General features: G+C 42.4%; 1 protein-coding gene across 1 annotated transcript; it reads right to left on the reverse strand.

Moving 5' to 3' along the window:
- Window positions 1-14,261: 14,261 nt before the first annotated feature.
- Window positions 14,262-30,302, reverse strand: LOC110535717 (hyaluronan and proteoglycan link protein 1). Its single transcript, XM_021620913.2, has 4 exons — window positions 29,979-30,302; window positions 21,013-21,384; window positions 16,679-16,981; window positions 14,262-16,471 (listed from the first exon to the last, which is right to left on the reverse strand). The coding sequence occupies exons 1-4, from the start codon at window positions 30,076-30,078 to the stop codon at window positions 16,185-16,187; spliced, it is 1,062 nt and encodes a 353-aa protein (XP_021476588.1). The 5' UTR covers window positions 30,079-30,302; the 3' UTR covers window positions 14,262-16,184.
- Between the last annotated feature and the right edge of the window lie 41,787 nt (window positions 30,303-72,089).

The raw sequence follows: 72,089 nt of genomic DNA on the forward strand, positions 1-72,089 counted from the left end.
GTCATTGTAGAAAATGTATATTTTCTTAACCTCTCTGATACAAGTGGGACGCTAGCATCCCACCTCGACAACAGCAAGTGAAATTGCAGGGTGCCAAATTCAAAACAACCAAAATCCCATAATTAAAATTCCTCAAACATACAAGTATTATACACCATTTTAAAGATACGCTTCTTGTAAATCAAACCACAGTGTCCATTTTCAAAAAGGCTTTACTGCGAAAGCACACCATGTGATTATGTTAGGTCAGCACCTAGTCACAGAAAAACACAGGCATTTTTGTTTTGTTTGCGTGTTTAGTCCAGTAATCAAAATGCACAAGGCTCGAGCACTAAGTCCAGAAGAAAAGTTAAAAAAGTTACATTACAGTTCGTAGAAACTGTCAAGCCTCACTAGCCAATTGACCCAAGCTGGCTGCTTATAACGTTAGATTTGGGCGACAGGGTTAAGTAGCTCGCTAGCTATTTATTTTCATGACCTGAAGTTCAATTGCAATAGGCGAAAAACAAGTGGCAACCTAGCTAAAGGTACCAAGCTAAAGCTAGCTTCCCCAGAAGTTGCAGTTTAACAAATTATGCTTTATTACCAATGCGGTATTGTAAACACATTGTTTGTGACCGGTGATTGCTTGATTGCAGACTTTTTTGTACAGCTTTGACAGTGCTACTGTATCTTTAGTATGTGCAGTTGAAGTCAGAAGTTTACATGCAATTATGTTGGAGTCATTAAAAATTGTTTTTCAACCACTCCACAAATTTCTTGTTAACAAACTACAGATTTGTCAAGTCTGTTAAGACACCTACTTTGTGCATGACACAAGTAATTTTTTCAACAACTGTTTACAGACATTATAATTCCTGTATCACAATTCCAGTGGGTCAGAAGTTTACATACACTAAGTTGACTGCCTTTAAACTGCTTGGAAAATTCCAGAAAATTATGTCATGGCTTTAGAAGCTTTTGATAGGCTAATTTACATAATTTGAGTCAATTGGGGGTGTACCTATGAATGTATTTCAAGGCCTACTGTCAAAGTCAGAGCCTCTTCGCTTGCCATCATCGGAAAATCAAAAGAAATCTGCCAAGACCTCAGAAGAAAAATTGTCGACCTCCACAAGTCTGGTTCAATTTCCAAACGCCTGAAGGTACCACGTTCATCTGTACAAACAATAGTACACAAGTATAAACACCATGGAACTATACAGCCGTCATACCACTCAGGAAGGAGACACGTTCTGTCTCCTAGAGATGAACGTACTTTGGTGCGAAAAGTGCAAATCAATCCTAGAACAACAGCAAAGGACCCTGTGAAGATGCTGGAGGAAACAGGTACAAAAGTATCTATATCCACAGTAAAAACGAGTCCTGTATTGACATAACCTGAAAGGCCGCTCAGCAAGGAAGAAGCCACTACTCCAAAACCGCCATAAAAAAAGCCAGTCTATGGTTTGCAACTGCACATGGGGACAAAAAACTTGCTTTTTGGAGAAATGTCCTCTGGTCTGATGAAACAAAAATAGAACTGTTTGGCAATAATGACCATCGTTATGTTTGGAGGAAAAAGGGGGATGCTTGCAAGCCGAAGAACACCATCCCAACCCTGAAGCACGGTGGTGGCAACATCGTGTTTTGGGGGTTATTTGCTGCAGGAGGGACTGGTGCACTTCACAAAATAGATGGCATCATGAGGAAAGGAAAATCATGTGGATATTTTGAATAAACAACTCAAGACATCAGTCAGGAAGTTAAAGATTGGTCGCAAATTGGTCTTCCAAATGGACAATGAGCACAAGCATACTTCCAAAGTTGTGTCTAAATGGTTTAATGACAACAAAGTCAAGGTATTGGAGTCACCATCTCAAAGACCTGACCTCAATCCTATAAAATATTTGTGGGCAGAACTGAAAAAGCGTGTGCGAGCATTGAGGCCTACAAACCGGATTCAGTTACACCAGCTCTGTCAGGAGGAATGGGCCAAAATTCACCCAACTTATTGTGGGAAGCTTGTGGAAGGCTACCCAAAACGTTTGACCCAAGTTAAAAATTTAAAGGCAATGCTATCAAATACTAATTGAGTGTATGTAAACTTCTGACCCTCTTTGAATGTGATTTTAGAAATGAAAGCTGAAATAAATCATTCTCTCTACTATTATTCTGACATTTCACGTTCTTAAAATAAAGTGGTGATCCTAGCTGACCTAAGACAGGGAATTTTTACTAGGTTTATATGTCAGGAATTGTGAAACGTCCGACTTCCGACTTCACCTGTATGTTTTAGAAGCTAATACAGTGACGCTATTACTGTGTATCTCCAGTAGGGCAACATCTGAAAAATAGCGCACTTGGTAGTGTGTACCGGTGCTCGACCAGTCGGCTAAATCCAACATCACCCACGACAGAGAATGTTTGATTGTCAAGGGCAACAAATTCCATAGTCTTGGCTTTAATAGATTTCGCCTTGTTGACTGCTCGATCCACACAGCAGACATTGTGTGGGCTAGGTTAGGAATGCTGTGTTGCCATTATTACGTCATGTACCTACGTTAAATAGGTATGCACGGTAACTAGACATCGGGCCGATTTTTAGCTAATATTGTCCGATTACGATATGTTCACCAATATACAGTGGCTTGCGAAAGTATTCACCCCTATTGAATTTTTTCTATTTTGTTGCCATACAACCTGGAATAATGTAGATTGTTGGGGTTGCTGTATCATTTGATTTACACAACATGCCTACCACTTTGAAGATATAAAATATTTTTTATTATGAAAGACAAGAAATAAGACAAAAAACAGAACTTGAGCGTGCATAACTATAAACCACTCAAGTGTTGCTTTAGCAGTATGCTTAGGGCCATTGTCCTGCTGGAAGGTGAACCTCCATGCCAGTCTCAAATCTCTGGAAGACTGAAACAGGTTTCCCTCAAGAATTTCCCTGTATTTAGCACCATCCATCATTCCTTCAATTCTGACCAGTTTCCCAGTCCCTGCCGATGAAAAACATCCCCACAACATGATGCTGCCACCCATGCTTCACTGTGGAGATGGTGTTCTCGGGGTGATGAGAGATGTTGGGTTTGCGCAAGACATAGCATTTTCCTTGATGGCTGGCAGGGTAGCCTTGTGGTTTGAGTGTTTGACTAGTATCGAAAGGTTGCACGATCGAATCCCCGAGCTGACAAGGTAAAAATTTGTCATACTGCCCCTGAACAAGGCAGTTAACCCATTGTTCCTAGGCCATCATTGAAAATAAGAATTTGTTATTATACCTTTTTTAAAGGTAAAAACTAACAGCCAGAAAGCTCAATTTTAGTCTCATCTGACCAGAGTACATTCTTCCATATGTTTGGGGAGTCTCCCACATTTTTTTTCTCCCGCATTTCGTGGTATCCAATTGTTTAGTAGCTACTATCTTGTCTCATCGCTACAACTCCCGTATGGGCTCTGGAGAGACCAAGGTTGAAAGTCATGCGTCCTCCGATACACAACGCAATCAATCCGCACTGCTTCTTAACACAGCGCCATCCAACCCGGAAGCCATTCGCACCAATGTGTCGGAGTAAACACAGTGCACCTGGCAATCTTGGTTAGCGCGCACTGCGCCCGGCCCGCCACAGGAGTCTCTGGTGCACGATGAGACAAGGATTTCCCTACCGGCCAAACCCTCCCAAACCCGGACGACACTAGGCCAATTGTACGTCGCCCCACGGACCTCCCAGTCCCGACCGGTTACGACAGAGCCTGGGCGCAAACCCAGAGTCTCTGGTGGCACAGCTGGCACTGCAGGTACAGCGCCGTTAACCACTGCGCCACCCGGGAGGCCGCACATGCCTTTTAGCGAACACCAAACATGTTACCTTATTTTTTTCTTTAAGCAATGGCTTTTTTATGGACACTCTTTTGTAAAGCCCAGCTTTGTGGAGTTTACGGCTTAAAATGGTCCTATGGACAGATACTTCAATCTCCGCTGTGGAGCTTTGCAGCTCATTCAGGGTTATCTTTGGTCTCTTTGTTATCTCTCTGATTAATGCCTTCCTTGCCTGGTCCGTGAGGTTTTGGTGGGCGGCCCTCTCTTGGCGGGTGTGTTGTGGTGCCATATTCTTTCCATTTTCTAATAATGGATTTAATGGTGACCTGTGGGATGTTCAAAGTTTTGGATATTTTTTTATAACGCAACCCTGATCTGTACTTCTCCGCAACTTTGTCCCTAACCTGTTTGGAGAGCTCCTTGATCTTCGTGGTGGTGCCCCTTGCTTAGTGGTGTTGCAGACTCTGGGGCCTTTCAGAACAGGTGTATATATACTGAGATCATGTGACACTTAGATTGCACACAGCTGGACTTTATTTAACTAATTATGTGACTTCTGAGGTAATTGGTTGCATCAGATCGTATGTAGGGGCTTCATAGCAAAGGGGGTGAATACATATGCACCTACCACTTTTCCGTTTTTAATTTCTTAGAATTTTTTTAAACAAGTTGTTTTTTCACCAATTTGGACTATTTTGTGTACGTTCATCACATGAAATACAAATACAGGTTGTAACGCAACAAAATAGGAAAAATGCCAAGGGGGTGAATACTTTTGCGAAGGCACTGTATCGTGCATCCCCAGTCTAAAATGTATCAAATTTACTTTGAAGACTATGTCATTATGCTTCTATTGTTATGAAGGCATACACACATAAGGATACTTTTGAAATTTAATCCAGTGTATATTTTATAAATACAATTTTGAATGATTTATCTTGAGGACAAAAAATAACACTTTTAGTGATATTGACCCAAATAGTGAAAGCTGCTGGGAGACATCTGAGTATGACAGCGTTGACATGGGAAAAGGTTTGAGATGACATCAATCAGCCGAGGGTGGAGTCAGGTTTTACTGAATCTTAGTTATAGTGGTAGTACTGCAATATAATGCAATAGAAGCAGTTCATTGTAGATATGCAAGCTAAACCTATGATTTGTGTGTATGTAACATTGCTCAAACCGAATATGAAGTTTATCATCATATGTAGTGGCTAGTAGGGACAGAGCTGTAAGGGGAGGGGGGTGCCACCTTCATAAAGCAAGGACTTCCCTGCAGGATGCTAGACAGAGGTATTGAACAGGACTACTGTATGTGGTGTTGGAGGTGTGGTTTAGAGGAGTGGTGCTAGTGGTAGTGAACTACTATAATCCTTTTCAGATATTTGGACCTGGAAGTGCTGGAGAGGGTGGAGGGCAGGATAGAAGTAAGATAATATGGTGTGGGGATTTTAATGCCCTCAACACGCTCTGGGGAGGAAACAGATGGAGGGAAATGGCCAAGTGTTCAAAAATCTGATAGAAATGAAAGATCTGGTGTGCTCTAATGATGGCCGAGGGACCAGGATTGATGTAGCCACAGGGAAAGAGTTTGCCTTGGAACTCACTCTGGTATCTAGTGCGATGCCAGGAATCTGTGAGTTGGAGGTATGGGAGGAGTCGACAGTAGGGAGTGATCCTTACTCCATATTATGCCCAGTAAGCCGGAGGGAGGTGGGCAAAGTGGGATCAGTTTCAGGAGCTGAGTGAGCATGTGAGGCCTCGGGTGGAGTGGGCATTGGATAGTATGAATAACTGGTTGAGAACAGCATTAGTGGGGGCAGCTACTGAGACTATATAGAGTTCAGGGAGGAGGAGGAGGAGGAAAGCAGTCCCATGGTGGACGGAGGAGTGTGGGGAAATGGTGAGGAGTAGTAGGGACAGGTCATTTAGAGTACTGAAAATGACGCATAACTCCCAACATCTGTCAGTCAAAGTGTTCACGAGTGAGAAGGATGTGTCAGTAACAGACGAGGAGAAGGCAGAGATGACGACAAATGCGTTTGTAGAAGTGCATAGCTCTAGATATTTGTCAGAGGAGGGGCAGAAGGGGAGAGAGAAAATGAGAGAGGAGCATCCTGAAGTACTGGATAGGAGGGAGAATGTAAATGATGCGTTGAATGCACCATTTACCATGGCAGAGGTGAAAAGGGCAATAGGTAAGGCAGGGTTAACTTCACCTGGGAAAGATCAGGTGTTATGTTGGCCCATCTTAGTGATGAGGCACTGGATAAGGTTTTGGTGTTGTACATCACAGTGTGGGAGGAGGGGAAACGACCAGACAGTTGGAAGCAGGCAGTAGTGGTACCAATCTGGAAGCCAGGGAAGGACCCAACGAGGCCAACAAGCTATCGGCCAATAGCTATAACATCACATGTATGTACGATTATGGAACGTATGATTACGGAGAGGCTAACTTACTTCCTGGAGAGCAGGGGGCTAGTATCGCCACATCAGAGTGGGTTCAGGCAGGGAAGCGGAACTATGGACCCAGTGCTCTGCTGAGAAACAGAGGTCAGGATGTGGAGAAGGCGTATGATATGATGTGGAAGGAGGGATTGTTAATCAAGCTTGATATTATGGGGGTAGGAGGGAGAACTTACAAATGGATAAAGGATTTCCTGTTTGGAAGATCTATCCAGGTGAGGGCGAGAAAGTCACTATCAGGCACCTGGTGGATAACGGTACACCATAGTAGGGGAGAGTGATCAGTCCTTTGTTGTTCTCAATCATGATCAATGATGTTTACTCTCAGGTACAACCGGATATTGGGAGGTCGTTATTTGCAGATGATGGGGCCTTATGGAAGAGGGGAATACATTTGCATAGTCAGGGAGGTACATGAAGCAATTGACGAGGTAGAACAGTAGGCATTAATGTGGGGATTCAGGTTCTCTGTAGAGAAAACTCAGACAGTGTTCTTTACCAGGATGAAGGTGGGAGATGAAGTATGCTTGATGTTATATGGGCAAGACTAAGAGAGGATGGGGGGATTCAGGTTCCTTGGGGTGTACTTTGACACTAGAACCAGACTGACCTGGGCAGATTACATTGAGAGAGCTGTGGAAAAGTGTAAAAAGGTGCTAAATGTGATGCGCTGTCTGATGGGGAAGGATTTGGGGGCTGGCCGTTCCTCATTGAGGACCATGTATGTTGCATTGATCCGATCTGTAGTAGACTATGGCAGTATAGCGTATGGTTCAGTAGCCCAGACACCCTTACCACGCGACAATGACTCAGAATATATAGTGTGGTATTTCGGACGTCCCCAGTGGCTGCACTACAGGTGGAGATGGGGGCTATGCCATTGCATTTTAGGAGACAGCAGCTGGCAATTCATTATTGGGTCAATCTACAGGGACATGGAGTGTCTCATCCTGCAAAAGGGATTTTACAAGCATGCTGGGAAGATAAGCAAAGACAAAACACGAGCTTTGGGTCGGTAGGTAATACCCAGGCGAAGGAGATGGGACTGTATGAAGGGAGTTTAGTCCAACGGTAGCTGTTCCTGTAAATCCACCATGGCCACTCCCGCCTCCAGTCGTTGATCTAGAAGTGTTGGAGAGACTTCAGAAAGATATGGAGGGAGGATTTTGTGGCCATTTACACAGATGGTTCAAAAGATCCAAGGACACGTACTGGGTAAGCATTTGTAGTGCAGGAATGTGGGATGGAAATCAGGAAATTTATTACAGATCATCTGGCTGAATATATACGGCGGAACTGATGGCCGGACGGTTGGCTTTGCAGTTGGTGGAGGAAGTCAAGCCAGACAGAGTAGTTATTTGCTCTGATTCATGTGCAGTGTTAATGCCTTTCCAGTCCTTTAGGTCACGTAGCAGACAAGACCTGCTTTATGAGGTGCTACAACCCCATGGCAGGATTAGACAAATGGATATACAGATAAGATTTACTTTGGTCCCAGCCCATGTGGGGTTGGAGGGGAACGAGGCAGTTGATATACTGGCTAAACAAGCACTTAGAAGTGGGGATGTTGATGTTATAGTTTCAATGAGCAGGGCAGAGGCAAAAAGCCTGATGTGGACAGTGATGGTACAGAGATGGCAGGAGCCGTGGAACAGAGATACTAAGGGCAGGCTTTTATTTGAAGTACTGAGGAAAGTCAATGAGGGGAGGACGGCAGGCAGGGACAGAAGAGAAGAGGCTATTTTTACAAGATTAATGGTGGGACACAGCCAGTTGAATAAGTCCTTAAATGTGATAGGAAAGCATCCAACAGGAAAGTGTAATTTTGCCAGGAAACAGAGACCGTGGAGCATGTATTGCTACAGTGTGGGCAGTATCAGAAGGAAAGAGAGAGGCTGAGGTCCAGTATGAGGGAGAAGGGGTTACAGGAAATTATTTTAAAGAGTATATTGAGTAGGACATCATTAGATATAGTCTCAAATATTTTCTTATCTTTTTTTAAGAGCAAAGAGGCTGTCAGGTAGGATTATTTTTCCCCGTCTCTGGCCCACACTCCAGTACAGTAGGTGGCAGTAATGCACCATACCGTTGGATGCCAACCGCCAATAAACCCCACAGAAGAAGAAGTAGACTAATTTGCCTCATGCACACCCGCATTTAAACAAGGAAACAGCGCCGCGAGGTAGGTTAAATGATATGATTATACTCTACCAACACTTCAATCATTATTCTAGTAATATTTCACATTGCTAGATCATGTACCTTTAAATAGGCAGATTTATACATGGCACGCACAGCAAACACTTGACTTTGGCGTCAAAGTATTGTTGGCAAACAAATGCACTACTCAATCCAACATTCTCTTTTGTTTCAGGATCCTTGGCTATACCTTGAAGAGAAACAATAAAGAGTCTTTCTTCAACCAATCATTTGTTTCAGTGTCATTGTCTACAAGTCCTGGACATGCACTCCATGACGAGGTGCTTGTTAAGTTCTCATTGTGTAGACTGCGGCACTGCCTATGGAGCAGACTTGATTTGTGATTACAGGTCTCCATCATGAAACGCAGATGTCCCGCTGTTAAGCTCCGGAAAACAAGACTCTCACGTGGTTTCTTTGGGATATCGGATGCTTTCTGGGACCTCTTCTGTTTTGGAAAGGAAATGTGCTCTGGCTTTCGCTGGTTTCCTGGTCGTCTCAGGTCTCCGCCTGAGTCTAATCAAATTGAATTGGTCACACACATATTTAGTCGATGTTATTGCGGGTGTAGCGAAATGCTTGTGAACAAAAAAAAAAGTTAAAATACTGCGAAGTTCCTTATGAACTGGAAGCAGAGATTCTATATCTGTTGGCGCCATCTTAAGATCAACCCCGCGCCGTGTACATTGTTCATTTATTTCTGTGGCATCTCCTCATCCTTAATCTGGATTTCAGTGATGAGCATGAAACAGGGGCTCCCGAGTTGTGCAGCGGTGTAAGGCATTGCATCTGAGTGCAAGACTACAGTCCCTGGTTCGATTCCAGGCTGTATCAAATCCCGTGTTTAGGAGTCCCATAGGGCAGCACACAATTGTCACAGCGTTGTCAGGGTTTGGCTGGGGTAGGCCGTCATTGAAAATAAGAATCTGTTCTGACCTGACTTGCCTAGTGTTAAAGAATATTAAAAAAAAAATATGGAAAGAAATGTAACCCCCTGACATACACACAGTCTGTATACTCATGACTGCTTTGTAAACAGCACTATTCCTATTTACCTCTACATTGTTTTTTATGGCCTTAATGCCATTTCCAGCCATCTCCCTGGCGGTTGCAGTGCGTTAAGTAGTCTTGGTAGAGGGTGTCACACAACCTCTTTAAAGTGGCATGTCAATCGGTTCATGGGATAATTAACAACCTTACCTTCTTCTGGGTTTTCTTTTCACTAACACAAATGTATCCCCATTCAATTTCACCACAGTTAGAACCACTTGGAGATAAAGCTCCCTACCAAAGCAAATATTGTAGAAGTGTAGTCTGTCCTGCTTTCTCACTTGTTAGATAAGAGTAAATTGAAGCACAGCTGGCATGTCTCCCAACAGCCAGAGGAGATAAAGGAGAAATACACATATTTCCTATAGGTTTGGTCTTGATAGTATGTAGATGTACATGTTTATAACTTTGTATTTTTTCAAGTTTATTATGGATCACACTAACCTCCTCCAACAATTTAAGTGGATTATGTCAAATCCATGCCAGAGTTGCACAAAGTAGAGCCTTCTTTTACAGTGCCTTTGTATTCAGAACTTTTTCCACATTTTGATACGTTACAGCCTTTTAGAAAATGTATTAAAACCTTTTTTTCCCTCAATCTACACACAATAACCCATAATGGCAAAGCAAAAACAGGATTTTGTACATTTTTGCAAATAAGCCAAAATATCACATTTACATAACTATTCAGAACCTTTACTCAGTACATTGTTGAAGCACCTTTGGCAGCGATTACATCATCTTCTTGGGTGTGATGCTACAAGCTTGGCACACCTGTATTTGGGGAGTTTCTCACATTCTTCTTTGCAGATCCTCTCAAGCTCTGTCAGTTTGTATGGGGAGCATTGTGGACAGCTATTTTCAGGTCTCTCCAGAGATGTTTCATCGGGTTCAAGTCCGGGCTCTGGCTAGGCCACTTGGCCACTTAACAACATTCAGAGACTTGTCCCGAAGCCACTCCTGCGTTGTCTTGGCTGTGTTCTTAGGGTGGTTGTCCTGTTGGAAGGTGAACCCATGCCCCACCCCAGTCTGAGGTCCTGATCACTCTGGAGCAGGTTTTCATCAATCTCTCTAATTTGCTCCGTTCATCTTTGCCTCGATCCTGACTAGTCTTCTAGTCCCTGCCGCTGAAAAACATCCCCACAGCATGATGCTGCCACCACCATGCTTCACCGTAGGAATGGTGCCAGGTTTCCAACAGATGTGATTCTTGGCATTCATGCCAAAGTGTTCAATCTTGATTTCATCAGACCAGAGAATCTTGCTTCTCATGGTCTGAGAGTCCTTTAGGTGCCTTTGGGCAAACTCCAAGCTGGCTGTCATGTGCTGTTTACTGAGGAGTGGCTTCTTTCTGGCCGCTCTACCATAAAGGCATGATTGGTGGAGTGCTGCAGATATGGATGTCATTCTGGAAATTTCTCCACAGAGGAATTCTAGAGCTCTGTCAGAGTGACCATCGGATTGTTGGTCACCTCCCTGACCAAGGACCTTCTCCCCCGATTGCTCAGTTTGGCCGGGCATCAAGCTCTAGGAAAAGTCTTGGTGGTTCCAAACTTTTTCCATTTAAGAATGATGGAGGCCACTGTTTTCTTGGGAACATTCAATGATGCAGAATTTATTTGGCGAGTCTTCCCCAGATATGTGCCATTACACAATCCTGTTTCTGAGCTCTACGGACAATTTCTTTGACCTCATGGCTTGGTTTTTGCTCTGACATGCATTGTCAACTGTGGGACCTTATATAGACATGAGTGTGCCTTTCCAAATCATGTCCAATCATTTTAGTTTACCACTGGTGGACTCCAATCAAGTTGTAGTAACATCTCAAGGATGGTCAGTTGAAACAAGATATACCTGACCTCCATATCGAGTCTCATAGCAAAGGGTCTGAATACTTATGTAAATAAAGGATTTATTTATTGTATTTTTTTATACACTTTAAAAAAAAGGTGTAAACTGTTTTCACTTTGTCATTACGGGTATTGTGTCTAGATTGCTGAGGATTTGTTGGTATTTAATACATTTTAGAATAAGGCTGTAATGTAACAAAATTCTGAAAAAGTCAAGGGGTCTGAATATTTTTCAAATGTCATTCTCTATTGTAAATTCAGCAAAAAAAGAAACATGCTCTCACTGTCAACTGCGTGTATTTTCAGGCAACTTAACATGTGTAAATATTTGTATGAACATAACATGATTCAACAACAGACATACAGTACATTGAACAAGATCCACAGACATGTGACTGGAATAACAGAAAATGAATAATGTGTCCCCGAACAATGGGGGGGATCAAAAGTAACAGTCAGTATCTGGTGTGGCCACCAGCTGCATTAAGTACTGCAGTGCATCTCCTCCTCTTGGACTGGACCAGATTTGCCAGTTCTTGTTGTGAGATGTTACCCCACTCTTCCACCAAGGCACCTGCAAGTTCCCAGACATTTCTGTGGGGAATGGACCTAACACTCACTCTCCGATCCAACAGGTCCCAGATGTGCTGAATGGGATTGAGATCCGGGCTCTTCGCTGGCCATGGCAGAACACTGACATTTCTGTATTGCAGGAAATCACTCACAGAATGAGCAGTACGGCTGGTGGCATTGTCATGCCGGAGGGTCATGTCAGGATGAGCCTGCAGGAAGGGTACCATGTAACGCACAGTGTTGAGATTGCCTGCAATGACAACAAGCTCAGTCCGATGATGCTGTGACACAGTGCCCCAGACCATGACGGACCCTCCACCTCCAAATCGATCCCGCTCCAGAGTACAGGCCTCGGTGTAAATCTCATTCCTGCGACGATAAACTCGAATCCGACCATCACTCCTGGTGAGACAAAACCACGACTCGTCGTTTGCCAGTCCTGTCTGGTCCAGCGATGGTGGGTTTGTGCCCATAGGCGACGTAGGCGACGTCTGTAAACTGTTAATGTCCACAGGTGCATGTTCATTAATTGTTTATGGGTCATTGAACAAGCATGGGAAACAGAGTTTAAACCCTTTACAATGAAGATCTGTGAAGTTATTTGGATTTTTCTGATTATCTTTGAAAGACAGGGTCCTGAAAAAGGGACGCTTCTTTTTTTGCTGAGTTTAAATCCTAATGTTTGATACACACAGAGTATTAGAGGCTTATTTTGGATATGTATTTTCAATCAAAAACTGCATGATACACTGACAATGGAGACAGGAGAGAATGTCCTTCATTTGCGAACTTCTATGCTCTGCAAACAGCTTTCTACTGCCACAATGGCAACCTTAGCATTTCTAAAAACATAATTAATGTTTGTTAGTTCAGGTCCAACGACGACAGAAATACACAGAAAAACAACCTTTACAAGGAGGGTAAAAAGTTTTGTTTTGTTTAAAAAGGTACTAGGCATTAGAAAACAAATAATACCACCACCGAGGAATGTGTGTCTGTCTATTTCACAGTGTATTTGATCTAACTGCAGTTCAAAATTCAAATTTATTTTATATAGCCCTTCGTACATCAGCTGATATCTCAAAGTGCTGTACAGAAACCCAGCCTAAAACCCCAAACAGCAAGCAATGCAGGTGAAGAAGCACGGTGGCTAGGAAAAACTCCCTAGAAAGGCCAAAACCTAGGAAGAAACCTAGAGAGGAACCAGGCTATGTGGGGTGGCCAGTCCTCTTCTGGCTGTGCCGGGTGGAGATTATAACAAAACATGGTCAAGATGTTCAAATGTTCATAAATGACCAGCATGGTCGAATAATAATAAGGCAGAATAGTTGAAACTGGAGCAGCAGCACAGTCAGGTGGACTGGGGACAGCAAGGAGTCATCATGTCAGGTATTCCTGGGGCATGGTCCTAGGGCTCAGGTCCTCCGAGAGAGAGAAAGAAAGAGAGAATTAGAGAGAGCATATGTGGGATGGCCAGTCCTCTTCTGGCTGTGCCGGGTGGAGATTATAACAGAACATGGCCAAGATGTTCAAATGTTCATAAATGATCAGCATGGTTGAATAATAATAAGGCAGAACAGTTGAAACTGGAGCAGCAGCACAGCCAGGTGGACTGGGGACAGCAAGGAGTCATCATGTCAGGTAGTCCTGGGGCATGGTCCTAGGGCTCAGGTCCTCCGAGAGAGAGAAAGAGAGAAGGAGAGAATTAGAGAACGCACACTTAGATTCACACAGGACACCGAATAGGACAGGAGAAGTACTCCAGATATAACAAACTGACCCTAGCCCCCCGACACATAAACTACTGCAGCATAAATACTGGAGGCTGAGACAGGAGGGGTCAGGAGACACTGTGGCCCACTCCGAGGACACCCCCGGACAGGGCCAAACAGGAAGGATATAACCCCACCCACTTTGCCAAAGCACAGCCCCCACACCACTAGAGGGATATCTTCAACCACCAACATACCATCCTGAGACAAGGCTGAGTATAGCCCACAAAGACCTCCGCCACGGCACAACTTAAGGGGGGGGGGGGGGGGGGGGGGGGGGGGGGGGGGGGGGGGGGGGGGGGGGGGGGGGGGGGGGCGCCAACCCAGACAGGATGACCACATCAGTGACTCAACCCACTCAGGTGACGCACCCCCTCCAGGGACGGCATGAGAGAGCCCCAGTAAAGCCAGTGACCCAGCCCCAGTTAGTAAACCAGGTTCAACCAAATAACCACATGCTACCTGTCAATGCCAGATCTAGGAAAGAGAAAAGGGTTAGCCGAAATACAACACACAAAAAAAAGAAAGATGACCACCATCATTTGTATGATCAGTTTTATTGGCAAATATTGGCTTCAATAGGCTAGTGGTTGTGATTTCAGTCAACACAGATCTCAGTTGTCGACCTCCTGCATGTCCTAGGGGACGATTAGTATTCTAATGCTAAGAGAATACAAAGCAATAACATATTGACCACAAGTCAGATGCAATATTTCTAGTCTCTCTTTTTTCCCACTTTATATTTGTTTTGAAATGCTTTGTGACTCTTTTGATCTTCGAGTATGGACTGGACCAACCTCTTCAAGTCAGGATTTTAGTCAGACCCTGCGTTTTTATTTGTGCGTATAGTTAAAAGCTGCTCAACATCGTTTTGCCAGAATTATTCAATTGGCAGTTCTCAAAGCAGGTCTTGGGTGGCCTGGATGGATCACCCAAAATGGTCACCTGGTTTAAGGCACTGTCTTAAAGCACTGTTGCACACTAGCAACGGGGTCTTAAAGGCGGTTGCATGCCCTGAGAAGTGTAATGTAAGCCCTTTGCAGCTTGTAACTTCGGCGATGATGTACAATCAACCCAAATCCTTTGCAACAGCAGAAGTTTGTCAATGTGGATCCCTATTTGGCTGCCATTCCAGTGTTACACAGACATACAGCTGTTTCTGTACTGCTGTTAAATACCAATTTCAGATTTCCCGCTTAGTTTGCAAGGATTCACTCCAATTGTATTGCAATCCTGATATGCACATGGCTGTGAGTGGATGGCTAGGTCATTGTTTTTAAACACTAGGCCTATTGTACGCTGAGATTTTTCCTTCACTGACTTCTATCTGAGGAGAGAAAGGTATCAGTAAAATAAAAGCAGAAATACAAGGTGTTTTTCAGAGATTAGGGTCTGTAAATTAATAGCAAACATTTCTGAAATTCTGAAACAATATCCTAGTTTGCTGTTTCAGGAAAGTTAGCTTGAATCTCCTTTGTGAAATGCCCCTCTGCTCAGATGAATATTCACTTCAGATTCGGATTGAAATATATATGTAATTTTTTTGTGGTAGCATTACTGTGCAAGTGTTACTGAAATCAAAATATACTTCTGCCATAGTCAAACAGTGGTCATTATGTTCATGCAATTTAGCTCATAAGCTGCTAGATAGGCCACAGTACATGTTAGTTAGGGCTCTGTTCAATCAGATCTGCTTTAGCCGACTTCCGCATAGCGGTTGTTTTTGCGGTGTTGGAACTGTGTTAGATCTGTCAAATCCACAAGTGGCTCCTGGCATTATACCTAAAGGGGATGTTGCCATTGGCTGCACGGAGTAGAATTAAGAGAAATCCCTTGTAGCCTTGTTTCCAGGTTCAAACACCAGAATGTGAGACGTAATCTACACCTTGAATATGGTGACAGAAATCCTAATTTCATCGAATGATTTTCAATTAGAACATTATTTCGCTGTAGCCTACAATTTTAATGTGAATGGGACGATTGTGGCTTTGCAACAATGATCAAGACCAGCTTCTCACCAATTTGACAGCTCTAATGCAGTTCCATCTCCAACAGCGCCAAAACAAACCGCTATATAGATGTTGGCTAAAGCTGTTCTGATTGAATCTAGGCCTTAGAAGATAACTCATCCAGTCCATTTCAACCATAGTACCGCGTTATTATGTGACCAACATTTTGTATAACTAAAAATGGTATTGTCACATTATATGCAACGTATTACATGACTGAAAATGTTAAGGAATAACGCTTGTTTCAGCTTAGAAAATAGTCTTGGATCGGTTGTGGTATGAAAAATGAGATTTTACAGTATTCATTAAAACAAATGTATCACAGTATTGGTAAGGTGATGCTACTTCATGCAAATTAAGTCCTGATATGCATCTTTTGTTTATTGGTGGTGTCGTTGTTGTTTTTCTTTGATGGTTATATGGGTTTGGTGCTCAGGGCTAAGCCCTTTCCTCTTCACTGCTGGCCCTTGAAGCAGTAGACGCCGAAGAGCTTTTGCTTCTTGTCGGGGAATCCCACGAAGCGCACAGCCGCCTCTGTCGGGCTGCAGTTCCTTCGGGGTCTGGAGATGGGGTAGCGGACACTGCCGTCAGCCAGCCAGCCAGAGTCGCAGCGGTCATAGCCGTTCTTCCATGCAGCATACATCTGGCCCACCTTGGCGATCTCAGCTCCGTCATCCTGGCACGCCTGAGCAGCCTCGTTGAACGTTAGCTTGTCGGGCTGCACCAGCCAGTAGAAGCGGCCTGAGGTCAGAGAGGGAAGACGGCCAAAGGAAAACAGAGGATTTTGGTTGGGTTGCCTCATTTTAAAGAGAGGTCAATTAGATATGCTGATGAACTCTTCCCTACTGTAATGTATGCCTAACTATTTCTACTACTTTTGTTATAATAATAGATACTGCATGTCCAATGACTTCCTCAAAAACAACCATATAAAGCAGACAAACTCACCGTTGATGGCAGAGGTGAAGCAGAAGACATCGTAGCGGCTTTTGGACTTGTCGCGCTGGCCGTAGCTTCTCAGGCCCGCACCGGAGTTGACTCCTCCACAGGCCTGTCTGGGGTTGGTTATGGGGTACTGCACGGAGCCGTCGTTCAGCCAACCGGCATTGCACCAGTCAAGGCCACTCCTCCAGGCCTTGTAGAGCTGGTCGAAGGAGGCCACCACAGAGTCCTGGTCCAGGCAAGCCTGCTCGGCATTGTGGAAGTTGAGGTTGTAACGACCCAGCCGTGGGGAGTAAGGGAACACCACACCTGGGAATGAGCAAGGTGCTGGGGTTAATATCATAGCTAATGTGGCTCTTAGGCTACATGGAGCACCCATTCAGGTAAATGCCAACTGAACTCGCTATTGTTGTTATTCTATTGTATGTTATTCTATTGTAAGACAACTATTAGTGAGTCCGAATCGATTGTTATTCATTTTATGACATGCTCTTTTTTGAATGTCTCCTTACAAGAATGTTTATTTTGTGTCTTTAATTGAATCACCACAGCGGATAAAGACCCATTGCATAGTTATGCATGTTATATAACTACAGTTATATAGTCATAAGGCCTTATGGCTAACGTGACATGGTGTGATGTGTGATGAAAGAAACATACAGGAACTCAAATCCTTCTGTTCACCTGATTTAGAATTCCTCACAATCAAATGTAGACCGCATTATCTACCAAGAGAATTCTCTTCGATTATAATCACAGCCGTATATATCCCCCCAAGCAGACACATCGATGGCTCTGAACAAACTTTATTTAACTCTTTGCAAACTGGAAACCATTTATCCGGAGGCTGCATTCATTGTAGCTGGGGATTTTAACAAGGCTAATCTGAAAACAAGACTCCCTAAATTTTATCAGCATATCGATTGCGCAACCAGGGGTGGAAAGACCTTGGATCATTGTTACTCTAACTTCTGTGACGCATATAAGGCCCTGCCCCGCCCCCCTTTCGGAAAAGCTGACCACGACTCCATTTTGTTGATCCCTGCCTACAGACAGAAACTAAAACAAGAGGCTCCCACGCTGAGGTCTGTCCAACGCTGGTCCGACCAAGCTGACTCCACACTCCAAGACTGCTTCCATCACGTGGACTGGGACATGTTTCGTATTCCGTCAGATAACAATATTGACGAATACGCTGATTCGGTGTGCGAGTTCATTAGAACGTGCGTTGAAGATGTCGTTCCCATAGCAATGATTAAAACATTCCCTAACCAGAAACCGTGGATTGATGGTAGCATTCGCGTGAAACTGAAAGCGCGAACCACTGCTTTTAATCAGGGCAAGGTGTCTGGTAACATGACCGAATACAAACAGTGCAGCTATTCCCTCCGCAAGGCTATCAAACAAGCTAAGCGTCAGTACAGAGACAAAGTAGAATCTCAATTCAACGGCTCAGACACAAGAGGCATGTGGCAGGGTCTACAGTCAATCACGGACTACAGGAAGAAATCCAGCCCAGTCACGGACCAGGATGTCTTGCTCCCAGGCAGACTAAATAACTTTTTTGCCCGCTTTGAGGACAATACAGTGCCACTGACACGGCCTGCAACGAAAACATGCGGTCTCTCCTTCACTGCAGCCGAGGTGAGTAAGACATTTAAACGTGTTAACCCTCGCAAGGCTGCAGGCCCAGACGGCATCCCCAGCCGCGCCCTCAGAGCATGCGCAGACCAGCTGGCCGGTGTGTTTACGGACACATTCAATCAATCCCTATACCAGTCTGCTGTTCCCACATGCTTCAAGAGGGCCACCATTGTTCCTGTTCCCAAGAAAGCTAAGGTAACTGAGCTAAATGACTACCGCCCCGTAGCACTCACTTCCGTCATCATGAAGTGCTTTGAGAGACTAGTCAAGGACCATATCACCTCCACCCTACCTGACACCCTAGACCCACTCCAATTTGCTTACCGCCCAAATAGGTCGACAGACGATGCAATCTCAACCACACTGCACACTGCCCTAACCCATCTGGACAAGAGGAATACCTATGTGAGAATGCTGTTCATTGACTACTTTATTTATTTTATTTATTTCACCTTTATTTAACCAGGTAGGCAAGTTGAGAACAAGTTCTCATTTACAATTGCGACCTGGCCAAGATAAAGCAAAGCAGTTCGACACATACAACGACGCAGAGTTACACATGGAGTAAAACAAACATACAGTCAATAATACAGTATAAACAAGTCTATATACGATGTGAGCAAATGAGGTGAGATAAGGGAGGTAAAGGCAAAAAGGCCATGGTAGAGCAAAAAGGCCAGTAGGATAAAGAATGTGTGTGGTCCTTGGGTCTAGACTGGACCATTCATGAGGGATTGGGGGTTTCTGACATACGATCTGATAGTATATGTTAGTGAGTGTAAGCTATAGCTGTTCTTGGTTCTGCAGCTCCTGGTGAGTGATAAAAGAGCAGCCGCCCTCCAGAGAGGATTCAGACTTTTCTAACTGATTAATTCTGTGGTATTCTGCCCCTCAGCAGGGAAGGGAGATACATCTCACGCTGTTTACGTTTTAATTAGGCTGTAACAGCCAAGCTAGCAAATACGTTAGGCCAGAACAAGACTCCAAAGCACTATAATACAAAGCACAATCCTCAACTGTGTACAGCAAATGGAACCTCTGGTGTCAATCATTTGGTGGTTCAGTTATGTGATTTTACAGCCGTAAAACAGCCCCTAAGGCATTATGGTTATGTAATTGAATTAATTCCCTTCTTGACTCAGACTTTGCTGGTTCACTCCGCGGTTGTCCTGACCAGTATTTTATGTGTGTCCGGCCTACAAAAAAATGTAATCCCTTATATGTGTGAAATGTAGTCCAGTGTGGCTCAGTTGGAAGAGCATGGCACTTGCAATGCCAGGGCTGTGGGTTAAATTCCCATGGGGGACCAGTATGAATATGTATGGACTCACTACTGTGACTCACTCTGGATAAGAGTCTGCTAAATGCCTAAAATGTAAAGTTCTGTAAGGGAAAGGTGGCTTTCATTTGGCTGTAGTGATTGTTGACATACTGTTTAGGAGATGCAATGTTCTTGGAAAGCGGCAGGTAGCCTAGTGGTTAGAGCGTTGGACTATAAGCGAAAGGTTGCAAAATTGAATCCCCGTGCTGACAAGGTACAAATCTGTCCTTCTGCCCCTGAACAAGACACTTGACCCACTATTTCCTAGGCCATCATTGAAAATAAGAATTTGTTCTTAACTGACTTGCCTTGTTAAATAAAGGTAAAAATAAAAAAGCACTGAATTGGACTTCAACAGCCCTTCTTTATCCCTTGTTAATGTACTTCGTGTCACTGCTAGCTAACAGAGAGGGTTGTATTTGGCCCTTGGTGGTTTAGAAACAACTAAGAGCCGATAAAGCAAAAACAATGCCCTGTAACACATTAGATTGTTACATCAGCATCTGTAGTTTCATCTTTGACACAAGCCTGCATCCCATGGTAGCCTAGTGCTAGCTGAGTGCTTGACTGTCAGATGTATACAGCTGCAAACAAGAGAACATTTAATTGGATTACTTTGAGGGAAAGTCACAACCAGTACTGCGGCTTTTCATTGGGCATGACTTTGTTCCAATGTTAACAATAGACAGTCGTTCCAGCCTGTTTTGATTATGGCCAGCTAGCTAGCTGTTCTCTATTAAAGATCCCTTTTCTTAACCTGAAGCAAAATCTGCTCAGGCGGTCTTGGCCCAGATGGGAACTAATACCGTGTAATAGTATTCAATAGATTCAGGCTGACTCAGTTTTATGAATAGAATGTAAAAAAAAGGTTGTATTTGTGCCACATATTAAAAGGAAGAACAGGACTCCTTTCACAATTATGTAAATAGTACTGTATGAGCAAGGAGGATGTTAGAATCGATGCGGAGTGGGATTAGTTCAGATGGAAAATGTGTTTTCATGTACTGCAGTGAAAGGCTGTGTGAATATTATCAGCACAAACTCTGAAAAATGAACAAAAGCTGTCTTTTTTTGTCTTTTGTATTTCTACACATAAATCAATATAATGGTGGTGAGGTGTTGAAAATAAGGAAACAGGCTCTGGTCTTGAAACCATTATTTCTTGGCTCTGGTCTTGAAACCATTCATTTCTTCCAGACAGTAGTTTATGGGTAGGGTCATGAAAACCTCCTGTCCTTATTTACAGGGTAACACAAGTCTATTAACACCATAAAGACAGAACAGTGAAGACAAAATTAAATGGAGGGTGGTGACGTGATGTGCGGGATGATGAGATGAGATGGCAGGGGGAGGAAGTAAAAAGATAAAGATTTACCGTCGCTGTAGCCTACACTACCTTGCACCTCCAAGGTAACCTCATGAATGACATCATCCATGCCATCAATGACTTCACAACGGAACTTTCCCATGTCGTCCAGGGACACGTCGTTGATGAGCAGTGAGGCGTCATCATCGTCAGCCTCCAGCAGGCGGACACGGCCCAGGAAGCTGCCGTAGCTCTTCTTGTGGAAGCCCATGGACACCAGCACATCTTCCTCCAGTGACTCATCCGCAGACAGCTTGGTCCACTTGATCCTTATGCCCACGCGGCCGAAAGACATCCCATGCCGGCGGTGGAGCCGGCATGGTAGAGTGATGTTGGAGCCGCGACTGGCAAACACACGGTTCTGATCACCAAGTTCAGTCTCTGTGAAGGACAAGAAAAGGTGTAGTGTAAGTCAAGAGTTACTAAAGCATCAGAAGAATACAGTAGAATACATAACAAAGTTGCATTAACTTCGTCCACGGGACAGTTGAGCTAACGTAGGCTAATGCGACTGGCATGAGGTTGTAAGTAACAAGAAAAGTTCCCAAGACAAAGGCATATCTGATATTGTTAAAAAGCTTAGATTATAGTTAATCTAACTGCACTGTCCAATTTACAGTAGTTATTACAGTGAAATAATACAATGCTATTTTTTGAGGAGAGTGCCCAGTTTTGAACATGAAAAGTTATTAATAAACAAATTAGGCACATTTGGACAGTTTTAATACTACATTTTGAACATAAATGCAATGGTTCATTGGATCAGTCCAACACTTTGCAGATACACTGTTGCCATCTTGTGCCCAACATCTAAATTGCTGCTGGGCTGGAATAATACATTATGGCCTTTCCACTTGCATTTCAAAGATGATAATACAAAAAATACAAAAGAACGGTTGTTTTTTTCTTTGTATTGTCGTTTACCATATCTATTGTGTTATATTCTCCTACATTCCTTTCACATTTCCACAAACTTCAAAGTATTTGCATATCCTTGCTTCAGGGCCTGTTACAGGCAGTTAGATTTGGGTATGTGATTTTAGGCGAAAATTGAAAAAAAGGGGCGGCTCCTTAAGATATTTTAATTACTGGTGTCAGTTCAGACGTGCCACGTCTTTTAATGTCCTCAATAATTATGGTTTTGCATGCGTTTCATTGGCAAGCATAAAAGCAGTAAAAGATCTCTGAAAAATGCCCCTCTCAACATTGCCTAGAAACACACACACACACACACACACACACACACACACACACACACACAGTGGTGTAAAGTACATCTTAAAGTATTTTTGGGGGTAATCTGTACTTTACTTCACTATTTATATTTTTGACAACTTTTACTTTTAATTTTATTCTGTAAGAATCTAGTGAATTAAGTATATTTTAAAAGAAAAACTTTAAGACTTTCACTCAAGCAGTATTTCACTTGGTGACTATCCGTTTTACTTGATTAATGTTAAAGTACATTTACTTTTACTCAAGTGTAACATTTGAGTACCTTTTCCACTACTGCACACACACACACACTCTACCTCTTCCCCTCTCTGTAGTGGCCAATCAGCTATATCATCAAAGTAGCCCTTCAGTCCTAAATAGATTCTGCTTTTGGAACCAGCCAGTCTCCCACCTCTGCAAATCATCTGCACCTAGCTCTCAGCAAACTATATACCATGACCAGCTCTGGCAGTTAACAAATTCAATGTTAATCCACATTAACCCCCAAAATTAAATGTTTATCTTTCACCCGCCCCAGCTGACTTGTGTAAAACATGAGTTGGGCATCCTGCAATTCAGCATTTACAAAATAAGGTGACTAAACGGTTTGCAAACAGACACGTTTTCCCTCATGTTATGGCCATCATCATTCTTTCCCTTCCTCCCTCCCTCCTGGCCTCCCTCCGAACCAGGCCACCCTTCAGTTCAGAGAGGTAGCTGCTATCAGTCACTCCACGTGAGTTCCCACAATCTCCCTGACCTCCAGGCCCTTTATGAGAGTGGTGCTTTGTGGGGACCCCACCCAGTGGTTGCCTACACACAGCCCACTGAGCCCAAGCAGGGACATGATAGATGCACTTGACCCATGACCCACTCACCACTGGTGCAGCCACAACCAATAAAGCTATGTGTAGAGCCCCAGGATATATAGCCCCCTGGGCCAGACAGAGCAGCCAATGGTCACAACACTCTTCTTAAATATATGGGGTAGTAAATTAAAGGGTTTAAATAGCACAATGCTGACACATCACACTTCAATGAAATATACAAACTTGGCAAAAAGACAAACAGTTTGTCTATATGATCGAGAGTAAGAGTAAAATAAGCATTTCCTGTTATATATGCAGTGGTGGAAAAAGTACCCTATTCGTATACTTGAGTAAAAGTCAAGATACCTTAACAGAAAATGACTCAAGTAAAAGTGAAAGTGACCCAGTAAAATACTACTTGAGTAAAATGTTTTGATTTTAAATATACTTAAGTATCAAAAGTAAATGTAATTGCTAAAATGTACTTAAGTATCAACAGTAAGGAAGTATGGAAACACATATCTGGTGAGAAAATGTGCATATTGTTTTTATGGAGATTTTAGAAAATTTACATTTACATCTGTCGCCAATTGGATGGAAACCTACAATAGCTCATGACTCGAAAGGGGACTTGGTTCTTTCCAAAGGCTGATGATGATTTCTACAGGCATACTCTGCTCAAAAGGGAGGGGATGTGAAAATTCTGCTTTGTTTGAGAACGTTATGTACGGTAACATACAGTCAGTGGTGTAAAGTACTTATGTAAAAATACTTTAAAGTACTAAAGTCGTTTTGAGGGGAATCTGTCCTTTACTTTTTATTTTTTTATTTTTACTTTTACTTCAGTACATTCCTAAAGAAAATAATGTACTTTTTACTCCATACATTTTCCCTGACACCCAAAAGTACTCATTGTGTTTAGAATGTTTAGCAGGAGAGGAAAATGGTTAAATTCACAAACTTATCAAGGGAATATACCTGGTCATCCTCTCTGGATCAGCCTCTCTGGCTCACTCACTAAACACACATGCTTTGTTTGTAAATAATGTCTGACTGTTGGAGTATGCCCCTGGCTATCCATACATACACATATTTTTTTTGTTTGTGCTGTCTGGTGTGCTTAATATAAGGAATTTGAAATGATTTATACTATATTTTACTTCCTCGACTAACCTATAGCCTCGTTACCGTTATTTTATTGTTGCTCTTTAAGTATTTGTTATTTTTCTTTTTTTTATTCATTCAGTTTATTTAGTAAATATTTCTTAACACTTATTTTTCTTAAAACTGCATTGTTGGCTAAGGGTTTGTAAGTAAGCATTTCACTGTAAGGTCTACAGCAGTTGTATTCGGCGAAAAAAATTCTGTGTACATTCGGAATTGTTTGGCGAGCTACTCACAGGTGATTGACTGGTTGGAGACTCCTGGCCTATATGATGAGATTATTGTTATGGACAAAAGAGTAAGATTTTTTTTTTTTTTCAAACTGCAGCAAAGCATCCATTATCATGTTATTAGAATAAAACCCTCAATATTTTTTGAAAAGGACAATTAAGCTCATCACTTTGTAGTTTCACCACCCTGTGAAGTTTATCATCATTTATATTGTCTGTATCCTAATAAACTGCATGCTTTTCCGACAACTCCATGTGTTCCCACAATCTCCCTGACCTCCAGACCCTTCACAACAATATTTGTGCATAAAAGCGTTTCCTCCGACATTCATAATTTTACCGACACAAAAAGATGCCACCTTGTCTAGTGTATTTTGATTTGTCGACATTTGGAAAGTTTACGGAAAAAACGTTCTGTTTCAAATAGGCCTGTAATGACATTTTTTTTCATCCGACAAGTACTTTACTCACTTTACTCATAAAAAAGTTGGATAGATACCTGGTTGGTCAAAATACGTCAGCAGCTACTAACTAGTGTCCGCAGTCGTCCTAGTCGGTGTGTAAGCTTAACAAAATAATATGCTTCTCACTCTCCTGCTTTCCCTTCCTCCCTTCTGTGTCTGACTGTCTCTCCTGGTTTCTCTATTCCTCTTTCTCTCTTTCCTTTCCTCTTTATTTGTGTCTGCCAGGTTCTCCTTGAGCCACACCAAAGCCATGACTGGAAAATGGTTCTGCTGTCTCTTCAACGGGCAAAAGCTTTTGTCCACGTGTGCCATTTACAGATGCAGGAATCGCTACCAGGTACTCCAGGTGAACAGCCTTCCGCTCTGATCATTTCTCCCCCACACCCCAACTTCTTCCACCCCTGATTTTCACCCAACCTCTCTAAACCCCATAACCCCATTCTCCCATGCACACAGAGCAAATAGCCAACATGTGGCTCGGCTTAATAGTGGCCTACACGTTATCAGTTGCACGCTATCCTGCAGAGGGGTTTAATGAGCAGAAGCTGTGCTGCCCGACAAATGTAATCTCACCCTATATCCCTAACTCCAACCGCTCTTTCATTTTCTTCCTTTCCTCTGGACTGCAACTCACTCACCACCATCCCTCCCCTCCATACCCACCCAGACACCTCGCCTCCATGCAGGCAGGCAGGCAGGCACACCAAACGCATGCCAAAGGGTTTACTAAGCAGAATAAAAAATCCCACTTCTTAAAAGAATGGGGCATGGAGAGTTTCATGAAGAGGCCCAGTATATTTGTATGAATTCTCCCTCTGTCACTGGCTTATGACTCAGAGCTTCTCTCTGCCTCATAAATTCTGGACTTGGGAAGCCGTTGAGTGAAGTTTCATTGGAAACTGAAAGCCCAGAATGACTGATCAAACCGGGAGCGCATGACAACGTCAACGGCAGTCGGCCAGATGTGACGCCATCCAGGATTTATCCCTAAACGTTTCTGATTCTTATTCAACAGATACGAGGTTAAAATAATAAAAAATAAAAAAATAAACTTATTTGTCTGATTTATAAAAACATTGTTCTAGCGCTCATAAACCACTGGCTGAGGTTCATAATCCCTGAACATATGAGGCTGGGGATGGGCTGTACATGGTACAAATAAGAGATCTCATAGCTACCAGGAAACACTATGCGGTTGAACGTAAACTAAATAAAACCTGTACAATGAGACCCCATACAGCACATAGACTGACCACATGCATATGAAACATCAAGAACAGACAGATCCTGTACAAAAAAGACTATGCAAAGAATGACACTGTAAAGATATATTGGTGAACCTTTGCACGCAAAAAAGCCTAATTTCAGTAGAGATGTGAGTGTAAGACTGCTCTTTTACCCCTGTCCCTGCTACCTGAGTTACCAGTGGAGATACATTGCCCTTGAGTGTATGTGGCCCCAAGTAATATACACTGCACTCATAAAGTGACAGCTTGGCATGTGTATTTAACCACTTGGCAAGCAGCTAAATATTCTGTCATATATCAAGCCTTAGCTTATTTATACGAGGCTATTTCTGTGGGGTCAAGGGTTCCCCCTAATTGTCAGATGTAACGTATAGAAACGGCTCATTAAACCATTACCAACCCCCCCCCCCCCCCCCCCCCCCCCCCCCCCACACACACACACACACACACACACTCACACATATTTTGTTAAGGGTGGGGTGAAAATGAAAGAGAGGAGAGAATTAGTAAATGAACACATGTGCATGACAATTAAAAAGTACAGCAGAAGCCAAGACCTACTGCCATTTTTACGATCATACACAATTCTCTCTCACTCCATAAATGATTACAGTACCGCGTTATTGGAAACAGCTGTGTCTTTTGAGAGTGTAGCAACGTAGGGCAATAAATGAACAGTAACATCATAATGGAATAAATGAACAGTAACATCATAAAGGAATAAATGAACAGTAACATCATAATGGTCCAACGTTGCCATGCGGCATATACTGTATGTTCGGCGTCTACAGAAGTGTAATAATGTTATCCTAACCTTATGTTAACTTGGTGTAATTGTGGTCTTTGAGATGTTGAAGGCGCAACCGAGGAAGTTGATTAGTCACTAATTAGCCTATAAGCCTACATCAGTATGTATACAGTGAGAGAGTATGCTACACAGCTGTAACTACATGTGTATCATTGAGTGATAAACCACACCAACCCAGGCCTGCTAGACATGCTATCCTTTACAACATCCTACAGCTCTGCACAGCTAGCCTGAATCAATAAGAAGATGGAGTTAACAGGCATAGCTGTGACCAAGGCACACACCTACACACACACCCCTGGCACGTGCCCAAAAAACGTCCACTCTCTCTCATACACCCACGCATGCATGTACGAGAGACTGAAAAACAGCTTCTATCTCAAGGCCATTAGACTGCTAAACAGCCATCACTAACATAGTGCCAACATACAGACTCAAATCTCTGCCACTTTAAATGGACTAAATAAAAGGTATCACTAGTCACTTTAAATAACGGCACTTTAATAATGTTTACATATCCTACATTACTCTTCTCATATGTATATACTGTATTCTATACCATCTACTGCATCTTGCCTATGCCGCTCGGCCATCGCTCATCTATATATTCATGTGTACATATTCTTATTCATCCCTTACATTTGTGTGTATAAGGTAGTTGTTGTGAATTTGTTAGATATTACTGCATTGTCGGAACTAGAAGCATTTCGCTACACTCGTATTAACATCTGCTAACCATGTGTATGTTTTTTATTTGATTTGACAAACACACGCATCCACGCATACACACAAACGTCAACTCCCCCCATATACATTTTTATGTTGCGGGTAACAATTTCATATTTTCTGAAGTCTCTACTAACCAAGGATAAGGGAGCCAACCTGATCCCATCTTCCGCTTTTACCTTGCAATCCTATTGGACATCATTCCACTTGCCAATCAACATTGGCCTTCGTGTTATGTTGTCGTATGCTATTGACTCTACATCTATTGTTCCATGGTAATATACGAAGACCTACACAAATGAGAGGGATCGCCTAGTTAGTGTTGAATGTGCAACATAACGTCCACTTCATGAGCTAAATTATGTAACAAATGTTTCATTAGATTGTAACTTTCCGACAGTAGCCAGCTGACAGCAAACATATCCTTGTACAATAATTTCTCCGCTGCAGATAGGCTATAATAGCATACTGATGCGTGCATCTATCGAAATGCGATTTTATACTCACTCTCCAATTTTTTTATTGGGTTAAATCAAATATGCTTTTATTAGGCCAACATTTATTAATTGCCTTCATTTACAGCATAATGCAGGATATTTTGTTTGCAAGCCAGGGCCAAATTGCCTTCTTTGAGCGAGAAAGAGAATGTCATAATTTTATCAAATAGAAAAGAGTGATAACATTTTTGCATTAAATACCCTACTTCCTAAAAGTTGTGTATAGTATATGTGATGAATGATTATTACTGGCAAACTACAGCTGCAGTGTTACTCATTGGATTACCACATATAACAGGATTCCCAAACTGGTGGTTAATTTGGCCCACGGGTGGTTTTATTTGGCTCTCAAGTTTTCTGAGCAAAAAAAAAAAAAAACACAAAACCAAAGTTGTTGTTTTTGTCATTGCTTTTTTTTATTTCATTGTTGGACATGAAAGCCTGTAAAAACACTAGGAACTCAACTCCAAGTATCCCCACGGATAATAGAAGGACACGTGATCACATACAAATGTAAGCAAGGTTTGAAATGATTATGCCATTGTCAATTATTATATCTGTTTGGGCTTCTTGTGGTCAATTTGCAGTCTAAAAATAATGTGTAATTATGTTTCACCCCCCCATCTGCTCAAAACAACAACAAAAAACGGCAACATCGGCAAAATCTAGTTGATGATTAGTTGATGCTACTCACGTAGCCTACTACATGATGTAATAGGCTACGTGAGTGAACGTTTATGAAGACAGACGGACTCATGGAATTATTTGATTTGGATGGATGGTTGACGTGACAGAAAGGTAGGCAGACAATTTATTTTTCTAAAAGGTGGGTGCAACTTTGCTTGAATATTTCTTGAGTGCATAACATGTGTGTGTTGTGTCACAGCACTGGCCTAACCTTTATAAATAATTGTGAAATAAAACAAATAAACATGCACAAACATCTGACATCATCAGGCCACAGGAGTAGAACAAACGTTTACACAGACAAGAAAGACAGAACAGCAGCATCTCATCTACAGACTGAGGAAGTGTATATTTTTTTGCCTTTTGCCAGGATTTCTCTCTCTACCGTGATAGAGCGAACACATGCTGAAACTCAAATCCCCTGAGTCAGCCTACAGGACTGGACAAATTCATTCAAATACTCTTCACTTTTTACATTGAGACTCTAGTTTGAACTAGAACCATATGTTTCTCGGTGGTATTGTACTACTGCATTTGGCAGTAAGATATCTCACAGTATTTGGTGTAGGCCACAGGTGCCATTTTTAAGTTAAACTCAATTGTGTAGCTTGAGCAGGTGCAATCTGAAAATGTCCCCCTCCAATTTTCCACTTCTCACTCCCTCCTAATAAATACATTGTAAAGGAACAAAAAAAAGGCCAAGTGGTCCATTTGTAGACATAATGGTCAATTATCTACAGTTTACCTGTAAACAATTTTGAACAATTCTGAACTAGAACCCAATTTGAGCTAAAATTAAAAACGTACACATTTTCATTCTAAAAATAGTAGTTTGGTCCATATGCAGTGTAAAACCGTTAGTTTGTGATGTGTGGAAGCAAGCCATTGTGACTGACAGGCGGATTTATGCTCAGCCAGTGGCTCAGCCGTAAACCGTTAGTCAATGTGTCAGTGGTGAGTCAGACTGTGAATGGCATCCCAGAGAGGGATCTGTTACCAACCACTATAATGACCCTGCTGTTATATTAGTCTATGGTCCCTCTTTACTGAGGCCTCATGGCACGCACATGCACACCCCTGCACGAACACACACACACAGAGACACATCGCACAGACACACACACTTACCTGCTGCGTCGACTGGTGCAGAAGCAGTGCTGTCGGTATCACTGTACACACTGCTGGCCAGGGTCAGAGAAAGCAAAGCGGTGCAAAGCAGAGCTCTCATTTTCTCTTTTTCACACCAAGGGGCCGCTTCACTGGAAATGCAAAGAATTTCAAAATGAAATGTCACACTAATTTGCTAGGAAGCAAATGTATCAAAATCAAGAGTTCTTTGTTTGTTTTCTTCCTTTCGTTCGTTCTTTCTTTTACGAGGTGTGCCAGTAACCCTGGTGCAGCAACCGCCGGTAGTGCTACTGGAAAGTTTGGGCTTCTTAGAGGTCCACACAAGTGCCTTTTATTGTAGCCCAGCATGGCTGAGACCACTCCCCCTCAAAGGGAGAGAGCCCATCATCCTGGCTCTCCTTCACCTCACCATCTCACCACAATGTTAGATGTCTCCGTGCTGGTCTCCCCGAGGAGCAGAAAAGTTACACTATACTGTCCTCAAAGTGTCCCTCAGGTGTCCCTCAGGAGAGTCCACTGAACAAAGAAACATATTCACAAATATTTGTATTGTGTCCATTCAGGTCCTTTATGCACTCATTTTAATTACTTTCTGCTTTTTGGTGATCATTTTGTTCCTGTGACCACAATGCTGCTTCTTCCATGTTCTGTAGCGAGACTGCTGCACAACCTAAACTATTATAGTACTTGTACTATTGCTGTAAGTCCTGCTGTAATGTTTTACCTCCGCAACTGAAATCCAAGCACCTTTCCAGGTGAGAGGGGGGAAAGCATCATCTTAAATAGAGACGGCACCTGCCTGGGGTTTGTGTTGGGGTGTGTGAGGCCCTCCATGTGATTTTACCTGTGTGATTTTACCTGCTCTTTCTTTGCAGGTCTTGCTGATGTTTCATTTATTTCTACATCCAGTGATGACGCAAGAACCTGAAACCTGCCTGGCTGCAAATCTGTACAGTGCACCCAAAGTTCACCTCATTGCAAATCCCTCTCCTTGCCTTCACGTTCTTTATTTCCCCCTAATCCCGTCCTTTCTTTGGTTTCTCAGTCTAACCTTCTCTGTACAGTGAAAGCCTATTTTCATTTCCTACCACTTAAAGTTGTTCTATGGCAGATGATTGCAATAATAACTGACTAGATGGAGACACTATACATAGATAGTGCCCTCTTCAAACTCTAATCTGGAAACCTCTTCAGGTCTTTCTAAACTAATTCGATGGGGCTGCTTAGGCTATTCCGGGGTATGGCGGGTGAGGGGGAGTGTATGGTCTGTCTTAATCATTTTCTCAGCCGTCCGGATGGTCCTTGAGTGACGGCAGCACTAGGACGGAGGGACAAACCACAGATTGTGCCCTGGGCCCCTCGATCACAAGAGTTGTTACAGCTGGGGAAATTCAAACTTTGTATATATTTTTTCCTCTCGGTCTCTCTCTACTTTTTAAACACCCTGAGATGTGACAACACCCCTGGCACAGAAGACCCTATGGGCCCTTGTTGTACAGACTAAAGACCCAGCTAATCACATCTTCCACACCTAAACCTCCATCCACCGGAGATAGTACATAAGGTTTGATTTAAGTCATAAGTCTACTATAGCGATGAGCATGGGGGACGCATAAACATAAATACTATAAACCCCTAGTCTCATGGCAGAGATAGGAACTCGGAACGTAAGCTAGCCAGGTGCAACTTCAACCGTCTACTTTAAGTTGGCAGCGGTAGGATTCAGTACAGTTTTTTATCTAAAATGCAAGGGAACTATGTATGGTGCAATATCGCAGAGATGAATACCTTTGCCTATACTTTCAACAGATTCTAGTCCTGTGGTGGTTAAAGTTTGAGCAATTCCAAAGTAATTACAGGGACAATGTTTGGTAGATCGTATGAGCACTACATACCTGCTCTAGGCTGGTAAGTAACTCTAATGAATGGCTCTGTAACCACTGGGGGATTTGTTTTCCTCTAATCAAAGCAAGCACTACTATGATTGTGGTAATTTTCACCCCCCATTGAGAGAAACACTTACAGACAAACCACAAGGGCAAATGTAGATCCAGCGAACACACCCACCATTCTGCATACAAACTTACAATGCTATTGAATCAGTTATTCTTGGATGTGAGCAGGTTTGAACAGTATTGTTTTACTCAAATTCTCAACAGGAAGAATCATGTGTGTTTGGACACACAATCAACCTTTTGAGGACTTAACCAATACCTGACGTTCCCCAACTATTGGCTTTCTCGGTTACTTTAGGATTCCATGCTTTAAAAAAAAAGGTTTTTCCTTTCCAATGGCCATCTTCCGCATCTAAGATGGAAGGTGGCTGAGCTACAGTAGTGTTTGTCAGACCATGAGACAGTAGCGTACGAACGGTGCTCTACTTTCCCCCACAAGCGTCACAGGACTCGTCTGAAGTTAGTGCCGCCGATCTGACAACTTCTGCCTGTAGTGTCCGCACAGTTTGGGCTACAAACCAATATGACCCCTCTATGGAAAGGGGAGACTCTTACGAACACGTACATGTTTTGACCTAGGACACCCACAAACCTCACAGGACTCGTCTGAAAGTCGCCCAGTACCAGTTTAAAAAAAGTTATGGAAGTGTATATATGAAAGTAGTTTAGTGCAACAAAAATAAGGGGTTAAATATGGGTAAATCATTTCCTATTCTTTCTTATATCTGTCAGATACAGGACACACAAACTTCCTTTTAATAAATGTTTTTGACGATCTGTTTTTTCATGTTTGAATCTGTTATTCAATGTGTCTTGAATATTCAATGTGTCCTCCTCTTTAGGCTTAAACACGTTTCCATCCATAGTTTTATGCAAGTTCAGTCATACCACATAAAACAAATCACGACAGCTGTGATGGAAACAGGAAGTGTCAGTTCAATTTCAGAAATGTCGACAGGCAATTTGCTTACTCTACATGGTGGGATCTTTTTGTGTCGGTAAAAGGAATTCTGTGACAAATTGCGGGGTAAATGATTTCTTGGGCAAGTATTGATAGAACAGAGATGTTATGTTGTGGTGTCCTCTTACCACAACTTGAAAAAGCATGCATTGTTTATGATTGTTTACAGATTAAATAAATTATGATGAACTTCACAGGGTGTTGAAGTTCAAGGTTATGAGCTTGGTGCTCCTTTCCAATAAATATTGAGATTTTAATCTGTATGCTAGTGACATGATGATCAGTGTTTAGCTACCAATTAACAAACAATAATCTTATCCATCTTATATTATAACCTCACCTGTCAACCTTATCAACTAACTGTTGTATGCATGAAAACCAGATTGGGCAAGTGTGCCATTTATCTCAACATCTTGCGTGACAAAACCATCGATAGATTGGAAAATGCAATGGAAGCACATTGAATTTACATTTTATATACGGCACATCACTTTTTTTATGTGCACTACATCATCATGCTCAGCCTTTTATCTGTAACAAATCCGTTTTTATTGAAAATGCAAAAAAATTAAATGCAGATTGTATAATAATCTCATGAAATTCTGTCCCAAATTGGATGGAACCTAGCTAGTGTTTCGAACTTAATCACTGGCAATTGGCCTTTAACACCATTCTGTTGAAAGACTGCTTAAAAGCCTCTCATTTGATGTTTATTAGGATCCCCATTAGCCACTGCAAAAGCATCAGCCTCTCTTTCTAGGGTCCACATGAAATGTGACATAATACATAGTACAGAACATTATTAGTCATGGACTGAATTGCATACATTTTAAATGTCGCACACATCCTATAGTACATATCAGTACATGCACACAATATCTACAGTGCCTTGCGAAAGTATTCGGCCCCCTTGAACTTTGCGACCTTTTGCCACATTTCAGGCTTCAAACATAAAGATATAAAACTGTATTTTTTTGTGAAGAATCAACAACAAGTGGGACACAATCATGAAGTGGAATGACCTTTATTGGATATTTCAAACTTTTTTAACAAATCAAAAACTGAAAAATTGGGCGTGCAAAATTATTCAGCCCCTTTACTTTCAGTGCAGCAAACTCTCTCCAGAAGTTCAGTGAGGATCTCTGAATGATCCAATGTTGACCTAAATGACTAATGATGATAAATACAATTCACCTGTGTGTAATCAAGTCTCCGTATAAATGCACCTGCACTGTGATAGTCTCAGAGGTCCGTTAAAAGCGCAGAGAGCATCATGAAGAACAAGGAACACACCAGGCAGGTCCGAGATACTGTTGTGAAGAAGTTTAAAGCCGGATTTGGATACAAAAAGATTTCCCAAGCTTTAAACATCCCAAGGAGCACTATGCAAGCGATAATATTGAAATGGAAGGAGTATCAGACCACTGCAAATCTACCAAGACCTGGCCGTCCCTCTAAACTTTCAGCTCATACAAGGAGAAGACTGATCAGAGATGCAGCCAAGGCCCATGATCACTCTGGATGAACTGCAGAGATCTACAGCTGAGGTGGGAGACTCTGTCCATAGGACAACAATCAGTCGTATATTGCACAAATCTGGCCTTTATGGAAGAGTGGCAAGAAGAAAGCCATTTCTTAAAGATATCCATAAAAAGTGTCGTCTAAAGTTTGCCACAAGCCACCTGGGAGACACACCAAACATGTGGAAGAAGGTGCTCTGGTCAGATGAAACCAAAATTGAACTTTTTGGCAACAATGCAAAACGTTATGTTTGGCGTAAAAGCAACACAGCTGAACACACCATCCCCACTGTCAAACATGGTGGTGGCAGCATCATGGTTTGGGCCTGCTTTTCTTCAGCAGGGACAGGGAAGATGGTTAAAATTGATGGGAAGATGGATGGAGCCAAATACAGGACCATTCTGTAAGAAAACCTGATGGAGTCTGCAAAAGACCTGAGACTGGGACAGAGATTTGTCTTCCAACAAGACAATGATCCAAAACATAAAGCAAAATCTACAATGGAATGGTTCAAAAATAAACATATCCAGGTGTTAGAATGGCCAAGTCAAATTCCAGACCTGAATCCAATCGAGAATCTGTGGAAAGAACTGAAAACTGCTGTTCACAAATGCTCTCCATCCAACCTCACTGAGCTCGAGCTGTTTTGCAAGGAGGAATGGGAAAAAATGTCAGTCTCTCGATGTGCAAAACTGATAGAGACATACCCCAAGCGACTTACAGCTGTAATCGCAGCAAAAGGTGGCGCTACAAAGTATTAACTTAAGGGGGCTGAATAATTTTGCACGCCCAATTTTTCAGTTTTTGATTTGTTAAAAGTTTGAAGTTTGAAATATCCAATAAAGGTCGTTCCACTTCATGATTGTGTCCCACTTGTTGTTGATTCTTCACAAAAAAATACAGTTTTATATCTTTATGTTTGAAGCCTGAAATGTGGCAAAAGGCCGCAAAGTTTAAGGGGGCCGAATACTTTCGCAAGGCACTGTATGTCTAATACATAGTACAGTACAAATTACAAAACAATATATATATTTAAAATGGCTTTGTCTCTTCACAGTCCCCTTTGTGTAGTAAGCTGTTCGTTTATCAGTTATTTAAACTGGTTTTTGCTCCTAATCCGGCCTCTAGGTCACCAGGCTGCTTGTTATGGAGCACAACTGTCCCCATCGTTATACGCACCTGCGCGTCATCAGACTCACCTGGACTCCATCACTTCCCTGATTACCTTCCCTATATACGTCACCCCCTTTGCCTCCTTTCCGGGGCGTCATTGTTTCTGTTTCAGTTTCATGTTTTTGTGCTGTTAGTGTTTTTAGTGTTATATTATGTTCCATTTATTTTATTAAAAACACTCACTCCCTGAACTTGCTTCCCGACTCTCAGTGCACGTCATTGCAGTTTTGTTGCTAGCTTGAGTTACCTGGGGTGGCAGAGAGTTCCATGTAGTCATCATGGCTCTGTTCTGGAACTGGGGACTGAAGAGACCACTGGTTGCATGTCTTCTGTTTTACGGATGAGTGTCCAAACTGTGTGCCAACTGCTTGAACAAACTGTGTGCCAACTGCTTGAACAAATCTTGCTTGTTTGTAGGTGACAAAATACTTATTTTCCACCATAATTTGCAAATAAATTCATAAAAAATCCTACAATGTGATTTTCTGGATTTTGTTTCTCATTTTGTCTGTCATAGTTGAAGTGTACCTATGAGGAAAATTACAGGCCTTTCTCATCTTTTTAAGTGGGAGAACTTGCACAATTGGTGGCTGACAAAATACTTTTTTGCCCCACTGTAAGTATTCAGACCCTTTGCTATGAGACTTGATATTGAGCTCTGGTGCATCCTGTTTTCATTGATCATCCTTGAGATGTTTCTACAACTTGATTGGAGTCTACCTGTGGTAAATTCAATTGATTGGAAATGATTTGGAAAGGCACACACCTGTCTATATAAGGTCCCACAGTTGACAGTGCATGTCAGAGCATAAACCAAGCCATGAGATCAAATGAATTGTCCGTAGAGCTCCGAGACAGGATTATGCTGATGCACAGATCTGGTGAAGGATCACCAAAACCATTTTGCAGCATTGAAGGTCCCCAAGAACACGGTGGCCTACACCATTCTTAAGTGGAATAAGTCTGGAACCGCCAAGACTATTCCTAGAGCTGGCCGCCCCACCAAACTGAGCAATTGGGGGAAAAGGACATTGGTCAGGGAGGTGAACAACAACCCGATCGTAACTCTGAAAGAGCTCTAGAGTTCCTCTGTGGAGATGGGAGAACCTTCCAGAAGGACAACCATCTTTGTAGCTCTCCACCAATCAGGCATTTTTTGTAGAGTGGCCAGACGGAATCTACTCCTGAGTAAAAGGCACATGACAGCTCGATTGGAGTTTACTAAAAGTCACCTAAAGACTCTCAGACCATGAAAAACAAGATTCTCTGGTCTGATGAAACCGAGATTGAACTCTTTGGCAAAGCGTCATGTCTGGAGGAAACCTGGCACCATCCCTATGGAGAAGCATGGTGGTGGAAGCATCTTGCTGTGGGGGATGTTTTCAGCGGCAGGGACTGGGAGACTAGTCAGGATCAAGGCAAATATTAACAGAGCAAAGTACAGAAAGATCCTTCATGAAAACCTGCTCCAGAGCACTCAGGACCTCAGACTGGGGCAAAGGTTCCCCTTCCAACAGGACAACGACCCTAAGCACACATCCAAGACAACGCAGGAGTGGCTTCAGAACAAATCTCTGAATGACTTTGAGTGACCCAGCCAGAGCCCGGATTTGAACCCAATCTGACATCTTTGGAGAGACCTGAAAATAGCTGTGCAGCAATGCTCACCATCCAACCTGACAGAGCTTGGGCGGACCTGCAGAGAAGAATGGGAGAAACTCCGTAAATACAGGTGTGCCAAGCTTGTAGCATCATACCCAAGAAGACTTGAGGCTGTAATCGCTGCCTACAGTGCTTCAACAAAGTACTGATGAACGGGTCTGAATAATTATGTAAATATGATATTTCAGAGTTTATTTTAATAAACTAGAAAACATTTCTAGAAACCCGTTTTTGCCTTGTCATTATGGGGTACTGTGTGTAGATTGATGAGAAGAAAAAAAATACAATTTTATCAATTTATAGTAAGGCTGTAGCCAAATTGTTTTGGGGGAAAAGTCAAGTGGTCTATATACTTTCCAAAAGCACTGTAAGTGCAATACGTGATGCTTTGTTCTGGATCAACTGCAATTTACGTACCTATTCCCTTCTTTGCAGCACATGACCACACAGCTGGGCAGTAGTCCAGGTGCGACAAAACTCGACTGAGATGTCAAGAAGGCAGAGCAACATCCAGCAGTTAAGTCTTCTCAAATTGCTCAATAACCACAGTATTCAATAATTGATCAAAATGAGGTTTAGCGCTGAGTGAGTGGTTTGTCCCCAAAATTATGCTTTTAGTTTTTGAGATATTTAGCACCAGCCTGTTGCTCGGATTATAAATCCGCCTGGAGCTCTTTGTTAAGTTTCTCGGTTATATATTTTACTGTTGTGGCCGATGTGTATACTGTTTGAGTCGTCACCGTATATAGACACACAGGCTTTATTCAATTGTTCTTGTTCTTGTTCTTTACTGACTTGTGTAGTTAACTAAAGATTAACTTTAAACTTTAACTTCAACACGCACACCTGTGCCTCATCATTAGGCACACCTGGACTTCATCACTTCCCTGATTGCTTCCCTTTATTTAGCCCTCTGTTGTCATCAGTCCTAACATGCTATTGTTTTTTCTCTCATGTTTAGTACACTTCCTGTGTTTGTTCTTTTGTATCTGTTCAGTATTATAACTCACCTTCTGCACCTGCTTTCTGACTCCTGGCGTATAAGAGTAACATCTCACAATATGGAAGCAGCAGAAGATTCAACCGAGACGGTTAATTAGCAGTCATCACTCCGACACGACAACCAGCTGGCAAAATGGTTACGGCCATGGAGGAGGTCCTCTGTGTTCTCCATCGCCTCGATATCACCAGTGATATTCTCCATACCACTATCAGAGGGCCTCATACCAAGGCTCGTCACAGTGAGCCAGCCCCCGGCCTACCCTGCCGTCTGCCCAGGTCAGCGATGCCCAACTGTCCCTTCCGGAGAAATAGAGAAACATGATGGTTCATATTTCTCGAGTGGTTCCGGAGTGCAGAGGACGTTTGTGACGCTGCCCACGTGAGGCACTATCCGCCGCCAGCAGGCGCAGGCTGACTGCCACCGTAGTGAGGTACCCATGATCCATCCCGGTGACCAGGTCTGGCTCTCCACCAGGAACCTTTCGCTCCGCCTGCCTTGCCCAAAGCTGAGCCCCAGGTTTGTGGGGTCAATGAGGTAACTTACAGATTACAGCTCCCCACTAACTACCGGATCTCACCCTCTTTTTATGTTTTCCTCCTCAGACCGGTGGTTCCTGTTCTTCTGGTTAATGCAGTCCCTCACGACACCCCTATGCCTCCCCTGGACATCGAGGGAAGTCCCACCTCTGCCATTAGATCCCTCCTGGACTCCTGACATCATGGGGATCAGCTCCAATACCTAGTGGACTGGGAGGGGTACAGTCCAGAGGACGACATTCTAGATCCCAATTTCATCCGAGAGTTTCACCTTCCCGTCCGGACCGGCCCGCTCCTCTCCCTCCGGGCCGTCCTGCCAGGCGGACGTGTGTCAAGTGGCAGGTCCTGTCATGTCTACTCCCTCTCCGGCGCTCAACGTTGAAGTCTACTAACCACCGTTCCTGGCAACCCAGCATTACTCACACCTGGCAACCTTCATTACGCACACTTGCACTTCGTCATTAGCACTCCTGGACTTTACTTAGCCATCTGTCAATAATTGTTATTGTTTTTTCTCTCACATTCAGTACACTTCCCATGTTTGTTCTTTTGTATCTAATTCAGTATTAAAACTCATTTTCTGCACCTGTCTTTGGAACTTAGCTTCTTCTAAATATGGCTATTATATTATGATCACTACATCCGATGGGTGTGGACAGTGCTTTAAAGCAGATTTCTGCAACATTAGTGAAGATGTGATCATTACACATGGATGATTTGGTTCCTGTTTGTAAATACCCTGGTAGTTTGACTGATAACTTGGAGCTTCTTTTTGAGTGGGCAGCTTGATGACAACCAGTCTATTTAGGTCACCCAGAAAATATACCTCTCTTTTGGCATCACATACATTATCCAACTTTTCACACACACAATTCAAATACTGACTTTTAGCACTTGGTGGTTTACAATAACTTCCTACAAGAATAGGTATTAGGTGAGGCAAATGAACCTGTAGCCATATTACTTCCAAATCTGACATCAGATCCTCTCTCAGCCAAACAGGAATATGATTCTGGACATACATGGCAACACCACCTCCATTTGCATTTCTATATTTCCTAAATATTCTATAACCATTAAAATATAAACTCATAGCTAGGGCATTATGACAACAGCACAAGTAATTAAAATGTCCTACCATGTCCACGTGACATGACCCAAATTATCATCAACACAGATATGTATGGGACTGCAGAGGAGAAAACTATATGTCAGAGGGTTAATGCATTAATTTGGCTGGATGAATAATGATGAATGGCCCTGATTTAAACAGTGATTTCAGAAAATTTTCAGACCCCTTAATCTTTGTTACATTTTGTTAGGTTACAGCCTTATTCTAAAATGTATTAAATAGTTTTTTTTTACCTCACCAATCTACTCCCAATACCCCTTAATGACAATGCAAAAACAGGTTTTCTGGAATACCACAGTTACATAAGTATTAAGACCCTTTACTTAATACCGCGTTGAAGTACCTTTGGCAGCGATTACAACCTTGAGTTGTCTTTAGTCTGACACTACAAATTTGGCACACCTGTATTTTGGAAGTTTCTGCCATTCTTCGCTGCAGATCCTCTCAAGCTCTGTCAGGTTGGATGCGGAGCGTCCATGTATAACATGTATAACATTTTTGACATGCCGTTTTTATGGATTTTTTTGTTGTTATTCTGTTTCTCACTGTTCATATACACCTACCATTAAAATTATAGACTGGTAATTTCTTTGTCAGTGGGCAAATGTACAAAATTAGCAGGGGATCAAATACTTTTTTCCCTCACTGTAAGAACATTCAGAGACTTGTCCCGAAACCCCTCCTGCATTGTCTTGGCTGTGGGGTTAGGCTCTTAGTCCTGTTTGGAGGTGAACCTTTGCCCCAGTCTGAGGTCCTGAGCGGTCTGGAGCATGTTTTCATCAATGATCTCAATGTACTTTCCCATGATCCTGACAAGTCTCCCAATCCCTGCCACTGAAAAACATCCCCACAGCATGATGATGCCACCACCGTGCTTTAACGTAGACATGGTGCCAGGTTTCCTCCAGACGTGAGACCTGGCATTCAGGCAAAAGTGTTCAATCTTGGTTTCATCAGACCAGAGAATCTTGTTTCTCATGGTCTGAGGCTCCTTTAGGTGCATTTTGGCAAACTCCAAATGGGCTATCATGTGCCTTTTACTAAGGAGTGGCTTCCTTCTGGCAACTCTACCATAAATGCCTGATTGGTGGAGTGCTGCAGAGATGGTTGTTCTTCTTGAAGGTTCTCCCATCTCCACAGAGGAACTCTGGAGCTCTGTCAGAGTCACCATTGTGTTATTGGCTCCACACCTCTTCCATTTAAGAAGATGGAGGCCACTGTGTTCTTGGGAACCTTCAATGCTGCAGAAATGTTTTGGTACCCTTCCCCAGGTCTGTGCCTCGACACAATCCTACGGACAATTCCTTCGACCTCATGGCTTGGTTTTTGAACTGTCAACTGTGGGACCTAATATAGGCAGGTGTGTTCTTTTCCAAATCATGTCCAATAAATTGAATTTACCACAGAAGGACTGCAAAATTATAGAAAAGTCTCAAGAATGATCAGTAGAAACAGGATATATCTCAGCTCAATTTCGAGTCTCATTGCAAATGGTCTGAATACTTATATAAATAAGTTATTTCTGTAAAAAATGCATACACTACCGTTCAAAAACTTGTGGTCACTTTTGTTTTAAAGAAAGGCAAATTTTGGTCCATTAAAATAACATCAAATTGATCAGAAATAGACATCGTGTAGACATTGTTGTAAATGACCCCAACATTAGAAAAAGTTAAACATCACCCTTGTTCATATTTCCATGAAAGCTGTACACCACTAGGGTACAAAGATTGTCTTTGGTTCATTTTTGACCCAGCAGTTATAAAATAATTTACACACCACAAAACCCCCAATGACTCACACACACACACACACACACACACACACACACACACACACACACACACACACACACACACACACACACACACACACACACACACACACACACACACACACACACACACACACACACACACACACACACACACACAATGACAAATTGAGATTGTGTGCTACTGATTGAACTCAGCTCTTGATGAAGAAGATCACCATAGCACAGTTAGAAAGAACTAGCCTGAGCTTCCCACTGTACTCCTTGCAACAAAAGGGAGAGAAGCCTTCTCATCAAAGTTTACCTTCACCCCCACCACCACTCTAGTTTATTACCTCCAAAAGAGGAACAAGAATGTGGTCCTCCTAAGCAAACTGCACAAAATGGCTGAGATTAGTGATCGTGAGGACAGGAAGCCAGCCATCATCCTGGACTACAACCACAACAAAGGAGGTGTGGAGAACCTGGACAAGGTGATTGGAACACTACAGCTGCATGAGGATGACTGCCCACTGGCCCCTGGTCATCTTCCATAACTTAATTGATGTGTCCTCATACAATGCCTTCATGATATGGAACAACCTCAACCCTACCTGGATGCCCGATAAGCAGAACAAGAGGAGGGTGTTCCTGAAGCAGCTGGGAAAGGCACTTGTAACCCCACACATTCAAAGAAGGGAGCTCCTCCCCCACACTGCAGCCTCTGCAGCACTTCTGAAAGCTTTTTCAGGGGGCTGAATCTGGTCCTGATACACCTGATGCTGCAGCTGGGGAAGGGAAGAGGATATGCCAATTCTGATACCCAAAGAAGGACTGTAAAACAACTACTATGTGCTGCACATGTGAGAAACACATCTGTAAAGTCCATGCACACACACTTGCATACTGTCATGCATGTGCTTACTTTATTTATTTGTTGTTTATGCACCTTGGGAGTGGGGGCAATGGTTAAACAAATGGGAGAAGACTAGTATTTTGTAGTTGAATTCCTCATTGTACAGTATATAAGAACATATCATTATGTTACGGTTATTGTTTCCCTTCAATAAAATGCATTCAAAACTACTTTCTGCACATTTCTGCTACTTTCTTAGGCTATACAAGTGCTTTGTCTTGCTAAAAAAAATAGTTTACACCTATGCAGTACCCTTAGCCATAATAATAAACCTCTACTTTAGTAAAGAAAACATTTATGACAGGTGTGTTGTAATAAAAATGAGTGGTGTCCACCAACTAGATGCAGTCTTTCTGCATTGTAAAGAGGGAGGGAAAACTCAGATATTCACAAAGTTTGTGATGAATGACAGATTGTTTCTTCATGCAAAATATATTTGGGGTTTAGAATTAAATTAAGTTACTTCATTTTAGGGGTTTTGTGAAGGCGGGTCATTTTTTTACCGTTAGGACAAGGGAGTGTGCAGAATGTTAAGACTACATAATGTTTAATATATAGCTACTCCCTGGGTTTCCTGCCATTGGTGGCCACGGGACAAGAGCCATCTGACTGCAGGCATCCGGGGGGCCATCTGTGACCCCTTGGGCTCCATTACATAAATCTCCACAAAGGCCTGAGGAGAGCAGGTCAAGGCTGAACAGGGAGAGGGTATCCATGTTTGCCACATTAAACACCGCCAAACATGTTTCTAATCATCTTCACAGGCACAGCATGTGATATGGGACAGGAATATTGCTGGTTAATGGCACACAGACAACATTCTGCTTATATTAACATTAAAATGTGGTTGGCACAAAGATGGGAAAATGAGCTAGGTGCGTTTAGAAAGGGCTGGACTCATGCGTGATAAGAAGCAATGAGACACCACACAGCTGTTGCATAATGGTTTCAGCCTCGCATCAGATTAGAGAGGAACAAAAACAATGGGATTTGTTAAGCTATCTTATTATGGACGTACTTAGTCATCTGATCTTGATCAAAGATAGCTCGATTTACAGTAGAGTTCCTTTAGCACTGCACCCCCATTTATATACTATATGTGTGCAATGGGTGGTGTCCACGGTGGCAATAGAATGAGTGTCCTTTGCCCATGCAAGGTCCTAATTACTGCACAGCATATCAAAAACATAAAATGCTAAGGATTAGCATTTGGCCCATCTGTTTGATTTTAGATGGAAACACTCAATGCTACATTGGAGTTATAAAACCACCACTCCATGAACAAAGAGAGGTTCAAATGAGAATATGTCTGCACTGTGCCGCCATGAAACAACTATGTGAGGAACACAACAAATGCACATATTTGGAGCATGAGTACCCACAACCTCCTCCAAGAACCACCCAGATCAGCCTTTGAAACTTTACACAGCTTTTGATATACACTCCACACACAAGAGGGTATAAAACACACATTGGATCAGTTAATGACTGCAAGGCAGGTTAAGAGAACTAGACTCCTGTGTCAATTGCATTTCTTTTTCTCTACCTCTCCCAACCTTCTCTGTGTGTTCTTTTTGGGGGTCAAGGAAGTACATTTGAAACCGATCCGATATCGCTATAATTTGAAAGGCTTCTCAGCAAGGAAGAAGCCACTGCTTCAAAACTGCCATAAAAGAGCCAGAAAACGGTTTGCAACTGCACATGGGGACAAAGATCGTACTTTTTGGAGAAATGTCCTCTGGTCTGATGAAACAAAAATACAACTGTTTGGCCATAATGACCATCCTTACGTTTGGAGGAAAAAGGGGGAGGCTTGCAAGCCGATGAACACCATCCCATCCATGAAGCACAGGGGCGGCAGCATCATGTTGTGGGTGTGCTTTGCTGCAGGAGGAACTGGTGCACTTCACAAAATAGATGGCGTCATGAGGTAGGAAAATTATGTGGATAAATTGAAGCAATATCTCAAGACATCAGTCAGGAAGTTTAAGCTTGGTCGCAAATGGGTCTTTCAAATTGACAATGACGCCAATCATACCTCCAAAGTTGTGGCAAAATGGCTTAAGGACAACAAAGTCAAGGTATTGGAGTGGCCATCACAAAGCTCTGACCTCAATCCTATAGAAAATCTGTGGGCAGAACTGAAAAAGCGTGTGCGGGCAAAGAGGCCTACAACCCTGACTGTCAGGAGAAATGGGCCAAAATTCACCCAACTTATTGTGGAAGGCTACCCGAAATGTTTGACCCGAAGTTAAACAATTTATAGGCAATGCTACCAAATACTAATTGAGTGTATGTACACTTCTGACCCTCTGGGAATGTGATGTTAGAAATTAAAGCTGAAATAAATCATTCTCTCTACCATTATTCTGACTTTTAACATTCTTAAAATAAAGTGGTGATCCTAACTGACCTAAGACAGGGCAGTTATACTTGGATTAAATGTCAGGAATTGTGAAAATGTATTTGGCTAAGGTGTACTTAAACTTCAGACTTCAACTGTAGATACTTTTCACCTGTTTCCTCCAGCATCTTCACAAGGTCCTTTGCTGTAGTTCTGGGATTGATTTGCACTTTTCACACCAAAGTACGTTCATCTCTAGGAGACAGAACGTGTCTCCTTCCTGAGTGGTATGACGGCTGAGTGGTCCCATGGTGTTTATACTTGCATACTATTGTTTGTACAGATGAACGTGGTACCTTCAGGCGTTTGGAAATTGCTCCCAAGGATGAACCAGTCTTGTGGAGGTCTACAATTTATTTCTGAGGTCTTGGCTGATTTCTTTTGATTTTCCCATTCTGTCAAGCAAAGAGTCACTGAGTTTGAATGTAGGCCTTGAAATATATCCACAGGTACACCTCCAACTGACTCAAATGATGTCAATTAGCCTATCAGAAGCATCTAAAGCCTTGACATAATTTTCTGGAATTTTCCAAGCTGTTTAAATGCACAGTCAACTTAGTGTACGTATAACTTCCCACAGGAATTGTGATACAGTAAATTATAAGTGAAATAATCTGTCTATAAACAATTGTTGGAAAAATCACTTGTGTCATGCACAATGTAGATGTCCTAACCGACTTGCCAAAATTAGAGTTTGTTTTCAAAAAATGTGTGGGGTGGTTGAAAAACAAGTTTTAATGACTCCAACTTAAGTGTACGTAAACTTCTGACTTCAACTGTTTATGGCTACACTTTGGCTGCAGATGTCAACCATTCTGGCCAAGGATGGTGGGAGCATCACCATAATTGGTAAGAGCCCAAGATTAGTTTTTACACTTCTTATGACTGCTTATAATTGCAAATCATGATGCACACTACTGGGCGTTCGGCTATTGGCAAGGGCAACTTATTGTCTGTGGTATGCATGTCGTTTTTGCCAGAGTTCATCATATAAAGACATTGGATAAACATGTAGGGCTCATAATGAAAATAAAAAATCAGATCTTTCAATTTCTTGTAACCCTTTGATTGTTTTAAAAAGCCCAACTTCAATTATTAAACCTCTTATGACTGCTACATACAGTATAACAGTAAATCATGTCATCGTTGGATGGAGACACCACTGGGTGCTCAGCTATTGGCAAGGGTCACTCTGTTGCTCTCTCTTTTGCTGTTGCTAGAGTTAACGAAACAAATGTTGTATAAATATGTGGGGCTTACATTATTGACATTGTTATTGAGATGCCCTTTGTTGCAAAGCCTTGGTTATTTGTGGTGGTGCTAAAGCTGGCAGTCAGGGGACAGTGCACTTTCTTTCATGCCAGCTAATTGCTGGCTGTAACCCCACAGCTGGCGTAGTATAGAGACATTGAGAGTGCTTAGAGGGCCATGACTCTATGGAACAGCATATATCTGAATCAGTGACGTGTCATAAAACAAATGACCCATGGTCTGGATGCATAGCAGGGTAAAATTAGGGTTTTAATAGGATTCATGTGACCTCTGTGTGAGACTACAGCTAATGGGCTCTGCATATGGAGTCAGCCATATTGGATTGGGACACAGAGTGAGGCTCTGAAGTGGGCACACACTCCTCATAATTTCCAGTCAGGCTCTGGTAGAACCAGTATGAGGAGGAACCAGCATGGTCTGTAGCCTTTGCATAAGTGCTGGCATGCTTCCCAAAGTGTGTCAGGATGGAGACAGACAAGTCTATGTTCCAGGGAATTCACTGGAGAGGAACAATCAACAATCAAATGCTATGTTTCTCATCATTGGTTTCAGGTGCTTTTAAAAAGGAGAGCTAAGCATTCGACAATTATGTCTCATTATGGGTTCTGAATGTATGCCGTTTGAATGGGAAACATTCAAACCCCAAACAATACTTTTTCATAAAATATCTCTGAAGATGAAGAAAGTGTACGCTCCATTGAACCCAGATGTGATTACAGTACTTTGTCAGTCTCATAGCTTGCTGTTTAAGTTCACTGGTTGCCATCACTAAGCACACTGGTGTTGTTAAAGCACATTTTTGGGGGGTTTCCTAGAGTGGTACAGTGCTGTACATTCATCATTTACGAGAAACCGAGCTACATTAGTTACTGTTATATTCCTGTATGTGATCATACGTTTAACGTGTCAGCTGCACCAATGTGTCACTAATCAGTGGAGGGGGTGGTCTAGCCTTCTTTACGGTGGCCTGTAAACCACACTCTCAGCCTCCCACCCAAACCATTTAGTGACGTTTGCTGAAATATCAGACCCTTTGACAAAATTAGATGCAAACGTTCACTCCTCAGGAGACAAATTACAGGAATAAGTCCTTTGTACAGTATTTTCTGTACTCAGAATGAAACAAGGCCTCTTAGGCCTCTCTAAGGTCCAGAAGCAGATGCTAAGGTGGCACCATGAAGACACATGGCTCGGGGAGATGTCTAACAGATAACATATTAAGGTCCCTGATGATTGTGGAGAAACAACCACCCCTGGTACTAAGTCACAGATGCAACACAACCCAAATGACAATATTATAACAATAGTGGTGAATCATTAGCTTTGTGGTCTAGGCATGGTTTGGTCCAAGTAAAAGGACAGGAGAAGATGAAAGACAGGGGGGCTTTGAGTGCTGGACGACGGGTTCCTCCATTCAATGTTTCTTTGCAATCCAAGAGAGTTCTACCTCATCCAAGCAGCATTCTATGATCCTATTGAAATGAATTGATTAGTCTGGGAGTGCCTTCACAGAGTGTTAGTAAGTATGGAGGCCACATGTAGCTGAAGTCAGCTTCTATGCATGAGAAAAAGCTGAAACCGAAGACAATGGGAATTTGAAGGAGGTTCGTCATGGGGGAGTGGGTAGGGAGGTGGATTCATAACAATCACTGTTCTCTTGCAGATTTAGTGAATAACCCAAGAGATTGGACAGGGACAGGTTTACAGCCACGTGTTTTTTATTCATAATTGATTTAGGGGGTCGTAAAAAAGTCACACAGTCCAAGATCCAAACTGGAGTCCAAGATCCCAACTGAAGTCCTCGCCAAGGACAAGGGTGGGGCTTTGCAGATCCACCTGGCATTGCAAACAAAATACAAGCTTCAAATGTCTTCTGCGCGTCATGTCAGTTGTTGAATGTTTGTTTTTAATTTGAGTTTAATCAACATCATATTTTATTGTAAGCAAATAGGTAATACAACATGGATGTAGCTCTAGTTCAAATCGTTAAAGAGGGCTTGCAGATTGAAAACACATGGCCAGTTAACAGTGTTGGAGTTTAATCAGAACTGTATCAATTGATAAAAGGAAGATGTAAAGGCACTGGAGGGATCACAGTGGATTACAGTATACACCAGAAGCCATACACTTTGTCAGTGACCCTATAGATCTCCTTTAGATTAAGAAGAACCATGTCATAGCACAGCTGGAGAGGTTTAGGGAACGAATGTAGAACACAGCTACAGACTGAGTGTGTGTGTGTGGCTCAGAGGGATCACTTTCCTAATCTAATAGCCCACATTGTACCCTGGTGGAGAGCCAATATCGCTCCTATGTGAGTACCGTATAATTTTTTTAAAAAGCTGTCCGATGAATGGATAACAGAAATGGATAACTAGGGAAATTAACTTCTTACCATGTTGGTTATGAGACAGGAAAGGAAAATAATGAGATGACAAGCAGTCATAACAAAGCCTGTGTTTAGTACAGATTTGTCAGTAGTTTCCCACACAGTTGTCAATCTTCTTTCCCCATCACATATAATTATGTATCTGTACAGTATGGAAAGCCACATATGAAGAAGAACTGATCGGTAGAGTCAACCCTGGTCTAGGCTGTTTCTGCTCATATTTGAACACCACTCCAGATCTCTCACTCAATGGTGTTTGACCATGACCAAACCGATACCATTGCAGACTAACAAGCAAAATAGCCTGAAGATGAGTTGGGAAGGGAGATAAATTGATGCCAAATTCACATAACCTAAATATGTTTTAGCCTTTAATAAGTCTGTCGTAAGTGGGGCGAACAGTCATTCACATAATTTACAATTTCCTCCACAATGCATCACTTCAGATTGGAGGTTCAAGGTGAAGTCCACGTTTTCTCTCATTGAACACCATACAAACGTCTCCATGATTCATGAGCTCATTCTACATTAAAATTATTGCCAATTACAGACCCACATTAAGCCAACCATTTTTAACTGACTCTTCATTGGGTATGCATTTTAGTCCAAGAGTAGGTATAATCTGGGTCTGGCAAACCGGCCCTAAATGTCCCTGTTTTGTAACACCACTCTATTTTAATATCTGCTTGTGCCCAGATCATGTTACTGACCCTTGTATCCTATTCTGGGACAAAGGGTTATCCTCAACAATCATCCAACACCTACACAAAGACAGGAACAGCTCTAAAAATGGGATTGGCCAATGTGAGGGCAAGCCATGGCTTGGGAAAGGGTGCAGGTAGCTACCGAGTCATTACGTTAAAAACAACCCAGGGGGCCTCCCGGGTGGCGCAGTGGTTAAGGGTGCTGTACTGCAGCGCCAGCTGTGCCACCAGAGACCCTGGGTCTGTCACAACCGGCCACAACCGGGAGGTCCATGGGGCGATGCACAATTGGCCTAGCGTCGTCCGGGTTAGGGAGGGCATGGCCCGTAGGGATATCCTTGTCTCATAGTGCACCAGCTATCCCTGTGGTGGGCCGGGTGCAGTGCACGCTAACCACGGTTGCCAGGTGCACAGTGTTTCCTCCAACACATTGGTGTGGCTGGCTTCTGGGTTGGATGCTCGCTGTGTTAAGAAGCAGTGCAGCTTAGTTGGGGATGCATGACTTTCAACCTTCATCTCTCCCAAGCCCGTACGGGAGTTGTAGCAATGAGACAAGATAGTAGCTACTAAACAACTGGATACCATGAAATTGGGGAGAAAAAGGGGAAAATTATTATTGTTTTTTTAAACAAAAAAAACAACCCAGAATCTTGTGTACTTTCATTGTACATCTACGCTCAGGATAGATAATAAGCTGTTGCAGTAGCGTATGTGATGAGTCAAAAGAGTTAGTGCAAAGGAGGGGTCAATGCAGATTATCCGGATAGCTATTGGGCTAACTATTTAGCAGTCTATGGCTTGAGGTAGAAGCTGTTCAGGGTCCTACTATGCCGGCTCTGATGCTCATCGGATGTGGCAGGGTTTGCAAACTATTAGGGATTACAAAGTGAAATCCAGCCGTGAGCCTACCAAATGAGCTAAATTCTTCTATGCTTGCCTCGGGGCCAGCAACACTGATCCATAAACATTTTGTGGGGGCTGTTTTGTAAGACTTCAGTCTGGCTTTTGTCACGAACCGGCTCAAAGCCCGTAACAAAAGGGAGACAACGTGGAGATAAGGAGTAACAAAATATATATTTATTAACTAAAGCAACTAAGGAAAATGTACAATGATGTGTGTAATCAGTAATCAGTAGTGTACGTGAGTGTTTTGCATGCATGAATGTGATAATGCAGGGGTTTGAAAGGTGCTAAGGCAAACAACCAAAAACCACCAAGAAACACAACAAAAACTATCAAAGTGTCTGCATGGAGAGAGTCTTCTCCATGAATGGGGAAGTGGTGTATTTATCCTGGGAGACACCGGGCCCAGGTGTTTCCCATGTAGCTAACAACCCTCCCAACTCAGCCCACCAGCATCCTAATAAGGAAACAACAAAGAGAGAATACGGCAGACAGAGTGGGAGGGTCGTCACACTTTTGACATTATTGATCATAGTCTGTTAATGGAAAAACGTATGTGTTATGGCTTTGCACCCCTTGCTATATTGTGGATAAAGAATTATCTGTCTAACAGAACACAGAGTGTTCTTTAATGGAAGCATATCCAACAAAATCCAGGTAGAATCAGGGATTCCCCAGGGCAGCTGTCTAGGCCCCTTACTTTTTAAAATCATTAATAATGACATGCCACGGGCTTTGAGTAAAGTCAGTGTGTCTATGTATGTGGATGACTCAACACTATACATGTCACTTACCACAGTGAAATGACTAGAACACTTAACAAAGATGTGCAGTTAGTTTCAGAATGTGTGGCAAATAATAAGTTAGTCCTAAATATTTTTAAAAAAATAAAGCATTGTATTTAGGACAAATCATTCACTAAACCCCAAACCTCAACTAAATATTGTTATGAATAATGTGGTAATTAAGCAAGTTGAGGAGACTAAACTGCTTGCAGTAACCCTGAATTGTAAACTATCAGTCAAAAAACATGCTTTGTGTTGTAGATATGTGGTAGTAGAGTAAGGGCCTGAGGGCACAATGTGAATGTATTGTAATGTTTAAGAAAATGCATAACTGCCTTATTTTTGCTGGACCCCAGGAATAGTAGCTGCTGCCTTGGCTAATGTGGATCCATAATATATACAAATACAAAACACAGGGGCCCCTCAGGGGTGCATGCTTAGTCCTTTCCTGTACTCGCCGTTCACCCATGACTGCGTGGCCACGCACTGCTTCAATATGTCACTTTTTGGGCGACCTGACCAAATTCACATAGAAGCGTGTGTTATAGATCTGTTCCGAAAGACCCCAGAGTTTGCAACACCACTAAGCAAGGGCACCACCAAGCAAGCGGCACCATGAAGACCAAGGGACTCTCCAAACAGGTCAGGGACAAAGTTGTGAAGAAGTACAGATCATGATTGGGTTATAAAAAAATATCACCAAGAAAACACAATCCCCACAATGAAGCATGGTGGTGGCAGCATCATGCTGTGGGTATGTTTTTCATTGGCAGGGACTGGGAAACTGGTCAGAATTGAAGGAATGATGGATGGCGCTAAATACAGGGAAATTCTTGAGAGAAACCTGTTTCAGTCTTCAAGAGATTTGAGTCTGGGACAGAGGTTCACCTTCCAGCAGGACAATGACCCTAAGCATACTGCTAAAGCAACACTTGAGTGGTTTAAGGGGAAACATTTAAATGTCTTGGAATGGCCTAGTCAAAGCCTAGACCTCAATCCAATTGAGAATCTGTGGTATGACTTAAAGATTGCTGTACTCCAGCAGAACTCATCCAACTTGAAGGAGGTGGAGCAGTTTTGCCTTGAAGAATGGGCAAAAATCCCAGTGGCTCGATGTGCCGAGCTTATAGAGACATACCCCAAGAGACTTGCTGCTGTAATTGCTACAAAATATGGCTCTACAAAGTATTGACTTGGGGGGGGGGGGGGGGGGGGGGGGGGGGTGAATGGTTATGCATGCTCAAGGTGTATTTATTTTGTCTTATTTGTTTGTCTCTCAATAAAAAATATTTTGCATCTTCAAAGTGGTGTGCATGTTGTGTAAATCAATACACCCCCCCCAAAAAATATATTTTAATTCCAGGTTAATATGGCAATAAAATAGGAAAAATGCCAAGAGTGGTGAATAATTTCGCAAGCCACTGTAAGAAGCTTCTAGCCCCTTCTTATTAATTGTATATGTTGCTTTAATGTCTACTACTCGAAAGTCGTCTTTTTTCTCTCTCAAAAATCTCCCATGGCTTATTTTTCAAATTGCCATGTTTCATTTCTAAATGTCTGCGCAAGAGTGAAAGAGTAACGGTTAATGTAATTGGATGTAAATTATTTGAAAAGGCTACCTGTATTTGATATTGTGCTGTTATTTCTCTGACCACTAGATGTTTTAATTTTATTTTTGGCAGTGAAATGAGGCTACTCAGGTGAGAAGAAAAATAACTCACCAAAATATATAGCCCTGTTGGAAAATGTAAATGTCCTGTTTGAAAATGTGAATAAAAAAATATATACACACCACCATTCAAAAGTTCGGGGTCACTTGGAAATGTCCTTGTTTTTGAAAGAAAATTACATTTTTTCCATTGAAACAACATAAAATTGATTAGAAATACAGTGTAAACATTGTTAACGTTGTAAATGACTATTGTAGTTGGAAATGGCAAATTTTGTATAGAATATCTACATAGGCGTACAGACACCCATTATCAGCAACCATCACTCCTGTGTTAGCTAATCCAAGTTTATAATTTTAAAAGGCTGATTGATCAATAGAAAACCCTTTTGCAATTATGTTAGCACAACTGAAAACTGTTGTTCTGATTAAAGAATCAATAAAACTGGCCTTCCTTAAACTAGTTGAGTATCTGGAGCATCATCGTTTGTGGGTTTGATTACAGGCTCAAAATGATCAGAAACATAGACTTTCTTCTGAAACTTGTCAGTCTATTCTTGTTCTGAGAAATTAAAGCTATTCCATGCGAGAAATTACCAATAAACTGAAGATCTTGTACAACGCTATGTACTACTGCCTTCTCAGAACAGTGCAAACGGGCTCTAATGAGAATAGAAAGAGGAGTGGGAGGCCCCGGTGCACAACTGAGAAAGAGAACAAGTACATTAGAGTGTCCGGTTTGAGAAACCTACAAACAATAGGTCCTCAACTGGCAGCTTCATTAAATGGTACCTGCAAAACACCAATCTCAACGTCAACAGTGAAGAAGCGACTCTGGGATGATGGCCTTCTAGGCAGAGTTTCTCTGTCCAGTGTCTGTGTTCTTTTTCCCATCTTAATCTTTTCTTTTTATTGGCCAGTTTGAGATATGGCTTGGTCTTTGCAACTCTGCCTAGAAGGCCAGCATCCCAGAATGGTATCTTCACTGTTGACATTGAGACTGGTGTTTCGTGGGTACTATTTAATGAAGCTGCCAGTTGAGGATGTATGTATAGAGCCACGTTATCATTATTCATTGTGTATTTATTCCTTGTGTTATAATTTTTCTATGGATTTCTCTATTTTTCTCTCTGCTTTCTTGGGGAGGTCCAATCAGTAAGCATTTAATTGTTTGTCTACGCCTGTTGTTTATGAGCCATGTGACAAATACAACTTGATTGATTGATCCTGTTGGTTCAAGGCTTGGTGTATCGGTACCACTTGCGATGCAACAGAACAGTCTATGCCTTGGGTGACTGGAGTCTTTGACAATATTTATGGCCTTCTTCTGACACGGCCTGGTATAGAAATCCTATCTGGCAGAGGCCTCGGCCCCAGTGATGTACTGAGCAATACGCACTACCCTCTGTAGCGCCTTGTAGTTGGATGCCAAGCAGATGCCGAACCAAGCGGTGATGCAGCCTGTCAAGATTCTCTCAACGGTGAAGATGTATAACATTTTTGAGGTTCTGAGGGCCCATGTCAAATCTTTTCAGCCTACTGATTTCGAAGAGACATTGTCATGCCTTCTTTTTTTACTATCTTGGTGTTTGTGGACCATGTTAATTCCTTAGTGATGTGGACACCAAGGAACTTGAAGATCTCGACCCGCTCCACTACAGCCCCGTTGATGTGGATGGGGGTGTGCTCGGCTCCATTTCCTGAAGTCCACAATCAGTTCCTTGGTCTTGCTGACGTTGATGGGTATATCCTGTCTCATCATTGCTGGTTATCATGCCTACCCATGTTGTGTCATCGGCAAACTTAATGATGGTGTGTGAGTCATGTGAGGCCACACACTCGTGGGTGAAGGGTACAAAGCATGCTCCCATGAAGGGTCCCCGTGTCGAGGGTCAGCATGGCGGATGTGTTGTTACCTACCCCCAACAACAGGGGGAAACCCATCAGGAAGTCCAGGATCCAGTCCCAGGGTCCTGAACTTAGTGATGAGCTTGGAGGGCACTATGGTGTTGAATGCTGAGCTGTTGTCAGTGAACAACATTCTCACATAGGGGTTCTACTTAACCAGGTGGAAGAGGGCAGTGTGGAATGCAGTAGAGATTGCATCATCTATGGATCTGTTGGGGTGGTATGCAAATTGAGTGGCTCCAGGGTGCCTGGGATGATGTGAGCCATCACCAGCCTTTCAAAGCATTTCATGGCTACAGATGTGAGTGCTACGTGGCGATAGTCATTTAGACAGGTTACCTTGGTGTTCTCAGGCACAGGGACTATGGTGGTCTGCTTGAAACATGTAGGTATTACAGACAGGGTCAGGGAGAGGTTGATATCTTGTCATCTGCCCCGGCGACCTTGTGAATTTAACCTGTTTAAATGTCTTACTCACACCGGCTACGGAGAGTGAGATCGCACTGTCATCTGGAACAGCTGGTGCTCTCATGCATGGTTCAACGTTGCTTGTATCGATGAGAGCATAGAAGGAATTTAGCTCGTCTGATTGTCTCACATCACTGGGCAGCTCATGTAATTTATGTACAATCATTGTGGGGATGACGTCGTCGATGCACTTATTAATGAAGCCGGTGACTGATGCAGTAAACTTCTCAATATTAAAAAATCCCAGAACATATTCAAGTCTGTGTTAGCGAAACAGTCCTATAGCTTAGCATCCACTTCCGTATTGAACCTGTTACTGGTGCATCCTGTTTGAGTTTTCGTAAGCAGGAATAAGGAGGATAGAGTTGTAGTCAGATTTGCCAAAAGGATGGTGAAGTAGAGCATTGCATGTGTCTGTGTGGAGTAAAGGTGATCTAGAGCTTTTTCACCTCTAGTTACACAGGTGAAATGCCTGGTAAAAATGAATTAAATCAGATTTCAGTTTCCTGCATTAAAATATCCGGTTACAAGAACTCCTTATCTGGATACACATTTTCTTGTCTGCTTATGGTCCTATACAGCTCGGTGAGTGCGGATTTAGTGTCAGCATCAGTTTGTAGTGGTAAATAGACACCTATGAAAATGATAGATTAAAACTCTCTTGGTAGCTTATCATGAGGTATTCATACTCAGGCGAGCAAAAACTTGTGACTTCCATAATATTGGAGATTGCACACCAGCGGTTGTTAATAAATAGACTCACCCCTCCCCTAGTCTTACCCGGGGCTGCCGTTCGTTCGAGACGATGCATGGAAAAACGTGCAAGATACTGTATATTTTGTCCATGTTCAGCCAAGACACAGAGAAACATAGTTCTCCAGGTCACACTGATAGGATAGTCTCGAATGGTGTTCTCCAGTGACTGTGAATTCGCCAACAGAACAGAGGGCAAGGGTGGTCTATTTGTTTGCAGAAGTAATTTTGTTAGGAGGCTGCCTCGCCTGCCTCTTTTTCATGTCCGCTTCCTTTTTAGAGTCCTTTAAGATTTTAACTTACAAAAGTTGAGATCAGCATAAAAAAACACACAAAATAATTGGTCAGGAGCCCATAAAATGCAAGACTAGAAGGGAAGAGGGTGCTAACGCACCCTTCTGGCATGTCAAATACCTGCAAATGAACCCCGTCATTCACATTGATGCTATTACTCTAATGGGTCTCTACGAGGAGGAGGTTGATGAAGTGTAAAAGTGGTGCTTTGGTGACTACACTCGGTGACGACACTCGTGTGATGAGTAAACCATGCCTTAGGAGTTCCATTGGCTTATGTAGTTCATTGGTATTATGTCTATATCTAGGCTTTAGCTTTGTGGGCTAATGTGCTTTCCTGGTACATCAAAGATCTAGGTTTGAATCCCATCACTTATATGTTTAATTCTGGCACAGGAATAGTTTTTTCGCAATCATTTGCTGGGAAATTGTGATTAGCTTTATTGTCTAGAGGGCGTAGTCTAAACCATTTTGGACCAATATATTTATTTGTGCAAATAGACGGTCAATTTGCCTGAAAAAATAAGCACTGGTAACCACAACAAATTTCTCTTTGCTAAGAAGCAATTTTTGTTTCTTTTTTACCATTTTAACTGAAAACAATCACATTAAGGTACGACATTTTTACTCATAAATTATTTGATATTGAGATAAAAATGGCTGCATTGGACCTTTAATAACATTAAGGCACTAACTTCACTCACATTCACTCATCCGCATCATGCTGGCTGAAGTGTAGGGCATCAACAAATTTGAACTTACTTCACATTTTCCTTCATCTCTACAGGATTTGTGGGTACCATGCAGGACGGTTGAGCTAACGTAGGCTAATGCGATTAGCATGAGGTTGTAAGTAACAAGAACATTTCCCAGGACATAGACATATCTGATATTGGCAGAACGCTTTCTTGTTAATCTAACTACACTGTCCAATTTACAGTACCATGCTATTGTTTGAGGAGAGTGCACAGTTATGAACTTGAAAAGTTATTAATTAACCAATTAGGCACATGTGGGCAGTCTTGATAGAACAGTTTGAACAGAAATGCGATGGTTCATTGGATCAGTCTAAAACTTTGCACACACACACTGCTACCATCTAGTGGCCAAAATATAAATTGCACCTGGGCTGGAATAATACTTTAGGGCCACAACATTTTTTATTTTTATTTGTATTATCTTTTACCAGATCTAATGTGTTGTATTCTCCTACATTAATTTTACATTTTCACAAATGTCAAAGTGTTTCCTTTCAAAAGGTGTCAAGAATATGCATATGCTTGCTTCAGGTCTTGAGCTACAGGCAATTAGATTTGGGTATGTCATTTTAGGCTAAAATTGAAAAAAAGGGTCTGATCCGTAAGAGGTTTTTAATCACAATTGTTCAAGTGTTTAATTCCTCTTTTTTTGAGGCAGAATCTAAGAACAATAATATTAGCATGTGGTCTTTTAACAGAGGTCCATTGGAAATGTAAATATTCAAATGTCGATCCACGTGTTAAACAACATGTTACTGACTGAGTGTAACCAATGCATGGTTAACTAATGTGTTATGACTCCAGCCCTGTCTTTACCACATCCTAAACTTAACCCCTCTTTTGATAGGGGTCCCGTTGTGTATCTGGAATGATCCATATGAACAAGGGCAGAAAAGTTTGAATCCATTCCTCTTTCCCCATTGTCCCCTCCTTTCTTTCCTGGTCCCCTGAACGGACCCCTGTTTGAAGTGGAATGGCCAGGGGTCTTGAAGCGGTCATTACAAACTCAATCAATTCCTCAACATCAGTGCCCCAGTAATTACAGCCAGGCTCCCAGAACCCCCCACTCTCCTTCCCTTCAGATGTGGCTTCACATGCAGAGCTCCAGGGCAATATGGAGACACCCTGCTCTCCTCCTCCCAACACAATCTGCCTCCTTCCTCCCTTTTCAAAGAGCACAAATGGAAATGACGACACATTCACAAAAAACAGTCTATTAAAAATAACAGGGATGGAGAGGATTTTTTGATTTTTGATTATAAACACTCTCGCTCCAACTTGCTGGTCCAAACTTACTTTCTCTCATTATTGGTTTTATAACGAAGCTGGATCGTTTCCCGGCATCTGAAAGGGAACACTTTCAGGGGCCAGGGGGGGCATATGTTCCAGGCTTTTAGAAGTATGTTTCGCCCAGACAGAGCGGCTATCATCACACTCAGAGGTTAGTCTTGGCGGTTTAGGGTCAGTAACTCTAAAACCCACTGACGTGCATTAGCTCTACATGAGTTTCACCGCTTGCCACCGACTACACAAACAAATGGGGTGGTGATATAAACTTCTAGAAGGATTAGCATAATAATTATGTTTTACTGCGAGTCCCTCGGCGAGGTTGGAGCTTTTTTAACTTCCCAAATGCCACCTTCCAATGTAAAGTCAAACAGGAAGTCAGTCTAAATAATTTTTCTAGACTTTTAACCCCTCGTTTTCCATTCTGCTCTGTAAACTCAATGTCCATATGTTTACAAAACAATCAATTAGACAGTGCATCTCTCTCACCGTACCGCTTCCATTATCGCAGCCGCAGAAGGAAGTGCGGTTGAGACGGGAAGCAGACCACCCCAAAACTCCCAAACACCACCAGGGCTAGAGACCACCCCCAGTGTTGAGGTACAGTCCCCAGATGTTGACATCCTGTGCCAGGCATTTCCTTAGATGTCCTGTGGATTAATCTCAACAACTGAAGAAACTTGTGGGTTTAATGGGAACTTTTGCTTGAATTGTGTCTCTTTATCTGTTCCCCTGTGCCTTGTCGCAGTGCCACCATCAACGTTTCTGCCTATCAGATACAATGTAACACATCCAAGAAGCCTGACTGATGAAAGGAATAGACCCGCCAACTTCGGAAAAATGGAATTGGACAAGCCTAAATATGAGTCTTCACATGCATTGAAACAAAGAGAATGGATCATGATACTTTATTCCCACACCCAAGGAACTTTACTTCCAAAGTGGGTGTTAATATTTTAAATTAATGATTTCCTTTGTATACAACCACATCTTTGTTTCTACTCTGACAACCAGACATGGAGACTTGACTTCTTATTTCAGATATACTGGGATACGGTCACTTATTTGAATACAATGTTTCGCTAATGTTTAGATTTTTTTTGTCATTTAGCAGATGCTCTTATTCAGAGCAATTAGGCTGAAGTGCCTTGCTCAAGGGAACATCGACATTGTTTTCACATAGTCGGCTCAGGGATTCGAACCGGCGACCTTCCGGTTACTGGCTCAACACTCTTAACAGCTAGGATACCTGCCTGCCCGTATGTCCTTCTTTGTTGTTCTTTGTCCCACAGAGTAATGTTTTGTTAAGTACTACTGCACTGTCATCAGTGATAGGAACATAAGCTTTTTGCTACACCTGCGTTAACATCTGGCCTTAATGGCCGTGTACTCTTGTAATCTCCTTCCGGTACAGCCTGAAAAGTACTGGCCACCCCTCTCTAGGTTTCTTCCTACATTCATGCCTTTCTAGGACGTTTTTCTGTGCCAACATGCTTCAAAATCTGCATTGCTTGGGGTGTTATGCTTAGTTTCTATATAGCAATTTGTGACAACTATTGATGTAAAAAGGGCTTCATAATACATTTGATTGATATGCCAAATATGTGAACGCGGACAATGAAATTGTATTTATTTTGATTTGACATGTCACTCAAATCCCTTCAATCTTTCTTCCTATCTCCCTCCCTTTCCCTGTTAATATCTCTCTCTCACTGCCTCCCTCCCTTTCCCTATTAATATCCCTCTCTCACTGCCTCCCTCCCTTTCCCTGTTAATATCCCTCTCTCACTGCCTCCTTCCCTCCTTTCATCGATCCTCTCCTCTCCCTTTCTCTTTAACCCTTTAAAGAAACGCCTATGGATTTCACACTTTTCCAAAGGCTGAGTCTTCCATTCACATGAACAGACATCAATTTACAAAAATCCCTATGGAAGACAAGAAAGAGAACACAAGCGAGAGTTAAAGTGGAAAACGAATAAGAAGTTATAGTATGGGAATAAAAAAAATCCTGTCCTCTCAACTCATGTCCTAGTGGTAAGCTGTACAGCATGCTCCATGGGTCTCAGCCTGTTTTAAATCAGCTGTCTGACTGGTTGATTGTGCTGCCAATACAAAAGAGCCGCAGCTGCCTCTCTCTCCCTGTCTGCGTTCTGTCCCTTTCCCATCTAACCAAGTGTCCCCCGCTGCAACATGTAAATTAATTCCACATGTTCTCACATAAGAGGAGTAGGGGGTGAAGGGGGAAAGGCAGGTTGAGGCCTGAACTGTGCTCAGCAAGTTCATCTTAAAAAGCTTTCATCAGTCGTATAATGAACCAGATGCTGAAACGGGCAAACACTGTTGCACTGTCTATGGGGGCAGCTACAGTATAGGGATGTTACTTTATTTAATCCATTACGTACGTGTCCCATATGCACGTACACTGTGTTTAGGCCATGCCATGAAAGGAAAAAGGAAAACAAAATGACCAAAGGCTGCATATTGATATCATTATTTTTCACTATGCAGCCTATAGCATTCAATTCCCCTGGACTGAGTGCACTACCCCTCCCTGTTGGGCAGTAAAAATTCAGTGGCTACCTCACGTCAAGCTGTTTCTCAACCGTCACGATGTCTTTCCCACCAGCAGGCAGTAATGGAATTAAAGGCATGAAAAGAAGGGAGAATTGTTAGAAACATTATTGATGAAAGAGAGAGAGAGAGAGAAAGGAAATGAGACCCCCACATCAGCCATATACAGTACATTCTCCATCCCTCCTCACTCTGGCTATAAGTAGACAGTCATCCCCCAGCTGCACAGATGTGCTGAATGCATTTTTCCACAGGCATTTAAAGATGGAATCTGCAGTAGGGGGAACAGCGCCACTGGCCTCCCCACCACCATTTGTCAAGCTGAGGGGCTACGCTCAGCTTTAAAAAAAAAAAATGCAGTACATATTTTGCACTTCTATCGCATGTGCAATAATATCAGAGGGGAAAAACAGTGATTGTTGTTTGCAGTAACTTCTTTGTTGTTGTAATATTGTACACTGACCGTTGCGGTTTCACCATTAAGGATTCCAGCTTTGAAGGCATCTTCCGTAATGAGTATTTTGAGTCAAAGTGCAAAATGTGCCAACATGCACCCTGCATCCATGTTGGAATGCTGAGAGTGGGAGGCTGGACAACGTATGAGGTCTTTATGCAGACTTCCTGCACAATTCATGTTCAATTAGAAATTGTGCTTTTGGAGCTCTTGGTGCAATTATTTTACTCAAAAGTATATGCAAATAAATGGTAACCCAACGATATACAGTAGTCCAAGACCTAGGTTTGTCCATTGGCTCACAGCAAAAACTTGATATTTTTCAAACACAATTTTCTTGTTGTGTGCTTGTTTTAGACAATTACAAAACTACATTTAAAAATAGTACATGTCTAAAGATGACTTTTAAACACCCCCTGCTCCCGGGTGTTCTCACTACTTAGAAAAACGTAATGTTGTGGGGCTTCCCTGATGCCACTTCTCATGACTGTGCTAGCAGCTACATGAGTGAGTGCTATTGTAGCTAGCTACCGACCACAACATTTAGTCAGCCAAGACCAACAACACAAACAAATGGCCTATACATCTACAAGTCATGTGTGGAGTTACAAACATACTATAAGTTAAATGTCTTACCTGTGAATAAATGTTTTCCACACATGTAGCCTACTTGGACACTGGGTCCCTACATATCCCACGGCAAATAACCAGAAGTTGTAGGGCTCTTCCTTCAGGCTCTATTTCCCCATGTGTGAGAATTGCGAACCATACATTGGGATTTTTGGTTACATGTACGCTGAACAACACAGCAGCATTTCGGCATGTTTTGTTATTTCTGTATAACTAAAGATCGACAGCGAAGTTGGCTATTTTACACTGGGGATCAATGGGATAGAATGTGGCCATGGTTGAGGGGAATTCCTTATTATTACGTGAATACCGACTGGGGCTATACTGTTCAATACAATTCTTGTCAATTTATGAGGATCTCTGGGACAATTTTTCTAAACTTTCCTGATTTGGATTTCAGCAATCGGATTGGATTCAAATCTTAATCAAGAATAAATGTTGAAGTTGTGTTTTTCAAAGGTAGCGATTAGGATAGTTCCATTTCAGTCTGTACAGTACTCTCGGTATAACAATGGGGAGTCACACTCTCGCGAATTCGATTGAAGAACTGATGTGACAAGGAATGACTCACCCCCAAAAAGCAACAATTGTTGAAACAAGAGACTGACTTTGCACCAACTTAACTGTCATTTTATGATAGAGTGTGCTCACCCCCTGGACGTTGTGTGCTGGAGTTTGTATTTGTTCTTCTAGTTCCTAACCACAAACCAATTAGTGATTCTTCGGATTCTTCGGATTGCTTGGCCTGGCTGTAGCAATGGGTGAGATGGCTAACACGACCAAAACAACGAAGGCTAACAACTCGGGTTCGGATTCGTGACCATGCTTAAGTAGATAAAAAGTATTGGCCCAGTGCATGCTCTGGCTGCCGTCAATTGAATCAGTTATTGTGTGGGACTAGGGGACAGTGTCAATAACATTGGCTTGACTGCAGCTGGCACTGTTCCCCTACTCCACGGTGCAGGTTCTCTTGACAATTGTGTAGCATTCTTGAAGGGGCTTGCTGTTTTAAGATAGTGAAGTCCTCTCCCGGGTACCTTGGCAGAGTCTGAGTTACGGGACGCAGAGATGGATTGCATCTTTTGTCGGAGCAAATGCCTTATCCGCCTGGGCAAATGTCTTATCTGCCTAGGTGTGGTGTATGCGGGAGCTGCCCGAGCTTATCCCGGCTTCTATACGTTCTGTCACCAATTACGAGAGGGTACTCAAAGAGAGAGGGCGGCCAGGTTTGGTGGGTACGCCCCGCTGCTTGTCTCTACCTCGGTCATGCACCGCTTGTCTCTCTTCCCAGACTTGTCGATGAAGGGTCCAGTCCCACCTCGGTGGTCCGGTCCTCGAGACCAGGCTAGCTTGCTCTAGCCAGGTTGGTTAAGTCGCAGAGGCAAGCTAGCTGCATCTGCATCCCCACTGTGGAGTTGCTTGGATAGCTCTCTTGTTAAGTACATGCAGCATTAAGTCGCTTGGTTATTCTAAACATACTGATGTGCGGTCAAAGTGGCTTGTTAGCCTAGCTTGTACTAAAAGCCTCATGGCTAACGTCGGTTAGCATACATACTCGTACCTACTGATGAGCCTGGTCCTTTACTGGACAGTTGGATATGTCATGTCCTGGAGTACCACAACACAGACAATTTTAGGACTCATCATTGTAGTCTGGATAAAAATGTGGGGTGGACCTCTGTCTTTAAGAAGAGAACTGCATTCTGTTTTTTTATTTTTTTATTTAAATCTTACAGAAACTTCCTTCATATGTAACTTCATTAATTAAGTTAGGAATCATAAGCACCAAACCGTTCACAGGAATGGATAACACTAAAGATACTTACAGTCTCCACAGATTTGGGAAAATCTCTGTTTTGATTTATTGGCTCTAAATTTGTGGAACAGAGTTCACTGCAGTTAGATGTACTGGTGCCACTCAGGCAGTTTACATTATTGATTGAGTACCTCTATGTAGCTGAATATGATTTATTTTATTAAATATGTTTATTTTATTATGTTGTGTTATGCACATATGTGCATGTTGTTTTATTATGCTGTTTTAATTGTAATGTACACAGGGCTCTCTTGTAAAATAATGTTTCATCCCTAATCTAAATAGCTAGTTGGAGCGAGACGACTCTTTGTTGCCTCGTCTCTGCCAACCCCACCACCTGGAGCCAGCAACTTGTGTGGGTGGAGTACGCCCGCAACAACCTTCCCTGCTCGGCCACTAGTCTCTGGCCCATCACGTGTTCCCTGGGCTACCAGCCTCCACTCTTCCCCGAGGAAGAGGTCAGCATACCCTCAGCCCAGATGTTCGTCCGCCGCTGTCGTCGTTCCTGGAAGAGAGCCCGGTCCACTCTTCTTAAGACCACCTCCAGGTATTAGTGACAGGTGGACCACTACCAGATTCCGGCTCCAAGTGGACCACCACCGGACCCCGGCTCCACGCTATCGTCTTGGGCAGAGGTTATTGCTCTCCACTCGGAACATGCCTTCCCAGGTAGAGTCCCGTAAACGTTCCCCCCACTTTATCGGCCCTTTCCCCAAAGTCCTTAGCCCACTGCTGTTTGTCTTCTGTTGCCCCACACCCTCCGTAGACATCCCACTTTCCATGTGTCTAGGATTAAACCTCTGTCTCACAGCCCTCTGTGAACTGAACTATCCACCTCCTGTGTCTGCATCTGGGTCATGACCTGAGTCATGATTGGTGGTCCCATTCTGTGAGCTTGTGTGGTCTACTACTTTGCGGCTGGGCTGTTGTTGCACATAGACATTTCCACTTCACAATAACAGCACTTGCAGTTGACCGGGGCAGCTCCAGCAGAGCAGAAATTTGACAAACTGACTTGTTGGAAAGGTGGCATCCTATGACTGCGCCATGTTGAAAGTCAGAGCTCTTCAATAAGGCCATTCTACTGCCAATGTTTGTCTATGAAGATTGCATGGCTGTGTGCTCAATGTTATACACCTGCCAGCAATGGGTTTGGCTGAAATAGCCGAATGTTGGAAGCTTGTCCATATTTAATGCCCTGTCTGTTACCTCACATTCCATTTTGTTCTCTGGGTTCAGGGGGTATATAAATTATCCCAGGGTGAGAGTAATGAGTTGGCATATAAATATGTTTTTGTACTGATGGAAAATAAATGTCTTAAACTTTATTCCTCAATTTTGCCTTTTAATATAAAAGATAAATGCAAACTTCATCATCCAAGCATCACACGAGACACATCCACAGCCAAACACAACAGGTTGTGCTGACAAAAATCTAAACGTAAGTTAGCGACCTAACAGCTAGACTAGTTTACAATGTACCACATCTCTGGTGGGTACAAGAGACTAATGAAATATTGTTTTGAACTGAAAAGCGTGTCAGCTAAGCTAACAGCAGCTAAATTCTTTGATGGCAGCCATGTTTCTAATCCTAGAATGCCATTCACTGTAATGTCGCATTCAAAACAACTGGGAACTCTGAAAATAATGAGAAGAATAGTCTAGAATGTCACTGATGTCATGATATTACCTTGTATTTTTCAGAGTTCCCAGTTGTTTTGAACGCGGCATAAGACACAAATAAACAAAGTCAAAGATGACTACTCCCATTGCTTGGAAAATATTAACTTAGTTTGGCCACTTTTCAGAATATGGGGGAGGGGGTTCATTTTCTTTTTGGGGGGTTTTCAGGTGCATGGGGGTTTAAAATGGGGGAAGGTATCGTGGGGGGATATGATGGAGGAAATATTATTGTGACGTGTTTGATTTATTGATAAATCCCCCAAGACAAGTTAATAAACCCCCTGGAAAGGGGGTCTGAGCTAGCAACCCAGGGTAAACATAGTTACGCTCTAAGTCAGTCCTGACAGAAAAACGTATCTCTTGAAAGACACTGATAGCCATTGAGTATAGAGTTAGAGATAATGTCCAATTTCAAAAGGAACCGCCTCACTGATGAGGAGAAACAGGACATATTTAGTCATTCTGATGATGAATCTGTGTATGAGAGTGAGTCGGATCAATCAGATAGTGGCAAGGAATATCTGCCTCACAAACTTCTGGACTGTGAGGGTGAGGAAAATGGTGCCCACCTCAACCTTGCAGGGAATGAACATCATTCACCTCCCAAATATGCTGGTCCTGCTGTCAATCTTGTAGGCTGTGAGGGAAAAGAGATTGAGGAGGATGGTCCCCGCAGCTGGAGATCCTGTCACTTCACATTATCAGAGATAGACTTCAATGACACCCTGTCTGGTATATAAAGCACCCTGCCTACCCCCACAGAGTCATAATGTTTTAAACTGTTCCTTGATGAGGAATTGGTGGATAGTGTAGTGCAGGAAACCAACAGGTATGCTCATTATCATATTACAGAAAATCCAAGGCTCTCTTCAAATGCATCAAAATTCAGAATGCCTTATGCCTACTAAATATGCATATTAGTTTGCAGGTATTCTCATGAACTGAAAGAGAAGACTTCCCCTGGCGTAAAAAAGCTCTCAAAATGGGTGAACACCACCATCCTTCCTGGTCACGGTGCTGCTGATGGGGCTAGTGAAGAAGGGCTCTGTGAGGTACTATTGGACCACTGACTCCATGCTGCAGACCCCTTTTTTCCATCCCCTTTGCTCCCAGGACCGCTTCCTTGTCTTGCTGAGAGCACTCCACTTTGTGAACAATGCCACTGCCAACCTCACCCTTCACTTAAATAAGGAATGTCCTGGGCAGCTTCACCGTGGCATTTGGAAGAGTGTTTGTTCCTCACAGGGACTTGTGCATTGATGAGTCTCTCATAGCTTGGAAAGGAAGGCTTGCATTCCACCAAGACTTCCCATCAAAGTGCCACATATTTGGAGTCAAGTTCTTTGTTTTATGTGACTGTCTGACAGGATATGTACAGCACCTGATCATCTACACTGGCACCACAACAGATATTAGGCAATGTGAGGGTCTTGGCAAATCTGGATCAGTACTGATCACCATGCTGCACACTGTATTTGTGGACAACTGGTACAGTAGCCCTACCTTTTTCCAGTACCTTTGGAGGGAGAACACAGGGACCTGTGGCACAGTGAGATCCAACAAGAAGGGGATGCCAATTTTCAAAAAGAAAATTAGTAAGGGGGAGGTGGAGTTCCAAACAAATGTGAGATAATGGCAGTGAAATGGCATGACAAACACGATGTCCATGTTCTGTCCACTGTCAACACCTCCAAAATATCAGACACAGGAAAACTGGATTATGTCACCAGAGAGAGGAAAATGAAGCCAGACTGTGTCTTGGAGAACAACAAGAAGATGGGAGCAGTTGACAAAGTGGACATGCAGAACAGTTTTGTTGAATGTGCCAGAAAGTCCCTTAAAACCTTTTTAGGATAAGCGTCCCGCTAGCGGCACACCTCGACAACATCTGATGAAATTGCAGAGCGCCAAATTCAATTTTCAGAAATAGTCATATTTAACATTCATGAAAATATTAAGTGTCACACATCAAAAATAAAGCTTAACTTCTTGTTAATCCAGCCGCTGTGTCAGATTTCAGAAAGGCTTTACGGCGAAAGCATAACATGCGATTATCTGAGGACAGCGCCCCGCATACAAACGCATACAAACATTTTCAAGCCAACTAGAGGAGTCACAAAAGTCAGAAATAGCGATAAAATGAATCACTTACCTTAGATGATCTTCATCTGGTTGCACTCAAAAGAGTCCCTGTTACACAATAAATGTTTGTTTTGTTCGATAAAGTTCCTCTTTATGTCCCAAAATCTCAGTTTTGTTGACGCATTTTGTTCAGTAATCCATTGGCTCAAAGGCGGTCACAACAGGCAGACAAATACATCCTAATGGTATTGTAAAGTTCGTCGAAACATGTCAAACGATGTTTATAATTAATCCTCAGGTTGTCTATGTCTAAATAATCGATAATATTTCAACCGGACAATAGCGTATTCAATAGAAAGGAAAAGCAACGAACAGCGCGCAATAGGTCACGCGTGCAAAACAGAAAATGGTCTCATTCTTCCTCATTTTTCAGAATACAAGCCTGAAACAATGTCTAAAAACTGTTAACATCTAGTGGACACCATAGGAACTGCAATCTAGGTCCTAACCCATAACATACTGTATAGGCAGGCAGTTGAAAGCTACACACATCAAAAAAATCTAACTTCCTGGGTGGATTTTCCTCAGGTTTGCGCCTGACACATCAGTTCTGTTATACTCACAGAAACTTCAGAGTGTTTTCTATCCAAATCTACCAATTCTATGCATATCCTAGCTTCTGGCCCTGAGTAACAGGCAGTTTACTTTGGGCACCTCAGTCATCCCAACTTCTGAATACTGCCCCCTATCCTAAAAAAGTTATTAAATGGTACAAAAAGCTACTTTTTCACCTAATAGACATAGCTCTCCTCAACGACCACATTGTTCACCGGCAGGTCACAGGACAAGTGATCTCGTACCAGCAGTACAGGATAAACCTGATGCGGCAGCTCCTTGAGGACCACCACACTCCACGTCCTTCTGCTGTGTTCAGGACAGTGTGTGCGATGCCCGAGCCAGTCTCAAGAGGGGGGCATTTACCCAAATATAAATGTTACGATTATGGCTTCCCAATTCCATAAACAATGAGGGGAAAAGGAGCCCCTGTTATAACTCAGTAGCCCAGTCATCTGCTCCACACTACAACGTCAACGCTCCAATGTACAGACCCTGCTTTCAGTTAACGCAACTGATGCATGGGGAAGAAATTAAACAAGCCACATCTGGAAGTGATCGCTCTCCCCACACACTGAAAAGTTGTTGCTGACTTTAAACATATCGCTATACAATAGGAGGGAGAAGATGGATGAAAATATATCAATTTATCTCAAAATGCTATCCTTATACATGGCCAATGTCTGAAGAGTTTGATTACATCTCCATCATCTCCAGGCCATCCATCCCCTTGTTGCATTGAATAAAAGAAAATTAAACCTATAGAAAACTCCAGAGCGTGACGGAATAACGTTGGTTGCAAATGTGAGCATTTTTTGTATGTGACCCCATACTGCCTTCCATTACTTCTCCAACCTTAAGCGCCTAGATCTCTCTTTTAATATTATATGACCCTAGGGCTGTAAATGAGCAGGCTTAACAGTGGCTCATTGTTGCCTGGGAAAACAACAACATTTGGTAACACTTAATTCTGAGGGGTCCCATATGAGCTTGTTCATGTACATAAGAGTGTATGTAAAGACACCATACACAATGTGTCTCTCTACTTCCCATGAATGCCCAGTGGGGCAAAAAAGTATTTAGTCAGCCACCAATGAGTGTGATTGTTTGAGGTTGTGGACAGGTGTCTTTATACTGATAACAAGTCCAAACAGGTGCCATTAATACAGGTAACGAGTGGAGGATAGAGGAGCCTCTTAAAGAAGAAGTTACAGGTCTGTGAGAGCCAGAAATCTTGCTTGTTTGTAGGTGACCAAATAATTATTTTCCACCATATTTTGCAAATAAATTCATAAAAAATCCTACAATGTGATTTTCTAGAATTTTTTTTCTCATTTTGTCTGTCATAGTTGAAGTGTACCTATGATGAAAATTGCAAAATTGAAAATTGGTCTCTGTCATCATTTTAAGTGGGAGAACTTGCACAATTGGTGGCTGACTAAATACTTTTTTGCCCCACTGTATATTGATAACGGTCACGTTGTCCTAGAGAGATTAAAACGGTTATTTAAACGTCAAACAACAAGGTAAGCCTACACCGAATTCAGCCCTTATTTTAAGTATTTCTAAAATCCCCTATAGGAAAAATTATTGGAACCATTTCCTTGTTAGACCACTAGGTTTTATGGGTATTATGACTCATACTGTGGTACTCTATTAATTGAGAAAGAAGGGAGGAGAGGGGACATGTGAGGAGTATGCAATTGATATTCTCCCAGGGAGTTAAACATTGACTGATATGCATCATCACCATTCCTTAATATGTCAATCAGTATAAAAGATGGAGTACTCTACTTTTGTCCAGTTTTGACAAAAACAAATTCAAGGAATTCAACATTTTCTTTTCAGTTTCAGGCTGTCCTATTCAATTTAATGTAACTTAGCCTATACTACAGGGTCGGCCAATACAAACAGTCCAAGTAGTCGCATTTAATGACTTCATTATGTCATTTATTTTCGCTTATACCGCACAGTCTTGAAGGAAATTGGCTTCTGAACCCTTCCAATTAGTATCTTCAGAAGACCTCTAAGCCTCTTAATCCTAGTTGATGTTTAATATTATATGTGACTCATTTCAGGAAACTAGGCGTATGTTGCTACTTCGTATGCTCCTACTTCGCAGGAGAGGCAATTGAATGTAAACATTTATCAGAATGCATTTTTTGGCAGAAATCTATTCTGGAACATGTGAACTTTCCTGTGCCTTAACACACGTGTATTCCATCCGTAAATACAAATAAAATTGTTAAATTATGAGCCTAGTTGGTTTAGCCACAGAAAAAGTAAGGAACCTTCCCGCTAGCCATGACTGGCTGTGATAGATGGGCTGGACATGCCGAGAGATGAGACTGGATTGGTCTGCCATGTAACACGCTTCTGTCTATAAACTGCTCAGTACAGTGCCTTGCAAAAGTATTCATCCCCCTTGGTGTTTCTTATTTTGTTACATTACAACCTGTAATTTACATTGGTTTTCATTTGGATTTCATGTGACATACACAAAATTGTGAAATTGGTGAACTGAAAAAAAAAACTTGTTAATTAAAAAAAGAAGAAGATATAGCTACAAACAAAACAAAGTTAAAAGTTTCCAGTCTGCCGTGAAGTGTTCATCCATGTATACAGGTAAGAGTCTAGTTACATTCAGATATTATCCGTTACTAATTTTATCAGAAAGTACTTTTCATTGCAAGTTAATAAAGCGTACTGTTAGCTAGTGAATGTTAGCTTGCTGGCTAACATCATGTTTATGATATATGTGTTAAGCGGAGCGACACAGGAACCAAAAAGCTGACTCAGATGAGGAAACAGGGATGAATTAACCAAAATATGATTTGTTACACAAGGAGATAGAGTGTAGATCCGGGGAAGTTTGGATGAGTTGCAGAAAAAACAGATGTGGAGACTGAGGTTGGAATTAGCTTAGTGGTACAGGGTAAACAGGTCCTGAGGGGAATCCAAGGTAGTGGTGGTGAGTAAAATCCAGAGCAAGGTAATTGGGTGGTGAGATGTGGAACAGGAGAGAGGAGCCAGAGACAGAGTGATACTGCAAAGAGAGGATGAATGGTGTCATGCAGGAAAACAGGCACAGTAGAGCAAAAGGATCTTGAATAATCATAAATGGCTAGAATCATGAACTGACTGAGTGTTACGTTCCCCAGTTTATGTGTTGTAGTTTGTGTATTTGCATGTGTTTATTTCAGGAAATGGCTTCCTGAAATCCCTCAAGCAGCTGATTGGTCGACTCCAGGGCTAATTGGAGAGCTGACCCCGCCCCCTCGTCAAGACACAGCTGTCTCCAGTTACCCATTCCTTCTGAAGCTATATAAAAGCCAGTGTTCTGTTCAGGAGAGAGAGAGATTTGCTGGGAGGTCATGGCAGAGTGATTGATTGTGATAGAGAGATTTTTGCTGGAGAGATTTGCTGGGAGGTCATTGCAGAGCGATTGATTGTGATAGAGATTTTTGCTGGGAGGTTATTGCATAGGGATTTTGCTAGAGATTTGCTAGAGATTTGCTGGGAGGTCATTGCATAGGGATTTTTGCTAGAGGTTGATTTTGCTAGAGGTTGATTTTGCTGGGAGTTCATTGCTGAGAGCTGGTATGTTCTGTGAGTTTGTTGCTCAGGTAGAGCTTATTTGATGTTCTTACTTTGTGAAATTGTTTAATATTCTGTTTCATTTGTTCCCAGGGGGTAAGGGGAAGGGGGAAGGCACCTTGGGAGTGCTTAGGCAAGAGGCCCGCGGGCATACATATACCCGTAGTATATTCACTGTCTAGGTACACTAGGTAAGACCTGGGCGGACCACTCCCTGTATTTTGGGTTAGGGCACCAGGTGGTGCTAAATTAGGTGAAAGTGGTTAGGCAGGTGAGGAGGGGGGGGGGGGCTTTGAGATTTACTTTCTTTGCTTTGGTTCCATCCAGCCCCTTTTCCCCATATTACCGTGTAAAGGAATAAAGTCCTTGTAAACGGTACCACATTCTGTTTGTTGTCATTCTTACTTGCACCTACAGTCCATACCTTTTTCGCTTCACGGAGAGTTTAGTTGTAGCA

This window comes from Oncorhynchus mykiss, chromosome 11 (genome assembly GCF_013265735.2).
Source record: "Oncorhynchus mykiss isolate Arlee chromosome 11, USDA_OmykA_1.1, whole genome shotgun sequence".
Taxonomy (NCBI): domain Eukaryota; kingdom Metazoa; phylum Chordata; class Actinopteri; order Salmoniformes; family Salmonidae; genus Oncorhynchus; species Oncorhynchus mykiss.

Bases quoted from the DNA above. Each gene is read 5' to 3' on its own strand.
- LOC110535717 (XM_021620913.2), bottom strand. From the start codon at position 30,078: ATGAGAGCTCTGCTTTGCACCGCTTTGCTTTCTCTGACCCTGGCCAGC. The intron at 16,982-21,012 runs GTAAATCTTTAT...GCTCATTCCCAG, and splicing joins TAGTGTAGGCTACAGCGACG to GTGTGGTGTTCCCTTACTCC. The intron at 16,472-16,678 runs GTGAGTTTGTCT...CTCTGACCTCAG, and splicing joins CTTCACCTCTGCCATCAACG to GCCGCTTCTACTGGCTGGTG.